Consider the following 72,089-nt stretch of genomic DNA (forward strand, 5'->3'; position numbering starts at 1 on the left):
ATATTGCAGCTGATAAGAGTTCTTGGTCGCAGCTTTGGAAAGTGCGGGTTCCTTCCAAAATCAGGGTGTTCGTATGGAGGTTAGCACACACGTCGATCCCTACGAGGCTTGTTCGACATGAGAGGAACATGGCGGATACACCAGCTTGCTCGATTTGTGGAGCCGAGGAGGATACCTGGCGTCACTCCCTGCTGAGCTGCCGCATGGCCAGATGCGTATGGGCCTTGGGTGATGAGGAGCTTCTGGAACATGTGATATCAAACCAGAACGCCGACGCACGGCTTTGGTTATTCTGGTTGTTCGAAACAACAAGCCAACATGATTTAACGCGTGTTCTAGTGACAATGTGGGCAATTTGGTGGGCTCGCCGAAAAGCAATCCATGAGAACGAGTTTCAAAGCCCACTGTCAACTATGAACTTCATCAGGCGGTTCTTGGATGAGCTGGATATTGTGGAAGCTCAAAAGACGCGATCGTTTTCAGCGCCTGCGGCACCGAGAGCACGTGCATGGCTACCGCCCGATGGAGAAGCTGTGAAGCTTAACTGTGATGGCGCCATATCAACACTGGGCGAGAAGGGAGCGGCTGCTGTGGTATGTCGAGACAAATCAGGGAAGTTTCTTGGAGCATCAGCACTTGTTTTTGAGGGCTTGATCGACCTGGCGAGCTTGGAGGCACATGCGTGCAGCGAGGCCCTTGCCCTTGCTCGCGATTTGAACTTGCAGGAGCTGGTGATTGCATCAGATTGTTTAGAAGTGGTCTCCAACATGAAACAACAAGCATTACCAGTGTATGCGTCGGTTCTGCAGGATATACACATTAGCAAGAACCTTTTTACTTCAGTTATTTTTCGCTTTAAACGTAGAGAAAATAATTTCGAGGCCCACTCGGTTGCAAAAGGAGCTGCGTCTCTGCCGGTGGGCCGCCATGCGTGGCTATGCGTGTATTCCGGATGTGATGAGCTTTGAATAAAATCCCTAGTTACCTTAAAAAAAAATAAGCGTCCCGGGTGTAGATGCTAGCCCTTCTCCCCAACGTCACATTGCCTTGCAGCGCTCTCGCCGCCGGGAACTCACGATCTGCGAGGCAAGGCGGCGCCGGCTTGGCCTCGGACCGAGAGAAGACTGCCGTTCGGCCTCCTGTGCGCGCGCTTCCGCCTCTTTGCCTCGTGCCCACCTCCGGCAGGAAAGATGCCGCCGGCGCCGGCGTACGCCGTCCTCGCCGCAGCCTTCAGGACGAAAACCCCCGTCTCCGGTACGCACCGGCACCGTATCCACCCCACCTTCTTATTCTTCCTTATATCTTCCACCTCGCGCCTCTCTCTGCTCGGATTACTGCTCCCCTCGTCCGACCGACGAGCTGTCCGTCCCGCGAACGCGTTCCCCGTCTCAACTTTGCCTGGTTTCCAGATTTGGGTACTAGGAAACCAAGTGCCACGCTCTGAAATCTCCGGAGAAATGCTAACTCAAATACTTTTATGCGCAGTTCATAGGTGGCTCGGCGTTTTTGCTTCACGCACGCCGACTGTTCGACAGAATGCTTTGGAGGTGCTTCCTGATGCAGCCTTGCCTCCACGCTTCCACCCAAGCATTCTTCCAAGTGGATATGTTCTCGGTTCACCAAGGTTTTGCCATACAAGCGCTTCAGAGGATTCCCCAGATGTCCGCTCCGGTGAAGTTCTGAGAGTTCTGAAGTCCTGTGCTGCTGATGCTGACCTTGGCAAAGACCTCCGTCAGTTTGCCAATGAGATGGACGAGGATGTTGTTCTGAAAGTCCTCCAGAAGCAGAGGTCCAATTGGCAGATTGCGCTGTTGTTCTTCAATTGGGCAGCCGGGCTGCCTTCGTATGAGCACGGCCCAAGGACCTACACTGAGATGCTTGACATCCTTGGGCGGATGAAGAAGGTCAGGCTTATGAGGCAGCTCTTCGATGAGATTCCTGAACAACGCCGTGGGTTGGTTGTAACGAACAGGATGTTTGCTGTCTTGTTGAACCGGTATGCAGGGGCGCACAAGGTGCAAGAAGCGATCGAGATATTCTACAAGAGGAAGGATTATGGGTTCGAGGTCGACTTGGTTGGATTCCAGATACTTCTGATGTCGCTCTGTCGGTACAAGCATGTTGAGGAGGCTGAGGCCCTCTTTCTCCAGAAGAAAGATGAGTTCCCTCCTGTCATAAAGAGCTGGAACATCATTCTTAATGGTTGGTGTGTCAAGGGAAGCCTGGCTGATGCTAAAAGGGTTTGGAACGAGATCATTGCATCTAAGCTTAAGCCGGACCTGTTCACATATGGTACGTTCATAAATGCACTAACCAAAGCTGGCAAACTTAGTACGGCTGTGAAACTATTCACAAGCATGTGGGAGAAGGGAATCAATCCCGACGTGGCAATTTGCAACTGTATCATTGACCAGTTGTGCTTCAAGAAAAAGATTCCAGAAGCACTTAAGATTTTTGGTGAGATGAATGACCGTGGTTGCCAAGCAGATGTGGCCACCTACAACACTTTGATCAAACACTTCTGTAAGATAAGGCGGACGGAAAAAGTTTATGAGCTTTTGGATGATATGGAGAAGAAGGGATGCTCTCCAAACAACATGACATACACCTACATTCTGAAGACAACTGAGAAACCGAGAGATGTTATGAATTTGATCCAGAGGATGGAGGAATCAGGTTGTAAGTTGGACTCTGACACGTATAACTTAATATTGAACCTCTATGTCAGTATGAAATATGAGAAGGGGGTACAGCAAGTATGGGAGGAGATGGAGAGGAATGGATCAGGTCCAGATCAGCGATCATTTACTATTATGGTCCATGGACTTCATTCCCAGGGACAGCTGGACCAGGCTTTGCAATATTACACGACAATGAAGTCGAGAGGGATGACTCCAGAGCCAAGAACCAGGATATTGGTGAAAGCAATACATATGAAGAAGGATGGGCCTGAGACTGAAGATCGATCCCCAAGTATGACTGGGAAAAATCTAAAATTGGATCGTCGATCAGGACTTTTCCAAGTTCGTAAATAGTCACCGGAAGATTCTGCTTAATTATCCTAGCAGAAGATGCTGAGCATATGGGCTTATGGAACATAATCTAGTGACTTACAACCTTGGGCTAAAAGAAATCCACAAGAGAAGAGTCATTGACAATACGATGCCCCAAAATTTATGCTGTTTGAAATGTCACAGCAGGATATGTTTAGGATGTATTGGGCAATTCAATTGTAGGTACTTGCTTAGATGCTTGTATTCTGGAGATGTATGTGTAATACTTACATATGTTTGTTTCTTCATGCATTATATATGTCGTTCATAGTTGTTTCTGACAAATGAAGACATAAACAGGGATAAAAATATGTCCAAATATCTTGTAAAATTGAAAAGGTCTGCTAAGTGATGATACTACTGGTTCTGTAGGGCGAATAATTACCAGTTGAGCTAATGGTACTATACTGAATTGTTAGTCCGGTCCAATTCACATTTGTGTGCTAAAGTTGTACCACCTTTTATTTCTGTTGAATTTATAGATCTATCAATGAATGGCTACACAGTACACATGACTAATCATATCTAGTTCAGAACCACAGTTCCATCAGCCATTTTCGCACAGCCAATGGGCAGAAGCTACTAGGTAAGCAATTGATCTGTCACTAATTGCTGCCACCGAATCACCTGCCGCTCATTTTCCCTGTTTTCTTTGTACTTTTCTATCTTATGCTCAAGAGAAGGGAATGAGTGATTTATTTTTGTTAACAAAATTATACATATCAATTTTGCTTTTTGAGGAACGAGCCACTGTCTATAATTCTGTGTTCTTTTCGTAGGCGGTTTAGGTTCCTAAAGTACTAGAGCTATTTATATATTGTGTTTTGGCGAAGATTAATTTTGAGTTAATTTTGTGGAGAAAAGTTAATATCATGATGCCAACTTCTGCATGTTTAGCAGGCTGACTAAACTGTGACAAATTAATTCAAGTTTTTTAGGAATGGAAATAGCATGTTTGCTGATTGCTGAATTCAGGGAACCAAAAGCAATAGGTAACCTTAGCATTGTGCTTTTTATTTGCTAAAATATATGCTCCATCATTTTGGATCCTAACTGAGGCAAATGATTTCACTAACTTTTTTCATTGAACAAATAACTGGAGTTTTTTTACCTATATAACATCGTGAAGTCAACCTCCAACTGTTGAGCAGGGGTGGGTTATTTGTGAATATCTGAATCAATATTTTGTCTCGAGGCAGAAAGATACCATGTTTACTAAATGCTTATTGCTTAATCCCTGTAACCCATGACCATTGTAGGAGTAAGCTTGTTGGTAAGCTTTTCTAATACATTTTGGGCCCAAGCAAAGTCACTGTCGCTAAGCCAACACTCAAAAGATAATAACAACCATAAGGATATGTCATGCGTGAATACATTGAAAAGTGATGTCAAAAGGCAGCTGGGATTCTCACAAGCTGTCAATGTAGTACATGCCAGCTTTGACCAGGGAAGGCCTATAAGAAGGCCATGTCAGCAAGCTTTGTTGGTAGGTAGCAGGTACACATAAGCTTTTGCTGTCTTTCGCCCTTTCCATCATGACTGTACTAATGGCCTCCTGGAGAGCAACTCAGCAATGAGGCTGGCACACTGCTCGCGTTCAGGGCGGGACTCAGCAGCCATGGCTCTGACCTGCTCATCTCCTGGAACGGTAGCACTAGCTTCTGCAGCTGGAGGGCATGGCATGTAGCCGTGGACAGCGGGTGGCGACGCTGAGTTGGCGAATACTTACCTATCTGGCGTGATTCCAGAGAGCATTGGTAAGCTGGACAAGTTGGTTTAGCCTATATACAGCATTGGTTTGTCAGGCTTCATACCTTCATCACTTGGAAATCTTAGACAGGTTAGTAGTAGGCTTTATGCATACTATGGCAACTGGGAGGGACCGATTCCAGCAAGCCTGGGGAAGTTGAAGACTCTGTTTGTCCTTGACCTGTCAGCGAATCCTATATATCTACTCCTTCACTTTCCTTTTACTTGGACTTATCAATACACTATCTGGACCGCTTCCTGCTGAAGTTGGTAGCTTGGGATACCTTAATCAACTGAATCTATAAGGAAACCAATTGTCAGGTAGCATACCTGATGCCATTGGAAATTGCATGGTATTGGAACGACTATTGCTGGATCAGAACTTTTACGATGGAAGCATACCTCAATCTCTGAAGAATATAGAAGCTTTCACTTTTCTGAATCTCTGAATCTGCTGTCCGGTTGTATTCCTGATACAGTCTGGATCTACCTGAACTTTCATGGTTGAATGCGAAGCTCTGAGAAGAGCGCGTCATCGCTGCCTCATTAAGATCATCATCTGTTGCTCCAGCATTAACCTTTGAGGTTAAGAATTCAAGGCTCTGGTTTTTTAGCTCATGCCCAATGGCAGTTTGGAAGGTTGGCTTCCTCCAAAATCTAAGTTCCCCACTCTGAGCCACGCTCAGCCTAGTCCTGAGACTAGATATTGCTGTTGATATCATCAATGCTTTGAACTATCTTCACAATCATTGCCAGCCACCAATAATTCATCGCGATCCCAAGCCAAGCAACAGACCTTGATGCAGGAACCGAACTTTGTTAAATTCAATCAGCTTTGCTGGAACAAGGGGTTCCATTGGTTACAGTTCTTCGGATAACACACATTTCTTCTCATTATTTTCGTTTGTGAGTCTTGACTTCCAGCCTTTCATATCTTGCATATATTTAAATGATTGGTTTGTAATAATCAAGTAAAACATATGAAATTTAAATAATTGAATAGTATTGCCAAGGGTTTTGTCTTTTCTGATTTCTCACCTCCTTTGGATGTTTACATTATTAGCATACCAGTGCTTGTGACATCTTTTACTTGCATATATTTTCATGAATACTTCATAGTGATCAATATGTTAATACTTGAATAATTGTAGAGTATGGTGAAGGTTATATTGTTTCAACTCTTGGGCATTTTTCCAGTCTCGGTATACTATTGCTTGAGATGTTTACCAGAAGGAGCCCTACTGATGACATGGTCAAAGTTTGAACCTGCATAAATTTGCTGTAGCTGCTCTTCTCAGCAGGGCCATGAAGATGATCCAACAGTTTGGCTGGATGAAGAAAGGAAAGACTTGGGTGCTGCTGATGTAAACAATATGGTAAGAACCAGAAGAGAGGAACATTTGGTTTCACTGATTGCGTTTGGTGTATCCTACTGAGAGCGGAACCCATGAGAGTGAGCACTGATGAGAGATGCTTCTGCGGAGGGACGATCTACTTACTTTGTTCCCTAATTTCATTCAAGAGATCATAAGAAAAGAATTGGGTTTCCGCTGAGCTGAAACAATATGAGAATGGTTCTAGTAAACCAAAACTATCGCTACCTCAGGATTTCCAGTTCTCTAGTTGGGAATCCAGAAGTCAAAAACTGAGGGTCATTTTCTTTCACTCTGGAGATATTTAGCACAGAAACTCTATGTACCATACGTGTGAACTGTTATTTGAAATGACCGCACTTCACTAACAGTGGTCCGAATGACCAAAATTCTGGATGAAATAATAAGTATATACTGTATTGGAATGTTAAACATAATTTGGGGAATGAATACACCACAGCCTTGTCTCTTCGTAATAAATAATTGGTAAAGAGAGGTGCTTATTGTAGTTAAGGATAAGCGGCATGTGGTTGCTGCAATACAGCTGCAGAGCAGGAAATGGGTTGCATAGCACCAAAATAATATTTAGTTATTCAGGACACTGATCCATCAACAACGAGAACTCCTGCATCTGAATATTCTTCATAAGTTCTTATTGTATTCGCAATGTGAGATCAAGTGTACATGTATTGAAAGGAAGAATCTGAAGCTCGGTGGGTGCATTTTCAATGTTCGGCTGTTTGAACTTCAGGTAGTGATTTGCACACTTTATTCTGAAAAAAGAGTATTTGTTGTGTATTGTTGTTACCAGTACATGAGCAACTTAATGATATATTGAGTTTGACATGGCAAAAAATTACCAACTGACGTACAACTGGCTTTCTTCTTTTTTGCTGAAATACTATTGGCTGTTTGGCCCTGTCTACTCTGAACATTATTCATATATTTCTGTTCAAAGTTATTTATCATGTACATATTTCCTGTTGGATTTGCAGATCAATCAACGAGTGGCTACATATGTGCGAGCTCATCATTTCTTAGTCAGAACCAGAGTGGTGGATGTCCACTTCCACACTGCTAATGCTCAGGTAAGCTATAGCCCTACAGCTGACACTTAACTGCTCACCCCCTGCTTTTCTGTTTTCCTGCCTAGTCTTTGAATTCATGATAGGTGAACAGTGCTTCAGAACAAGCAACTAATTTTATGGGTTGACACTTCCGTAAACAAAATAAGTTACAAATTCAGAGTAACCAGCAGCATGACATCTCCATGACATCATGTCATGCACGTCATGCTTCCATGATCTGCAATTACATAGTTTCACATGGCTAGTTCTTTTTTTTTCTCCAGATGATTCACTTGGCTATAGAGATTTGATCAAAATGGTGAAAGCAAAGGAAATATGTACATCCCGTTTCGATGCCCGTGAGAGAGAAAGAGAACATATTTTTCTCAGGAGATCTGGAATTAATCAGTTAATGTTTTCTTTCAGAGTACACCTGTGTGCTTGATCGATCTATTAATTGCAGCTAACACTGATTAGTTTCCCCTAAAATTAGGTGGCGCCCAGATGCCATTCTCGTTGGTGACGTAGGATGTGCACGCGAGAGGCACCAAGCACAACCCTCTACTGCGAAGATCAACCTTTGCTTCCTCCTTCTGATGTCCGGTGTCTGACAGCCCCTGTCGACAGAAACCAACATGAATGCGTAAGCATCATCAGGCAAGTAGTATTTCTTAGATTGGACATAGGCAAATATAACAGTTTAAGTCTACCCATTGCTTATTAACAGGTTTTAATTTTTTTTCCAAATAGATTTAAAGTTCATAAAGTATAAATAGTTATGTACCCGCTGTTGTGTTGTCCTGGCTTTCTTATGTTTGGCTGATCTCATGTACGGCCCGCTTAAAGTCTGCATGAAATAAATGAGCGATGATGGTCAGGATGCAGCGCTATATGGCACATAGAGGCATTAATTAGTTTGACCTGACTAAGAATTAATTAGAATTACCTCGACCTGGTCTTGAAGAAACTTGATGTACCCAATGGCCTCCATCAGCACTGATGCTGTGTCAGTCTGCACACAGCCAGGAAGATATACATGTGAGGGATTCTCCTTTTAATGAAGATTTTACTGTTTTTTTTTTGCAAGATATCAACTAGTACATGTAGAAGCATCTAAGAGGTAAATTATGCGTCGAAATATTATTTATTTGCTAAATGTATCTTTTGCCCAACTGTACTCTGTACCCCAAAGAGTAAATTCAGCACAGGAGGGTCTGTGCATACATACATAGGACAGGTTGACCTTAAATACCGTTTAAGTCTGAAAACATTGTTCTTTGGGCTATACAGGTTCATATGCTTGGTAGCATTGTCATTATTGACAAATTGAGGTACGAAAAGGACTAAACCATGCTGGTCATGTACTTTCGTGAGAGTGCAATTACCATAAGGCCGTGTATTGTCATTGTGATAATATATTTCATTTACCCAACTAGTTTTTGTCTACTTTCTTGTTGATTAATTAACCAGTCTTTTTCCTCTATTCTTGTGACCATGAGTTTTCCAATTATAAAATAAGTCCAGTACAACGCAATTCACAGTTTGAACACTGAACCAAATTACATGTTAATTTTTTGGTGGTAAATGGTAATTTGTTAAGCTAGCTAGCTTGTTACCAGTAAGTACGTACCTTGCCGAAGGGTGAGACCATCTGTTGAAGAGCAGCAATCCTATCCCCTAGCTTCTCTTTCCTTACCTAATAAAAAGGACAACACATGCATGTAGTGCAGGTACTCACTCATTAATTAACAAGCATTGCAGATAAACACATGCTCAGTAACACATGAGCAGTAGTGAATTAGTGATCAGTACAACACACACACACACACACACTAACCAACACAACACAACACAACACACACACACGCACACACACATATGAGGAGAATAGACTTGACAAGACAAAACAAGACATTCTCTTGGGAGTAGAGTAGATAGAGAAAATGCAATGCATGTGTAGAAATGTTGGAGATGTAGTCAGGAGTAGTACGCACCTTGAAAGAAGGGAGGATATTGTTGTTGGTGGCGGGCCGCGAGTGGAGCAGCCGAGCCTTCTTCTTCGACGATACTGCTACCATTTGCAATTGCTGCTCCTCGTGCAGGCTTCCCCCTCCTGATGATCTCCCCGCCGCTGCTTGCAGCGCACTTCCGTTTCCGCTCAATAAAGCAGCAGGCACACCCATCTGCATACGTCGTACCAAATTATGTATCCAGACAGTAAGCACACACAATTAATTAGTCTTGTACACAAATTTTTGCATGTTTTTAAGATAGAAATGCAAATTGATGGATACTGGCTACATTGTAATAATTGCGTTGATCGCCGAACTGGATCGATCTGGACGACATGTATGCAATTGCTCAACAGTGGTTAGTTGCAGCCTTGCAGATCATCACTAACTAATTAGTAAGCACCAGTTACTATGGATGGATGGAACTGCAAGAGGGTCATATGCTATAGTAGTACTTTTGGGCCGGCGAGAGAAAAGATGACCCATCCATGCCATCGATCCATCCATCCATCCATCCTAAAGCTGCTTGCTTGCTTGCTGCATCACACGCAGACCAGACCAAAAGGCTGCATGCATATGTACTGTACTGCTATCTAGCTACCTCTTGCAAATGGGTCAGCAAAATTAAGCTTTTTTCCTTTCAGCTAAGCTAGGCTAGATCGGCCATGAGTTTGCAGTAAATGGTCAAAAGGCCTTTTTTTCCATTCAGCCACCTAGCAGTTTAGATCCCTGGTTAGTATTAATTTCTGTACTTATACAACTGTTGTGCCAGCAAATTCACAATTCAGTCCTACTGCCCTACAGTTCTCTACCTCGTTAATTGTACATTTTCCAGCATGGCTCTCAATTAATTCCCCATCTGTTTAATTAGATCGAGGAGGACGGTACAGTAGTAGCACTGACCTTGTTGTAGGTGTGGAGAATGGAGGATGGCCCTTGAAGACGATGAACAGGAGGAGGGAGCCCATATGCCACATGATGCTCTCCCATCCCCAGCAATGGCGCCGTCCCACCGCCGTTATGGAGCAGCACCGTCGAAGAAGCTTGGCTGCAGCTCAGCAGGCTCTTGCAGAATTTAGCCGAAGCTAGCATCTCGAGGGTCGCCTCCGCGCGGCCGCCAAAAGGCCCCGCCGCGACTGGGCATGGAATCTTCTGCAGCCGCGAGACATTGACGCTTGGGAGCACGACGGCACCGTCAACGGCCATGTCGTCATCGTAAGCCATGCTCGACGACGATGACGGTCTTGGAAGCGCAAGGGGCCCCGGTAGCTCGGCGTCCTCTTTGACCGCATCTTGCGCTGTCTCGTTTGAGTCTCCATCGGCGGCGCCACAGCTGCTACTCCATTGGAACCCTAGCTCTTGCATCATCAGCAGTGAGCTCAGCTGATGATGAGGGTTTGTTGTCAATGGAGCAGCAAGCAACTGGCTATGGCTATGATGCTGGTGGACTTGTGCTGACAGGAGTGCCTCAAGCTCGTCTGAACTCAACTGCTCACTGCAAAGAGTTCAATTTTATATATGTAGATAGATGTGGTCTGCTTAATGATTCATCCAACATAATAAATAAATTACTAACTAACATGAGATTGACGATGACAAGAGGAAGCATACACACACCACCTCTTGTAGGAAACCAACAAAATAGTAAGATCTACTAGTTGCTTGCCACGCACATTAAATTTGTTTCTTCCCTTCTTTTATTCTCTCTCTAAACTTGTCATTTTGCTGTGCCACAATTCCCAACGCACCGGGACAACCAGAACCAGGTGCTACTCTAGCAAACAAGCAACCCAGAAGAAAACTCCAAATCCTAGGAATCATTCATATATGCATCTGAGAGAGGGATGCAAACTCAAACAGCATGACTGTGAGCACACCTTCCTCACTTAATTTTCTACTTTCAACTATTAGGAAGATTCTACCCTCTCTTTCAACATTTTCTCAACAATAAAAAAAGAGTGGTGAAGATGAAAACTGCTGAACACATGAGCAAAATTGAAGGTGCTTACAGCATTAGTGGTTGGCTCCATTGGTGGTGGTTGCCTCCGACAGCGTGATGAAGAGCTGGAGCGAGCGGCGGCGGCAGGGAAGAAGAAGGCCATGGGAGGTCATCTTGCAAGAGCTGGTGATCCGCGCTGAGGTCGGAGGAGGAAGACGAGGATGCCATCATGGTGCTACACTGCACTAGCTATACTAATTAAAAGCTAGGAGATCTTGATGTGCTACTTCCAAGAGGGGAAGGAAGCTTAGAAAATGCCAGTCAAGCTAGCTCTCTCTAAGCTTTCTCAAGAACACAACCTCCAATGGGAAACTATAATGCTGCTACTGTTGAGTTTGAAAATGGAGATGCCCATGAGCCTTTCTCTTTCTCATAAGGCTTTCACCCTTTTATCTTGGGTAACTTTTTCTCTCTCTTACCCCTTTCAAGGCACCAGCAAAGAAAGGTGACTCTCTCTCTCTCTCTCCTCTCCCCTCTCTCCTCTCTCTCTTGCACATACACTCTCTCTCCCCTCTGCCAATTACAGGTGAATCATTATAACATTTTCTGCTAGGATCATAGGATCTCTGCCTTTAGATCCCGGAGCATAGGCTCCAACACAAAGAGACAGTCTTTCTCTCCCGCCCTGGGGGTGTATTATTTCCCATAAGCTGTACGTGTCAGCCTCTAGTACAGACATGGTACAACATTGTTCTCCAGAAAAGAAAACGGGTCAAGCAAACTGCCAAGGTATGTCAATTATCTGTCTTGGAACATCTATATAGCTTGTATTTGTCCACATATATGCACGAATGACAGGTTGATAGATGTACGTACATATCAAATCATGTTGCGACTGGGTGGAAGTAGAAAAGGTCCTTAATTGAAAACCAACCATATATGTGAGCTGTGACAGTAAGTTATAATTAACATAGCTAATTAGTACGCCAACTGTGGTGGAGTAGCTATACATATGTCCAAAAACAAGCACACACTAAACTACTTAGAAATTGCATTGCAGAACAAAACTAGCTACTATAAGTTATGCAGTTAAACTGTTAAAGGTCCTCCCGGCCTGGCATACAAGGCCCCACACTATTCAAGTCTAACTTTGATCACCGATTTAACGAAAAAAATATGAGTTATATTCTGCAAAAGGTTATTTTTAAAACATCTTTCAAATGCAACCAATGGTATAACTTTGTGGTATATAACTCGTATTGTCTTAGTTAAACCGGCCGGTATCAAAATTAGACTTAAATTACAATGGCACCTTGTATACTGATCCGCATGGAGTATTTTTTTTAGAACTGTATATACAACCAGTGTAAAGCTGGGGTGTGAATCTTTTCTTGAATATATTTCTGGCACGCCAACTTTACTTCTTTTTAGTGAATTAAGGGACCAGGAGGGTAGATCCCTTTCTTCAGGAAGAAAGAAAGAAACTTTGGGGCGGCCTCGGTAATTGTGGTGCATGATTCCATGGCAGCAAAGGGGTGCAAAAAAGTTGGTGTCTGCTGGGGCTTTGTCCAGTAGCTAGTACACCTTCTCTTTCCTCCAAGAACAAAATTGGAGAATGCCCAACTTGATGCAGAACTGCCTGTCCTCGAACCCCAGAAAATGGAGAAGAAAAATAGGAGAGGACCGCAGGTCCATCAGATGATGAGAGGGCTAGCCCCACGGCCATTCATGTCATGTCAGATGAGAAGCTAAAGGGAGATGTTCTGTTACTACTGAGGCGTGAGGGATCAGCAGGCGCAGAGTATGGGCAAACGCTGTTGCCGTTCCCTTTTTGCAATCGTGTATCTTTTTCAATGTATACACTAGCTAGGGCCTCTACATTCCATGTGATGCATGTGCAAGTATGGTATCCAAATTAGGGTTCTTTCCTACATACGCCTTCCCTCCCTTTACATGAAAGATGCCATTTTGAACATATATTGGTAGTGTGGTGTGAAGAAGAATGATCATTTTTTACACCCCCCAAAATTATGATTGTTCGGATAATCTCTGAAGTAAATGCGCTCCATAATTTTACTCACTTCAGGTATCAAACAAATTTAAGTAACCCCTGACACATGATCCGGTTTCATTGAATGGTTCGGGTTTTGTCCATGGAGGGGAGAAAGAGAGGTGACAAACATAGATGACATGTCGCATGAGGTGTTAGTTACATGTCAAAAAACTAGGGAACATGGCGCGGAGGGTAACATGGTGAAAACCGTCAAACATGATCCACCCTTGGCAGACCCAGTTGTCTAAAAGTAGGTTGAGGAGCAAAGTAAACGACATCAATGAAGGAACTAAGATGACCATTTTTTTTGGAATGTTATCTGGCTTACGTTCCCTGGGAGGGATTTCCCAGCGAACTACCCAACAGGATGAAAAACACGAATCTTAAGCACTCTAGTTTGCCACGTCAGGGATTCCAACTCGTTCGTCGGGAAGGTGTCCGCCGGGAACGCGTACACGCCTATTCCCTTTACCCACTGATGCCCATTCACGTTCCTCCATTTCACTCGGGGCTGACCACAGAAAGTGAAGAGGAGAGAGGAGAGCAGAGAGAGATCGACGATTCCGGCGAACGCGATGGCGACCAGACCCGACGCCTGTGCTGCCAGACGACGCGTGCCTCCCCATGAGTGCATCTCACCAAGCACCGGAGGCTTGCGCTTGCCGATGACTTGCGACCGGCGTTACGGCTGTCCTTTGCGGAGGAGAAGGCCGATGATGGCCTGGAGCAAGGGGGTGAGGCGGTGGTAGGGGCGAGGGCACTAGGGAGGTGGCAGTTGATTTGGACAGTATCGAGGCAATCGAAAGGTCGGTGACCGAGCCATCGACATGTTCATATTGACACATGTCTGAAGATTTTTCATGTTCATATTGACACATGTCTAAAGAACTTTTTGGGTCTGAATGTAGGAATTTTGTGTTCATATTGCCCCGGTGATTTGTGGTTATGCATTGTCCGACTTTTGTCGTAGTGTATGTATGATTTCGAGAGGAATTTTGTTTTGTGCTGGTCACAAGGTAATTCTGGTGGAGGGGGGAGGAGGAAAATGTTGAGTTCATGGAACATGGAAAAGTTAGATAAAGTTTTGTTTAAAACTTCATGGCAAAATTGCCATGCCATCATGCAGGAAAGGCACACCAACCTTTTTATGAAAAACAACTGAAAGAGCAGGGTGCTCCCATGTTTGATTTTGGTAATTGATGACAATCTCTATGGACTAATGGTTGCCTTGAGTTAATTTGAAGGGTTTATCCATAGGCTTTGCTTGAAGATCATCTGTTGGTTTCAAGGCTATAAGTAGGTGATATGATGAAATGTTGATCGAGACTAAGTACAAAGAGTAATTCAAGTTGATCAACACACAAAGTGTAGAAGATGTAATGAGTGGGATCAAGTGATCTTACGGTATGGTAAGCATTGTTCATTATGCTTTGTGTACTAACACATGGTCTATGTGAGAGTTTGTGTGGGGTTTGTTTTGTTTCCATGGGTGTGCATCAAAAGGAAGATCTCATATGTTCCCATGGAGGGTGACATCAAGTGATGATCACCATCAAGGTTGCATTGTGCAAGTTCAAGTGAGCATCACGAAGAGATCTTTCTTGAAGCTTGCCATCCATTGTGGTGACAATGGATATGTGAAGATGTGCCGAAGAGAGGCTCACCCATAGTGGACTATGGGGGAGAAATTCACTAGTCTTCATCGAGCCCGCACAATCAAGAAAGGTGGTCCAACTTGAGGAGGACAAGATCGTCATCATCTAGCTCAAGTAGATTATGTGCAAGGCAAAGGTTTGTCCTTGATAGGTTTTCTATTTTACCAGTCTCATCGTGTTAGTTGGGAGGTCGATGTATAGGATTGATAGACTTACTATGAAGGGGGGCTCTCGAGTGAGTAGCTTGATCGTATCGTTCGTACAGAGCTCAAACCATTGCATCCTTGGCATCATATTTCTTGGTTCTTGTTTGGATTTTCTTTGTGTGAGTTGTTTAGCTTGTGGTCATCTTCATGAAAAGCTCAAGCTCATTGAAAACGGATAGAGGTTTATGTCGGTTATTCACTGATAGAGGTTTCACACCTCTATATCATAGGAGTACTCCCCTTGCCACTTCTGAAGATTTCCAGTCATGATTTGACAACTGTCGTTAGCTTTCTGTCAAGCTTGAGTTTGTTGAAATTAGAGTTCTTTTGCAGAAGTTTTGGCAGTTTTGGTCTTCCTTGCATCCATCTGTTTTACATGGGATGTTTTGCTACTTCCTAGCGGTAGTACCGCTTAGGCGGTACTTCCGCTGACCAATGCTGCTTCCACTTCGCTTATTTTTATCCTTCTGTTGCCCAATCTGCTTGAGCAGTAGTACTGCTCACGAGCGGTTGTACTGCTCACCCAAGTGGTAGTACTGCTCCGGTAGAACTACTGCTCTTTGTATATCTATCTCATTGGGTTGCGTTGACCATGCTAAGTGGCAGTGGACGACCAGTGGGCATAACAGTGAAGGAAATATGCCCTAGAGGCAATAATAAAGTTGTTATTTTATATTATTTCCTTATATCATGATAAATGTTTATTATTCATGCTAGAATTGTATTAACCGGAAACTTGATACATGTGTGGATACACAGACAAAACACCGTGTCCCTAGTAAGCCTCTACTAGACTAGCTCGTTAATCAAAGATGGTTATGTTTCCAAACCATAGACATGTGTTGTCATTTGATGAACGGGATAACATCATTAGGAGAATGATGTGATGGGCAAGACCCATCCGTTAGCTTAGCATATTGATCATTCAGTTTTATTGCTATTGCTTTCTTCATGTCATATACATATTCCTTTGACTATGAGATTATGCATCTCCTGGATACCGGAGGAATACCTTGTGTGCTATCAAATGTCACAACGTAACTGGGTGTTTATAAAGGTGCTCTACAGGTATCTCCGAAGGTGTTTGTTGGGTTGGCATAGATCGAGATTAGGATTTGTTACTCCGAGTATCGGGGAGGTATCTCTGGGCCCTCTCGGTAATACACATCATAAGAAGCCTTGCAAGCAATGTGACTAATGAGTTAGTTGCGGGATGATGTATTACGGAACGAGTAAAGAGACTTGCCGGTAACGATATTGAACTAGGTATGAAGATACCAACGATCGAATCTCGGGCAAGTAACATACCGATGACAAAGGGAATAACGTATGTTATCATTACGGTTCGACCGATAAAGATCTTCGTAGAATATGTAGGAGCCAATATGAGCATCCAGGTTCCGCGATTGGTTATTGACCGGAGAGGTGTCTCGGTCATGTCTACATAGTTCTCGAACCCGTAGGGTCCGCACGCTTAACGTTCGATGACGATTTGTTATTATATGAGTTATGTGATTTGGTGACCGAATGTTGTTCGGAGCCCCGGATGAGATCACGGACATGACGAGGAGTTCGAAATGGTCGAGAGGTAAAGATTGATATATAGGACGATGGTATTCGAACATCGAAAGCGTTCCGGGAAGCACCGGGTACTTATCGGGTCACCATAAGGGGTTCCGGGCACTCCCGGCAAAAGATATGGGCCTTATGGGCCAAGAGGGGAAACAAACCAGCCACAAAGGGGCAGGTGCGCCCCCCCATATGGGCTGGCCAAATTGGAGATGTTGGGGAACGTAGCATGCAATTTAAAAAAAATCCTACGCTCACGCAAGATCTATGTAGGAGATGCATAGCAACGAGAGGAGGAGAGTGTGTCCACGTACCCTCGTAGACCGAAAGCGGAAGCGTTAGGTTGATGTAGTCGAACGTCTTCACGATCCAACCGATCTAGTACCAAACGTACGACACCTCCGAGTTCAGCACACGTTCAGCTCGATGACGTCCCTCGAACTCTTGATCCAGCAAAGGGTCGAGGGAGAGTTCCGTCAGCACGATGGCGTGGTGACGGTGATGGCGATGTGATCCGCGCAGGGCTTCGCCTAAGCACTACGACGCTATGACCGGAGGCGTAAACTATGGAGGGGGGCACAACACACGGCTAAGAAAACAACTGATGTGCTTTGGGTGTCCCCCTGCCCCCATATATAAAGGATAGGAGGAGGAGGCCGGCCACCAAGGGGCACGCCAGGGAGAGGGGGGGGGGGGGCCTACTAGGACTCTAGTCCTAGTAGGATTCCCCCCCTTTTTCCTTCTTCCGGAGGGGGAAAGGGGGGAAGGAGAGGGAGTAGGAGAAGGAAAGGGGGGCGCCGCCCCCTTCCCTAATCCAATTCGGCCTCCTCCTTTGTGGGGTGCGTGCCAGCCCCTTGTGGGCTGGTTAGCCTCCCTCCTATGGCCCATATGATCCATATCTTTCCCCGAGGGGTTACGGTAACCCCTCCGGTACTCCGGTATGTACCCGATACACTCTGGAACCCTTCCGGTGTCCGAATACTACCTTCCAATATATCAATCTTCACCTCTCGACCATTTTGAGACTCCTCGTCATGTCCGTGATCTCATCTGGGACTCCGAACAAACTTTGGTCACCAAAACACATAACTCATAATACAAATCGTCATCGAACGTTAAGCGTGTGGACCCTACGGGTTCGAGAACTATTGAGACATGACCGAGACACATCTCCGGTCAATAACCAATAGCAGAACCTAGATGCTCATATTGGTTCCTACATATTCTATGAAGATCTTTATCGGTCGTACCGTAATGACAACATACATTATTCCCTTTGTCATCGGTATGTTACTTGCCCGAGATTCAATCGTCGATATCATCATACCTAGTTCAATCTCGTTACCGACAAGTCTCTTTACTCGTTCCATAATGCATCATCCTGCAACTAACTGATTAATCACTTTTCTTGCAAGTCTTATAGTGATGTGCATTACCGAGAGGGCCCAGAGATACCTCTCCGATACTCGGAGTGACAAATCCTAATCTTGATCTATGCCAACCCAACAAACACCTTCGTAGACACCTGTAGAACATCTTTATAATCACCCAGTTACGATGTGAGGTTTGATAGCACACAAGGTGTTCCTCCGGTATTCGGGAGTTGCATAATCTCATAGTCAGAGGAATATGTATAAGTCATGAAGAAAGCAATAGCAATTAAACTTAAGGATCATTATGCTAAGCTAACGGATGGGTCTTGTCCATCACATCATTCTCCTAATGATGTGATCTTGTTCATCAAATGAAAACACATGTCTATGGTCAGGAAACTTAACCATCTTTGATTAACGAGCTAGTCTAGTAGAGGCATACTAGGGACACTATGTTTTGTCTATGTATTCACGCATGTATCATGTTTCCGGTTAATACAATTCTAGCATGAATAATAAACATTTATCATGATATAAGGAAATATAAATAACAACTTTATTATTGCCTCTAGGGCATATTTCCTTCAGTCTCCCACTTGCACTAGAGTCAATAATCTAGTTCACATCGTCATGTGATTTAATACCAATAGTTCACATCTTTATGTGATTAGTTCACATCGCCATGTGACTATCACCCAAAGGGTTTACTAGAGTCAATAATCTAGTTCACAGCGCTATGTGATTAACACCCAAAGAGTACTAAGGTGTGATCATGTTTTGCTTGTGAGAGAAGTTTAGTCAACTGGTCTGTCACATTCAGAGCCGTATGTATTTTGCAAATTTTCTATGTCTACAATGCTCTCCATGGAGCTACTCTAGCTAATTGCTCCCACTTTCAATATGTATCCAGATTGAGACTCAGTGTCATCCGGATCGGTGTAAAAGCTTGCATCGACGTAACTCTTTACAACGAACTATTTATTACCTCCATAACCGAGAAATATTTCCTTAGTCCTCTTAGGTAACTAAGGATAACTTTGACCGCTGTCCAGTGATCCACTCCTGGATCACTATCATACCCCCTTGCCAAACTCATGGCAAGGTACACAATAGGTCTGGTACACATCATAGCATACTTTATAGAACCTATGGCTGAGGCATAGGGAATGACTTTCATTCTCTTTCCATTTTCTGCCGTGGTCGGGTTTTTTGAGTCTTACTCAACTTTACACCTTGCAATACAAGAAAGAACTCCTTCTTTAACTGTTCCATTTTGAACTACTTCAAAATCTTGTCAAGGTATGTACTCATTGAAAAAAATCTTATCAAGCATCTTGTTCTATCTCTATAGATCTTGATGCCCAATATGTAAGCAGCTTCACCAAGGTCTTTCTTTGAAAAACTCCTTTCAAACACTCCTTTATGCTTTCCAGAAAATTCTACATCATTTCCGATCAATAATATGTCGTTCACATATACTTACAAGAAAGGCTGTAGTGCTCCCACTCACTTTCTTGTAAATATAGGCTTCACCGCAATTCTATATAAAACTATATGCCTTGGTCAACTCATCAAAGCGCATATTCCAACTCCGAGATGTTTGCACCAGTCCATAGATGGATCGCTGGAGCTTGCACATTTTGTTAGCACCTTTAGGATTTGACAAAACCTTCTGGTTGCATCATATACATCTCTTCCTTAATAAATCCATTAAGGAATGCAGTTTTGACATCCATTTGCCAGATTTCATAAAATGTGGCAATTGCTAACATGATTCGGACAGACTTTAAGCATCGATACGAGTGAGAAAATCTCATCGTAGTCAACACCTTGAACTTGTCAAAAACCTTTTTCGGTAAGTCGAGCTTTGTAGATAGTAGCACTACTATCAGCGTCCGTCTTCCTCTTGAAAATCCATTTATTCTCAATGGCTTGCCGATCATGGGGCAAGTCCACCAAAGTCCACACTTTGTTCTTATATATGAATCCTATCTCAGATTTCATGGCCTCAAGCCATTTATCAGAATCTGGGCTCATCATCGCTTCCTCATAGTTCGCAGGTTCGTCATGGTCTAGTAACATGACTTCCAGAACAGGATTACCGTACCACTCTGGTGCGGAACGTACTCTGGTTGACCTACGAGGTTTGGTAGTAACTTGATCTGAAGTTTCATGATCATCATCATTAACTTCCTCACTAATTGGTGTAGGCATCACTTGAACTGATTTCTGTGATGAACTAATTTCCAATTCGAGAGAAGGTACAACTACCTCATCAAGTTCTACTTTCCTCCCACTCACTTCTTTCGAGAGAAACTCCTTCTCTAGAAAGGATCCATTCTTAGCAACAAAGATCTTGCCTTCGGATCTGTGATAGAAGGTGTACCCAACAGTTTCTTTTGGGTATCCTATGAAGACGCACTTCTCCGATTTGGGTTTGAGCTTATCAGGCTGAAGCTTTTTCACATAAGCATCACAACCCCAAACTCTAAGAAACGACAGCTTATGTTTCTTGCCAAACCATAGTTCATACGGTGTCATCTCAACCAATTTAGATGGTGCCCTATTTAACGTGAATGCAGCTATCTCTAATGCATAACCCCAAAACGATAGTGGTAAATCGGTAAGAGAGATCATAGCTCGTACCATATCTAATAAAGTACGGTTATGACGTTTGGACACACCATTACGCTGTGGTGTTCCAGGTGGCGTGAGTTGTGAAACTATTCCACATTGTTTTAAATGAAGGCCAAACTCGTAACTCAAATATTTGCCTTCGCGATTAGATCGTAGAAACTTTATTTTCTTGTTATGATGATTCTCCACTTCACTATGAAATTCTTTGAATTTTTCAAATGTTTCAGACTTGTTTTTCATTAAGTAGATATACCCATATCTGCTCAAATCATCTGTGAGGGTCAGAAAATAATGATACCCGCCGCGAGCTTCAACACTCATCGGACCGCATACATCGGTATGTATTACTTCCAATAAGTCATTAGCTCGCTCCATTGTTCCGGAGAACGGAGTTTTTAGTCATCTTGCCCATGAGGCATGGTTCGCAAGTATCGAATGATTCATAATCAAGTGATTCCGAAAGTCCATCTGCATGGAGTTTCTTCATGCACTTTACACCAATATGACCTAAACGGCAGTGCCACAAATATGTTGCACTATCATTATCAACTTTGCTTATTTTGGCATCAATATTATGAATATGTGTATCACTACAATCGAGATTCAATAAACCATTTACATTGGGTGTATGACCATAGAAGGTTTTATTCATGTAAACAGAACAATAATTATTCTCTGACTTAAATGAATAACCGTATTGCAATAAACATGATCCAATCATATTCATGCTCAACGCAAACACCAAATAACATTTATTTAGGTTCAACACTAATCCCGAAGGTAGAGGGAGTGTGCGATGGTGATCTTATCAACCTTGGAATCACTTCCAACACACATCGTCACCTTGCCCTTGACTAGTCTTCATTCTGTAACTACTGTTTTGAGTTACTATCTTAGCAACTGAACTAGTATCAAATACTGAGGGGCTCCTACGAACACTAGTAAGGTACATATCAATAACATGTATATCAAATATACCTTTGTTCAATTTGCCATCCTTCTTATTCGCCAATTATTTAGGTTAGTTCCGCTTCCAGTGACCATTCCCTTTATAGTAGAAGCACTCAGTTTCAGGCTTAGGTCTTGCTTTGGGCTTCTTCACGGGAGTGGCAACTTGCTTGCCATTATTCTTTGAGGTTCCCTTTTCTTTCCCTTGCCCTTTTTCTTAAAACTAGTGGTCTTGTCAACCATCAACACTTGATGCTCTTTCTTGATTTCTACCTTCGCCGATTTCAGCACCGCGAAGAGCTCGGGAATCGTTTTCGCCATCCCCTTGCATATTATAGTTCATCACGAAGTTCTAGTAGATTGGTGATAGTGACTAGAGAACTCTGTCAATCACTATCTTATCTGGAAGATTAACTCCCACTTGATTCAAGCGATTGTACTACCCAGACATTCTGAGTACATGCTCACTGGCTGAGCCATTCTCCTCCATCTTGTAGGAAAAGTACTTGTTAGAGGTCTCATACCTCTCGACTTGGGCACGAGTCTGAAATACCAATTTCAGATCTTGGAACATCTTATATGCTCCGTGGAGTTCAAAATGTTTTTGAAGTCCCGGTTCTAAGCCGTAAAGAATGGTGCACTAAACTATTAAGTAGTCATCATACCGAGCTTGCCAAACGTTCATAATGTCTGCATCTGCTCCTGCAATAGGTCCGTCACCTAGCGGTGCATCAAGGACATAATTCTTCTGTGCAGCAATGAGGATAATCCTCAGATCACGGACCCAGTTCGCATCATTGCTACTATCATATTCCAACTTATTTTTCTCTAGGAACATATCAAAAATCAACGGGGAGCTACACGCGAGCTATTGATCTACAACATAGATATGCAAATACTATCAGGACTAAGTTCATGATAAATAAATGTTCAATTAATCATATTACTTAAGAACTCCCACTTAGATAGACAACCCTCTAGTCATCTAAATGATCATGTTATCCATATCAACTAAACCATGTCCGATTATTACGTGAGATGGAGTAGTTTTCAATGGTGAACATCTCTATGTTGATCATATCTACTATATGATTCACGTTCGACCTCTCGGTCTCAGTGTTCCGAGGACATATCTGCATATGCTAGGCTCGTCAAGTTGAACCTGAGTATTCTGCATGTGCAAAACTGTCTTGCATCCATTGTATGTAAACGTAGAGCTTATCACACCCGATCATCACGTGGTGTCTCGGCACGACGAACTGCAGCAACGGTGCATACTCAGGGAGAACACTTATACCTTGAAATTTAGTGAGGGATCATCTTATAATGCTACCGCCGTACTAAGCAAAATAAGATGCATAAAAGATAAACATCACATGCAATCAAAATATGTGACATGATATGGTCATCATCATCTTGTGCCTTTGATCTCCGTCTCCAAAGCACCGTCATGATCTCCATCATAGCGTCGTTGTCATCTCGCCAACTATTGCTTCTACAACTATCGCTACCGCAGAGTGATAAAGTAAAGCAATTACATGGCGATTGCATTTCATACAATAAAGCAACAACCATAAGGCTCCTGCCAGTTGCCGATAACTTTTACAAAACATGATCATCTCATACAATAACTTATATCACATCATGTCTTGACCATATCACATCACAACATGCCCTGCGAAAACAAGTTAGACGTCCCCTAGTTTGTTGTTGTAAGTTTTACGTGGCTGCTACGGGCTTCTAGCAAGAACCATTCTTACCTACGCATCAAAACCACAACATTTTTTCGTCAAGTGTGCTGTTTTAACCTTCAAGAAGGACCGGCCGTAGTAAAATTTGATTCAACTAAAGTTGGAGAAACAGACACCCACCAGCCACCTTTATGCAAAACAAGTTGCATGTCTGTCGGTGGAACCGGTCTCATGAACGTGGTCATGTAAGGTTGGTCCGGGCCGCTTCATCCAACAATACCGCCGAATCAAAATAAGACATTGGTGGTAAGCAGTATGACTATTATCGCCCACAACTCTTTGTGTTCTACTCATGCATATCATCTACGCATAGACCTGGCTCGGATGCTACTGTTGGGGAACGTAGCATGCAATTTCAAAAAATTTCCTACGCTCACGCAAGATCTATCTACGAGATGCATAGCAACGAGAGGAGGAGAGTGTGTCCACGTACCCTCGTAGACCGAAAGCGGAAGCGTTAGGTTAACGGGGTTCATGTAGTCGAACGTCTTCATGATCCAACCGATCTAGTACCGAATGTACGACACCTCCGAGTTCAGCACACGTTCAGCTCGATGACGTGTTATTATTGTATTTCCTTGTTCATGATAATTGTCTGTTGTTCATGCTATAATTGTATTAACTGGAAACCGTAATACATGTGTGAATACATAGACCACAACATGTCCCTAGTAAGCCTCTAGTTGACTAGCTCGTTGATCAATAGATGGTTATGGTTTCCTGACCATGGACATTGGATGTCATTGATAACGGGATCACATCATTAGGAGAATGATGTGATGGACAAGACCCAATCCTAAGCATAGCACAAGATCGTGTAGTTCGTTTGCTAGAGCTTTTCTAATGTCAAGTATCATTTCCTTAGACCGTGAGATTGTGCAACTCCCGGATACCGTAGGAATGCTTTGGGTGTACCAAACGTCACAACGTAACTGCGTGGCTATAAAGGTGCACTACAGGTATCTCCGAAAGTGTCTGTTGGGTTGGCACGAATCGAGACTAGGATTTGTCACTCCGTATGACGGAGAGGTATCTCTGGGCCCACTCGGTAATGCATCATCATAATGAGCTCAATGTGACTAAGGAGTTAGCCACGGGATCATGCGTTACGGTACGAGTAAAGTGACTTGCCGGTAACGAGATTGAACAAGGTATTGGGATACCGACGATCGAATCTCGGGCAAGTAACGTACCGATTGACAAAGGGAATTGTATACGGGATTGATTGAATCCTCGACATCGTGGTTCATCCGATGAGATCATTGTGGAACATGTGGGAGCCAACATGGGTATCCAGATCCCGCTGTTGGTTATTGACCGGAGAGTCGTCTCGGTCATGTCTGCATGTCTCCCGAACCCGTAGGGTCTACACACTTAAGGTTCGGTGACGCTAGAGTTGTAGAGATATTAGTATGCGGTTAACCGAAAGTTGTTCGGAGTCCCGGATGAGATCCCGGACGTCACGAGGAGTTCCGGAATGGTCCGGAGGTAAAGATTTATATATGGGTAGTCCTATTTTGGCCACCAGAAAATGTTCGAGATTTTTCGGTATTGTACCCGAAATGTTCTAGAAGGTTCCGAAGTGGGGCCCACCTGCATGGGGGGACCCACATGAACGTGGGTAGTGGGGGCAAGGCCCCACACCCCTGGTCAAGGCGCACCAAGATCCCACCTTAGAAGGAATAAGATCATATCCCGAAGGGATAAGATCAAGATCCCTAAAAAAGGGGGATAACAATCGGTGGGGAAGGGAAATGATGGGATTTCTTTCCCCCACCTTTGCCAACGCCCCAATGGACTTGGAGGGCAAGAAACCAGCCCCCTCCACCCCTATATATAGTGGGGAGGCGCATGGGAGCAGCACCCCAAGGCCTGGCGCCTCCCTCCCTCCCGTGACACCTCTTCCTCCCCACTTGCGCTTGGCGAAGCCCTGCCGGGATCCCGCTACTTCCACCACCACGTCGTCGTGCTGCTGGATCTCCATCAACTTCTCCTCCCCCTTGCTGGATCAAGAAGGAGGAGACGTCCCCGCTCCGTACGTGTTTTGAACGCGGAGGTGCCATCCGTTCGGCGCTAGGATCATCGGTGATTTGGATCACGACGAGTACGACTCCATCAACCCCGTTCTCTTGAACGCTTCCGCGCGCGATCTACAAGGGTATGTAGATGCACTCCCCTCTCTCTCGTTGCTAGATGACTCCATAGATTGATCTTGGTGATACGTAGAAAATTTTAAATTTCTGCTACGTTCCCCAACAGTGGCATCACGAGCCAGGTTTATGCGTAGATTCTATGCACGAGTAGAACACAAAGTAGTTGTGGGCGACGATTTTTTCAATTTGCTTACCGTTACTAGTCTTATCTTGATTCGGCGGCATTGTGGGATGAAGCGGCCCGGACCGACGTTACACGTACTCTTACGTGAGACAGGTTCCACCGACTGACATGCACTTGATGCATAAGGTGGCTAGCGGGTGTCTGTCTCTCCCACTTTAGTCGGATCGGATTCGATGAAAAGGGTCCTTATGAAGGGTAAATAGCAATTAGCATATCACCGTTGTGGCTTTGGCGTAGGTAAGAAACGTTCTTGCTAGAAACCCATAGCAGCCACGTAAAACATGCAACAACAATTAGAGGACGTCTAACTTGTTTTTGCAGGGTATGCTATGTGATGTGATATGGCCAAAAGGATGTGATGAATGATATATGTGATGTATGAGATTGATCATATTCTTGTAATAGGAATCACGACTTGCATGTCGATGAGTATGACAACCGGCAGGAGCCATAGGAGTTGTCTTAATTTATTGTATGACCTGCGTGTCAATGAAAAACGCCATGTAATTACTTTACTTTATTGCTAACCGTTAGCCATAGTAGTAGAAGTAATAGTTGGCGAGACAACTTCATGAAGACACGATGATGGAGATCATGGTGTCATGCCGGTGACGAAGGTGATCATGCCGCGCCTCGAAGATGGAGATCAAAAGGCGCAAGATGATATTGGCCATATCATGTCACTTTATGATTTGCATGTGATGTTTGTCATGTTTACATCTTATTTGCTTAGAACGACGGTAGCATAAATAAGATGATCCCTCACTAAAATTTCAAGAGATGTGTTCCCCCTAACTGTGCACCGTTGCGAAGGTTCGTTGTTTTGAAGCACCACGTGATGATCGGTTGTGATAGATTCTAACGTTCGCATACAACGGGTGTTGACGAGCCTAGCATGTACAAACATGGCCTCGGAACACAAGCAAAACACTTAGGTTGACTTGACGAGCCTAGCATGTACAGACATGGCCTCGGAACACAAGAGACCAAAAGGTCGAACATGAGTCGTATAGTAGATACGATCAACATGGAGATGTTCACCGATGATGACTAGTCCGTCTCACATGATGATCGGACACGGCCTAGTCGATTCGGATCATGTATCACTTAGATGACTAGAGGGATGTCTATCTAAGTGGGAGTTCATTAAATAATCAGATGAACTTAATTAGCATGAACATAGTCAAAAGGTCTTTGCAAATAATGTCGTAGCTTACGCTTTAGTTCTACTAAGATATGTTCCTAGAGAAAATTTAGTTGAAAGTTGATAGTAGCAATTATGCGGACTGGGTCCGTAAACTGAGGATTGTCCTCATTGCTGCACAGAAGGCTTATGTCCTTAATGCACCGCTCAGTGTGCTGAACCTCGAGCGTCGTCTGTAGATGTTACGAAACATCTGACATACATGTTTTGATGACTACGTGATAGTTCAGTGTGTGATGCTAACGGTTTAAAATTGTGGCACCAAAGACGGTTTTGAAACGTCGCAGAACATATGAGATGTTCCAAAGACTGAAATTGGGATTCCAGACTAATGCCCACGTCAAGAGGTATGAGACCTCTGACAAGTTTCTTAAGCCTGCAAACTAAGGGAGAAAAGCTCAATCGTTGAGCATGTGCTCAGATTGTCTCAGTACTACAATCACTTGAATCGAGTGGGAGTTAATCTTCCAGATGAGATAGTGATGGTTCTCCATAGTCACTGCCACCAAGCTATTAGAGCTTCGTGATGAACTATAACATATCAGGGATAGACATGATGATCCTTGAGCAACTTGCGATGTTTGACACCGTGAAAGTAGAAATCAAGTAGGAGCATCAATTGTTGATGGTTAGTAAAACCACTAGTTTCTAGAAGGGCAAGGGCAAGAAGGGATACTTCATGAAACGGCAAATCAGTTGCTGCTCTAGTGAAGAAACCCAAGGTTGAACCCAAACCCGAGACTAAGTTCTTCTGAAATGAGGGGAACGGTCACTGAAGCAGAACTACCCTAGATACTTCGTAGATGAGAAGGCTAGAAAGGTTGACAGAAGTATATTGGATATACATTATATTAATGTGTACTTTACTAGTACTCCTAGTAGCACCAGGGTATTAGATACCGATTCGGTTGCTAAGTGTTAGTAACTCGAAATAAAAGCTGCGGAATAAACGGAGACTAGCTAAAGGTGAGATGATGATATGTGTTTCCAAGGTTGATGTGATCAAGCATCGCATGCTCCCTCTACCATCGAGATTGGGGTTAAACCTGAATAATTATTATTTGGTGTTTGCGTTGAGCATAGACATGATTGGATTATGTTTATCGCAATACGGTTATTCATTAAAGGAGAATAATGGTTACTCTGTCTATTTGAATAATACCTTCAATGGTCTTGCACCTAAAATGAATGGTTTATTGAATCTCGATTGTAGTGATACACATGTTCATGCCAAAAGATATAAGATAGTAATGATAGTACCACGTACTTGTGGCACTGCCACTTGAGTCATATTGGTATTAAACGCATGAAGAAGCTCCATGTTGATGGATCTTTGGACTCACTCATTTTTGAAAAGATTGAGACATGCGAACCATGTCTATTAGTATATATGCATGAAGAAAGTCCATACAGATGGATCATTTGGACACTTGATTTTGAATCACTTGAGACATGCAAATCATACCACATGGGCAAGATGACTGAAAGGCCTCGTTTTCAGTAAGATGGAACAAGAGAGTAACTTGTTGGAAGTAATACACTTGATGTGTGTAGTCCAATGAGTGCTGACGCACGCAGTGGATATCGTTATGTTCTTACTTCACAGATGATTTGAGTACATGCTGAGAATATTTACTTGATGAAACACAAGTCTGAATTATTGAAAGGTTCAAGTAATTTCAGAGTGAAGTTTAAGATCGTCGTGATAAGAGGATAAAATGTCTGTGATATGATCATAGAGATGAATATCTGAGTTACGAGTTTGGCACACAATTAAGAAATTGTGGAAATTGTTTCACGACTAATACCGCCTGGAACACCATATTGTGATGGTGTGTCCGAACATCATAACTGCACCCTATTGGATATGGTGCATACCATGATGTCTCTTATCGAATTGCAACTATCGTTTATGGGTTAGGCATTAGAGACAACCGCGTTCACTTTAAATAGGGCACCACGCAATTCCGTTGAGACGACACCGTATGAACTATGGTTTAGAGAAACCTAAGCTGTCGTTTCTTAAAAGTTTGGGGCTGCGACGCTTATGTGAAAAAGTTTCAGGCTGATAAGCTCGAACCCAAAGCGGATAAATGCATCTTCATAGAATACCCAAAACAGTTGGGTATACCTCCTATTTCAGATCTGGAAGCAAAAGTGATTGTTTCTAGAAATGGGTCCTTTCTCGAGGAAAAGTTTCTCTCGAAAGAATTGAGTGGGAGGATGGTGGAGACTTGATGAGGTCACTGAACCGTCACTTCAACTAATGTGTAGCAGGGCACAGGAAGTTGTTCCTGTGGCACCTACACCAATTGAAGTGGAAGCTTATGATAGTGATCATGAAACTTCAGATCAAGTCACTACCAAACCTCATAGGACGACAAGGATGCGTACTACTTCAGAGTGGTACGTAATCCTGTCTTGGAAGTCATGTTGCTAGACAACAATGAACCTACGAGCTATGGAGAAGCGATGGTGGGCCCGGATTCCGACGAATGGCTCGAGGCCATAAAATCCGAGAGGATCCATGTATGAAAACAAAGTATAGACTTTGAAAGAACTACTTGATGGTCGTAAGGCTGTTGGGTACAGATGGATTGTAAAGGGAAGACAAACAATGATGGTAAGTGTCACCATTAAGAAAGCTCGACTTGTCGTTAAGATGTTTTCTGGCAAGTTCAAGGAGTTGACTGCGATGAGACTTTCTCACTCGTAGCGATGCTAAGAGTCTGTTAGAATTATATTAGTAGTTACTGCATTATTTATGAAATCTTGCAGATAGGATGTCAAAACATTGTTTCCTCGACGATTTTCTTGAGGAAAGGTTGTATGTGATACAACCAGAAGGTTTTGTCAATCCTGAAAGATGCTAACAAGTATGCAAAGCTCCAGCAATCCTTCTAAGGATTGGAGTAAGCATCTCGGAGTTGGAATGAACGCTTTGATGAGATGATCAAAGATTTTGGGTTTATACAAAGTTCATGAGAAACTTGTATTTCCAAAGAAGTGAGTGGGAGCACTATAGAATTTTTGATGAGTATATGTTGTTAACATATTGTTGATCAGAAATGATGTAGAATTTCTGGAAAGCATCCAGGGTTATTTGAAAAGTGTTTTTAATGGAAAACCTGGATTAAGCTACTTGAACATTGAGCATCAAGATCTATAAGGATAGATAAAAAACGCTTAATAGTACTTTCAAATGAATACATACCGTGACAAGATTTTGAAGGAGTTCAAAATAGATCAGCAAAGAAGGAGTTCTCGGCTGTGTTACAAGGTGTGAGTATTGAGTAAGACTCAAGACCTGACCACGGCAGAAGAAAGAGAAAGGACGAAGGTCGTCCCCTATGCTTTAGACGTAGGCTCTACAATATGCTACGCTGTGTACCGCACCTGAAGTGTGCCTTGCCATGAGTTAGTCAAGGGGTACAATAGTGATCCAGGAAGGGATCACATGACAGCGGTCGAACTTATTTTTAGTATCTAGTGGACTAAGGAATTTTCCCCATTATGGAGGTGGAAAGGAGGTTCATCGTAAAGGGTTACGTCGATGCAAACTTTGACACTAATCCGGATGACTCTGAGTAGTGAACCGGATTCGTATAGTAGAGCAGTTATTTGGAATAGCTCCAAGTAGCACGTGGTAGCTGTATCTACAAGATGATATAGAGATTTGTAAAGCACACACAGATCTGAATGTTGCAGACCCGTTGACTAAAACCTCTCTCGTAAGCATAACATGATCAAACCCTAGAACTCATTGAGTGTTAATCACATGGTGATGTGAACTAGATTATTGACTCTAGTAAACTCTTGGGTATTAGTCACGTGGCGATGTGAACTTTGAGTGTTAATCACATGGTGATGTGAACTAGATTATTGACTCTAGTGCAAGTGGGAGACTGTTGGAAATATGCCCTAGAGGCAATAATAAAATGGTTATTATTGTATTTCCTTGTTCATGATAATTGTCTGTTGTTCATGCTATAATTGTATTAACTGGAAACCCTAATACATGTGTGAATACATAGACCACAACATGTCCCTAGTAAGCCTCTAGTTGACTAGCTCGTTGATCAATAGATGGTTATGGTTTCCTGACCATGGACATTGGATGTCATTGATAACGGGATCACATCATTAGGAGAATGATGTGATGGACAAGACCCAATCCTAAGCATAGCACAAGATCGTGTAGTTCGTTTGCTAGAGCTTTTCTAATGTCAAGTATCATTTCCTTAGACCATGAGATTGTGCAACTCCCGGATACCGTAGGAATGCTTTGGGTGTACCAAACATCACAACGTAACTGGGTGGCTATAAAGGTGCACTACAGGTATCTCCGAAAGTGTCTATTGGGTTGGCACGAATCGAGACTGTGATTTGTCACTCCGTATGACGGAGAGGTATCTCTGGGCCCACTCGGTAATGCATCATCATAATGAGCTCAATGTGACTAAGGAGTTAGCCACGGGATGATGCGTTACGGTACGAGTAAAGTGACTTGCCGGTAACGAGATTGAACAAGGTATTGGGATACCGACGATCGAATCTCGGGCAAGTAACGTACCGATTGACAAAGGGAATTGTATACGGGATTGATTGAATCCTCGACATCGTGGTTCATCCGATGAGATCATCGTGGAACATGTGGGAGCCAACATGGGTATCCAGATCCCACTGTTGGTTATTGACCGGAGAGTCGTCTCGGTCATGTCTGCATGTCTCCCGAACCCGTAGGGTCTACACACTTAAGGTTCGGTGACGCTAGAGTTGTAGAGATATTAGTATGCGGTTAACCAAAAGTTGTTCGGAGTCCCGGATGAGATCCCGGACGTCACGAGGAGTTCCGGAGGTAAAGATTTATATATGGGAAGTCCTATTTTGGCCACTAGAAAATGTTCGGGATTTTTCGGTATTGTACGGGGAAGGTTCTAGAAGGTTCCAAAGTGGGGCCCACCTGCATGGGGGGACCCACATGAATGTGGGTAGTGGGGGCAAGGCCCCACACCCCTGGTCAAGGCGCACCAAGATCCCACCTTAGAAGGAATAAGATCATATCCCGAAGGGATAAGATCAAGATCCCTAAAAAAGGGGGATAACAATCGGTGGGGAAGGGAAATGATGGGATTTCTTTCCCCCACCTTTGCCAACGCCCCAATGGACTTGGAGGGCAAGAAACCAGCCCCCTCCACCCCTGTATATAGTGGGGAGGCGCATGGGAGCAGCACCCCAAGCCCTGGCGCCTCCCTCCCTCCCGTGACACCTCTTCCTCCCCGCTTGCGCTTGGCGAAGCCCTGCCGGGATCCCGCTACTTCCACCACCACGCCGTCGTGCTGATGGATCTCCATCAACTTCTCCTCCCCCTTGCTGGATCAAGAAGGAGGAGACGTCCCCGCTCCGTACGTGTGTTGAACGCGGAGGTGCCGTCCGTTCGGCGCTAGGATCATCGGTGATTTGGATCACGACGAGTACGACTCCATCAACCCCGTTCTCTTGAACGCTTCCGTGCGCGATCTACAATGGTATGTAGATGCAGTCCCCTCTCTCTCGTTGCTAGATGACTCCATAGATTGATCTTGGTGATACGTAGAAAATTTTAAATTTCTGCTACGTTCCCCAACACAGCACACGTTCAGCTCGATGACGTCCCTCGAACTCTTGATCCAACAGAGGGTCGAGGGAGAGTTCCGTTAGCACGACGGCGTGGTGACGGTGATGGCAATGTGATCCGTGCAGGGCTTCGCCTAAGCACTATGACGCTATGACCGGAGGAGTAAACTGTGGAGGGGGGCACCGCACATGGCTAAGAGAACAACTGATGTGCTTTGGGTGTCCCCCTGCCCCCGTATATAAAGGAGGGGAGGAGGAGGCTAGCCACCAAGGGGCGCGCCAGGGAGAGGGGAGTCCTACTAGGACTCCAGTCCTAGTAGGATTCGCCCCCCTTTTTCCTTCTCCCGGAGGGGGAAAGGGGGAAAGGAGAGGGAGTAGGAGAAGGAAAGGGGGGCGCCGCCCCCTTCCCTAATCCAATTCGTCCTCCTCCTTTGTGGGGGCGTAACAGCCCCTTGTGGGCTGGTTAGCCTCCCTCCTATGGCCCATATGGCCTATATCTTTCCCCCGGGGGGTTCCGGTAACCCCTCCGGTACTCCGGTATGTACCCAATACACTCTGGAACCCTTCTGGTGTCCGGATACTACGTTCCAATATATCAATCTTCACCTCTCGACAATTTTGAGAGTCCTTGTCATGTCCGTGATCTCATCCGGGACTCCGAACAAACTTTGGTCACCAAAACACATAACTCGTAACACAAATCGTCATCGAACGTTAAGCGTGCGGACCCTACGGGTTCAAGAACTATGTAGTCATGACCGAGACACATCTCCCGTTAATAACCAACAACGGAACCTTGATACGTCTCCTTCGTATCTACTTTTCCAAACACTTTTGCCCTTGTTTTGGACTCTAACATGCATGATTTGAATAGAACTAACCCGGACTGACGCTGTTTTCAGTAGACTTTCCATGGTGTTATTTATGTGCAGAAACAAAAGTTCTCGGAATGACCTGAAACTCCACGGAACTTATTTTTGGAAAATATTAAAAATATTGGTGAAAGAATCAAGGCCAGGGGGCCCACCACCTATCCACAAGGGTGGGGGCGCACCTGCCCCCCTGGGCGCGCCCCCCTGCCTCGTGGGCCCCCTGTTGCTCCACCGACCTCAACTCCAAATCCATATATTCGTGTTCGGGGAGAAAAAAATCAGAGAGAAGGATTCCATCGGGAGGGCTGATCTGGAGTCCGTCTGGGGCTCCGGAGAGGGGAATCCGTCGCCATCGTCATCATCAACCATCCTCCGTCACCAATTTCATGATGCTCACCGCCGTGCGTGAGTAATTCCATCATAGGCTTGCTGGACGGTGATGGGTTGGATGAGATTTATCATGTACTCGAGTTAGTTTTGTTAGGGTTTGATCCCTAGTATCCACTATGTTCTGAGATTGATGTTGCTATGACTTTGCTATGCTTAATTCTTGTCACTAGGGCCCGAGTGCCATGATTTCAGATATGAACCTATTATGTTTTCATGAATATATGTGAGTTCTTGATCCTATCTTGCAAGTCTATAGTCACCTACTATGTGTTATGATCCGGCAACCTCGAAGTGACAATAATCGGGACCACTCCCGGTGATGACCATAGTTTGAGGAGTTCATGTATTCACTATGTGTTAATGCTTTGGTCCGGTACTCTATTAAAAGGAGGCCTTAATATCCCTTAGTTTCCACTAGGACCCCGCTGCCACGGGAGGTAGGACAAAAGATGTCATGCAAGTTCTTTTCCATAAGCACGTATGACTATATTCGGAATACATGCCTACATTACATTGATGAATTGGAGCTAGTTCTGTGTCACCCTATGTTATGACTGTTACATGATGAACCGCATCCGGCATAATTCTCCATCACCGATCCAATGCCTACGAGCTTTTCACATATTGTTCTTCGCTTATTTACTTTTCTGTTGCTACTGTTACAATCACTACAAAACCCAAAAATATTACTTTTGCTATCGTTACCGTTACTCCCATATTACTTTGCTACTAAATACTTTGCTGCAGATATTAAGTTATCCAGGTGTGGTTGAATTGACAACTCAACTGCTAATACTTGAGAATATTCCTTGGCTCCCCTTGTGTCGAATCAATAAATTTGGGTTGAATACTCTACCCTCGAAAACTGTTGCGATCCCCTATACTTGTGGGTTATCAAGACTATTTTCTGGCGCCGTTGCCGGGGAGCATAGCTCTATTCTTTGAGTCACTTGGGATTTATATCTACTGGTCACTATGAAGAACTTGAAAGACGCAAAAACAAAAATTTATCCCTCAACTACGAGGGGAGGTAAGGAACTGCCATCTAGCTCTGCACTTGATTCACCTTCTGTTTTGAGTAAGCTTGCGACACCTAAACCCGCTTCTACTATTAATTCTGATATGTCGCATGTTATTGATGATGCCACTTCTGCTATGCATGATACTTATGATGAAATTACTTCTATGCTTGATACTACTGTGCCACTTGGTGAATTTCTTGATGAACAACTTGCTAGGGCTAGAGAGAATGAAATTATTGAAACTGATAATATTGATGAAAGTGATGATGAAGACTCTCCCCCTAATATATATGAATTACCTGTTGTTCCTGAGGGTTATGTTATGGATGAAGAAGCTGATAGAGCTATTTTTGCTTGTAATGATAGATATGATCTTAAGAAGTTATTAGCTAAATGGAAGCAACAATCTCTTAATGCTAGAATGAAACCTGACCCTGCTTCTGCTACTTCACCTATCTGTGTTACTGATAAGGATTATGAATTCTCTGTTGATCCTGATATAATTACTTTGGTTGAATATGATCCTTTTTATGGCTATGAATCTGAAACTGTTGTGGCACACCTTACTAAATTAAATGATATAGCCACCCTGTTCACTAATGCTGAGAGAACTCGCTACTTTTATATCCTTAAAATATTTCCGTTCTCATTAAAGAGTGATGCTAAGATATGGTTTAATTCTCTTGATCCTGGTTGTGTGCGTAGTCCCCAGGATATGATTTATTACTTCTTTGCTAAATATTTCCCTGCTCATAAGAAACAAGCTGCCTTAAGGGAAATATATAATTTTGTGCAAATTGAAGAAGAGAGTCTCCCACAAGCTTGGGGGAGGCTTCTCCAATTACTTAATGCTTTGCCTGATCATCCTCTCAAGAAAAATGAAATACTTGATATCTTTTATAATGGACTAACCGATGCTTCCAGAGATTACCTGGATAGTTGTGCTGGTTCTGTTTTCACGGAAAGAACACCGGATGAAGCTGAAATTCTGTTGAATAATATGTTGACCAATGAAAATAATTGGACACTACCTGAGCCTATTCCTAAACCAACTCCGAAGAAGAGGGGTGTTCTATTTCTCAGTCCTGAAGATATGCAAGAGGCAAAGAAATCTATGAAAGAAAAAGGTATTAAAGCCGAAGATGTTAAGAATTTACCTCCTATTGAAGAAATACATAGTCTCAATTTACCGCCTGTTGAAGAAACATATGATCTTAATCCATTACCTATTGAAGAAACTCATGGTCTTGATAACCCAACACAGGTAGTAAAGGTAAATTCTCTTTATAGATTTGATGAAGGTGATATTCCTCGTTATAAGTCTGCTAGACAATGCTTAGTTTGACAATTTTATTGTTAAACAAGAAAACTTCAATGCTTATATTGGTAGACAATTGAGATACAATTCCGATACGCTTGAACACTTGGGTGATTATATGTCTAGAGTTAAAGGTGAACTTAAACTCATTAGTAAACATGCTTCTATGGTTACCACTCAAGTAGAACAAGTACTTAAAGCTCAAAATGATTTGCTCAATGAAATGAACAATAAGAATAATGACTATGCTGTTAGAGTGGCTACTAGAACTGGTAAAATGGCTCAGGAACCTTTGTATCCTGAAGGCCACCCTAAGAGAATTGAGAAAGATTCTCAAAGAAATAATTTAGATGCACCTAGTCCTTCTAAAAAGAAGAAAAAGACAAATGATAGGACTTTGCATGCTTCTAGTGAACCTATTACTGAACCACTGGGAATCCAAATGATATTTCTATTTCTGATGCTGAAACACAATCAGGTAATGAACATGAACCTAGTGAAAATGGTAATGATAATGTTCATGATGATGCTCAACCTAGTAATGATAATGATGTAGAAATCGAACCTGCTGTTGATCTTGATAACACACAATCAAGAATCAACGTTACGATAAGAAATACTTTGTTGGTAGGAAACATGGTAAAGAAAGAGAACCATGGGTTCAGAAACCCATGCCTTTTCCTCCCAAACCATCCAAGAAAAAGGATGATGAGGATTTTGAGCGCTTTGCTGAAATGATTAGACCCATCTTTTTGCGTATGCGATTAGCTGATATGCTCGAAATGAATCCTTATGCTAAGTACATGAAAGAAATTGTCACTAATAAAAGAAAGATACCGAAAGCTGAAATTTCCACCATGCTTGCTAATTATACTTTCAAGGGTGGAATACCAAAGAAACTTGCAGATCCAGGAGTACCAACTATACCATGCTCCATTAAAAGAAACTATGTTAGAACTGCTTTATGTGATCTTGGAGCCGGTGTCAGTGTTATGCCTCTCTCTTTATATCGTAGACTTGATTTGAATAAGTTGACACCTACTGAAATATCTTTGCAAATGGATGATAAATCAACTGCTATACCTGTCGGTATTTGCAAGGATGTGCCTGTTGTGGTTGCAAACGTTACTATTTTAACAGACTTTGTTATTCTTGATATTCCCGAGGACGATAGTATGTCTATTATTCTGGGAAGACATTTTTTGAATATTGCAGGGGCTGTTATTGATTGCAACAAGGGCAATGTCACTTTTCATGTTAATGGTAATGAGCATACGGTACACTTTCCGAGGAAACAACCTCAGGTCCACAGTATCAACTCTATTGGAAAAATTCCATCGATTATTTTTGGAGGTTTTGAATTTCCTTTACCTACTGTCAAGAAGAAATATGATATTCTTATTATTGGGGATGTGCATATCCCCGTTGAGGTAACATAGTGTTATTCGAAATTTCTCCGGTTCCATGTTATTCGGAATGAGTTTGTTAACAAGAATTGATCAACCTTGTTAGTGGATTCCTTTTGATGAGCATCAGATGGATGAAACTAGAAGGCGCAACCTTCTGTACCCTCTCTCTACTTTCTATTATTTAGTTGAAATAAAGTAAAAATAGTATTTTTCTGTCTGTTTTCTGATTTATCCGTGCAATATAAAAATACCCCGAAAATAAAAGTTCTCCAAATGCCCCGAAATTGAAATATGATTTTTTCTGGAATATTTGAGAATATCTGGCACTGAGAACACAGCAGGGGGAGCAAGCACCTGGCCACGAGGGTCCAGGGCGCGCCCACCCCTACAGGGTGCTTCCCCCCTGCCTCGTGGGCCCACGGTAGCCCCCCTCCACTTATTCCTGCCACCACACACTTCTTCTTCCTCCCAAAAAAATCACCATCCAGCTCAAGCACGAGTTCTAGCTCATTTTGCTGTGATTTTCGATCTCCTTGCTCAAAGCACCTCTCACAAAACTGCTTGGGGGGATTGTTCCTTGGTATGTGACTCCTCCATTGCTCCAATTAGTTTTTGTTCTAGTGCTCTATTCATTGCAAATTTGTGCTGCCTAGGTGACCATGTTCTTGAGCTTGCATGTCAAATTTATATGGTTCCAAGTAGTTCTAATGCATGATATAGGCTCTAGGCACTAGTAGGAGTAGTTGCTATCAATTTTATTGAGCTTGGTTCACTTTTATTTGAAGTTACTAAAAATTTCAGAATTTTTCAGAAAATAATGAAGAGATTTTTCAGGGGCTCATCGAGCCGAAGCTCGAAGGAAAAGCAAAGTGAGGAAGCAGAGAGGCCCAAATATAATCTGCCTCGCACCGCGGAGGTTCGGCCGTGTGAATGGCCTTCCAATGATTTCCTGAGAGCAGCCGGGATTTATGATGACTTTTATGAATTGGCTGAGAATGCAGGCCTCACCGACTTCCTCCGCGATCAACGCGAACAGTATCTCTTACTCACCAACACTTTTGTGCAGAACTTCTACTATTATCCTAAGGAATCACCTCCTTCAGTAGAGTTTCATTTATATGATATGGTTAAGAAGATGTCACTAGAAGAATTTTGCATGGTTTGCAAAATACCTTTTGAGGGTAGTTTAGAGGAACCACATCGTAAAGATGTGGACGGGTTTATTGACACTATTACTGTAGGGGAAACTAGGAAGGTTTCCGATGCAAGAATCACTAGCATACATTTTCCTGTTTTACGCTACTTTGCAATATTTGATAGTCGTTGCTTAATTGGTCGCGGAAACTGTGGAAACCTTAGTGTTCCTGATATTATTATTTTGTTCCATGGTTTATTCCGCAATGACTCTGTTAGTATGGGCGGTATTATTGCCAAACGGTTAAGTCTAAACCGTACAAAGGGCCCCATCTTTGTAGGTGTTTATGCTTCAGGCCTTGCTGCATATTATAACATACCTATTAGGCACTATGAAAAAGAAGAAAAATTGCTGCCCACTGTTTATTTAGATTATAAGAGTATGGTAGCGCATGATTTTATTGTTAAGAATAGGGAAAGGGCGCTTAAATACAAATTGTTCTTTGATAAACATCACCCTGAGACTATTACTTTGCCTGCTCCTTCCTTGTTTGACTTATCTACAGGCCAGTATCTCGTTCCGTTGGCGGCCATTCACGCCTACCGGAACCCTACATCAGCCACAGAGCCATTGTCGGAACCACAATTTGATCCTCCACGATAGTCTAACTACCAGTGGGATCCGGAGATGATTGCCAACCAGTGGCAATCAGGGGCTTCTTCATCTCAGTACGACCCCAACTACAACTTTGGATATCCGCCAGGCCATCTGTGGCAATAGACCAACTTAGGCCAAAAGCCTAAGCTTGGGGGAGTACGTATTTCCCACCGACATTACATTTATGTTTACACACTCATTGCTAGATGTCGGTGCTCATACTTTTTCACTGTAATATCCATGCTAGTTTATTTTCCTTTTTATGCTTTCTTCTTGTGTGTTTGATAAATCTTAAGAAAAACAAAAAACATAGTAATAGCTTTTAGTTAGTTTACTTTTCATACTGTAATAGAATAATTAAAAGAAAACCCAAAAAAATTTCCTATTCTTCTTTTGCTTGTTGGGAGCTTTCCCGTGTAAATAAGTTTTATTTCTTTTCTTTTCTTTGGGGGTCGATAGGAAAAGACCATAATAAAATTGTTGAAGTGGCTCTTATATGTAGTATTGTTGATTTAACCGAGAGCCCATATTTCCTTGTCTTCTCCTGTTTATTGAATGCTTGCAGATTCCAGCTTAGTCCAATGTACGTGCACTCTTATTATTTTCACATCGTTCGGTCGTGCAAGTGAAAGGCAATTATGACGATATATGATGGACTGATTGAGATGAGAGAAGCTGGTATGAACTCGACCTCTCTTGCTTTTGTAAATATGATTAGTTCATCGTTCCTGATTCAGCCTATTATGAATAAACATGTTTGCAATGACAATTAGAGATCATAGTTGCTTGTGCCATGCTTGATTAGCTATGAGTTATAATGGTTTACCTTGCGTGCCAACATGCTATTAAAATGGTTGTGATGTGGTATAGTGGGGTGGTATCCTCCTTTGAATGATTCAAGTGACTTGACTTGGCACATGTTCACGCATGTAGTTGAAACAAATCAACATAGCCTTCACGATATTTATGTTCATGGTGGATTATATCCTACTCATGCTTGCACTCAATGTTTATTAATTTTAATGCATGTTCATGACTGTTGTCGCTCTCTAGTTGGTCGCTTCCCAGTCTTTTGCTAGCCTTCACTTGTACTAAGCGGGAATACTGCTTGTGAATCCAATCCGTTAAACCCCAAAAGTTATTCCATATGAGTCCACTATACCTTCCTATATGCGGTATCTACCAGCTGTTCCAAGTAAATTTGTACGTGCCAAACTCTAAACCTTCAAATGAAATTCTGTTTTGTATGCTCGAATAGCTCATGTATCAACTAGGGCTGTCCGTATCTTCCATGCTAGGCGGGTTATTCTCAAGAGGAGTGGACTCCGCTCCTCACTCACGAGAAAATGGCTGGTCACCGGGATGCCCAGTCCCATGCTTTATGCAAACTAAATCAAAATAATTGCAAACAAAACTCTCCCGGGGCTGTTGCTAGTTGGAGGCACTCGTTGTTTCGAGCAAGCCATGGATTGATGCTTGTTGGTGGAGGGGGAGTATAAAATTTACCATTCTATTTGGGAACCACCTATAATGTGCGTAGCATGGAAGATATCGCCATCTCTTGGTTGTTATGTTGACAATGAAAGTATGCCGCTCAAAATATTATTTATCTCTACTTTAAAATCGAGCTCTGGAACCTCTACAAATCCCTGCTTCCCTCTGCGAAGGGCCTATCTATTTACTTTTATGTCGAGTCATCACCCTCTTATTAAAAAGCACCAGCTGGAGAGCACGGCTGTCATTTGCATCCATTACTATTTATTTATATTGGGTATGACTATGACTGGACCTCTTTTACCATGAATTACAATGTTTAGTCAGTCCTTGATCTTTAAAGGTGCTCTGCATTTATGTTTTGCGGTCTCAGAAAGGGCTAGCGAGATACCATCTTGTTATATCATATCATGATTGTTTTGAGAAAGTGTTGTCATCCGAGATTTATTATTATTGCTCGCTAGTTGATTATGCCATTGATATGAGTAAATATGAGACCTAAGAGTTATTGTGAATATGGTTAGTTATGATCTTTGCTGAAAACTTGAATGTTGGCTTTACATATTTACAACAACAAGAGCAAATAGAGTTTGTAAAAGTTTTCCTTTATCACTTTCAGTTTATCAACTGAATTGCTTGAGGACAAGCAAACGTTTAAGCTTGGGGGAGTTGATACGTCTCCGTCGTATCTACTTTTCCAAACACTTTTGCCCTTGTTTTGGACTCTAACTTGCATGATTTGAATAGAACTAACCCGGACTGGCGCTGTTTTCAGCAGACTTTCCATGGTGTTATTTATGTGCAGAAACAAAAGTTCTCGGAATGACCTAAAACTCCACGGAACTTATTTTTGGAAAATATTAAAAATATTGGCGAAAGAATCAAGGCCAGGGGGCCCACCACCTGTCCACGAGGGTGGGGGGCACGCCCCCTACCTCGTGGCCCCCCTATTGCTCCACCGACCTCAACTCCAACTCCATATATTCATGTTTGGGAGAAAAAAAATCAGAGAGAAGGATTCATCGCGTTTTACGATACGGAGCCGCCAAGCCCTAAACTCTCTCGGGAGGGCTGATCTGGAGTCCGTTCGGGGCTCCGGAGAGGAGAATCCGTCGCCATCGTCATCATCAACCATCCTCCATCACCAATTTCATGATGCTCACCGCCGTGCGTGAGTAATTCCATCGTAGGCTTGCTGGACGGTGATGGGTTGGATGAGATTTATCATGTACTCGAGTTAGTTTTGTTAGGGTTTCATCCCTAGTATCCACTATGTTCTGAGATTGATGTTGCTATGACTTTGCTATGCTTAATGCTTGTCACTAGGGCCCGAGTGCCATGATTTCAGATCTGAACCTATTATGTTTTCATGAATATATGTGAGTTCTTGATCCTATCTTGCAAGACTATAGTCACCTACTATGTGTTATGATCCGACAACCCCGAAGTGACAATAATCGGGACCACTCCCGGTGATGACCATAGTTTGAGGAGTTCATGTATTCACTATGTGTTAATGCTTTGGTCCGGTACTCTATTAAAAGGAGGCCTTAATATCCCTTAGTTTCCGCTAGGACCCCGCTGCCACGGGAGGGTAGGACAAAAGATGTCATGCAAGTTCTTTTCCATATGCACGTATGACTTTATTCGGAATACATGCCTACATTACGTTGATGAATTGGAGCTAGTTCTATGTCACCCTATGTTATGACTGTTACATGATGAACCGCATCCTGCATAATTCTCCATCACTGATCCAATGCCTACGAGCTTTTCACATATTGTTCTTCGCTTATTTACTTTTCCGTTGCTACTGTACAATCACTACAAAACCCAAAAATATTACTTTTGCTATCGTTACCGTTACTTCCATATTACTTTGCTACTAAATACTTTGCTGCAGATATTAAGTTATCCAGGTGTGGTTGAATTGACAACTCAACTGCTAATACTTGATAATATTCTTTGGCTCCCCTTGTGTCGAATCAATAAATTTGGGTTGAATACTCTACCCTCGAAAACTGTTGCGATCCCCTATACTTGTGGGTTATCAAACCTAGATCCTCATATTGGTTCCTACATATTCTACGAAGATCATTATCGGTCGTACCGTAATGACAACACATGTTATTCCCTTTGTCATCGGTATGTTACTTGCCCGAGATTCGATCGTCGGTATCATCATACCTAGTTCAATCTCGTTACCGGAAAGTCTCTTTACTCGTTCCGTAATGCATCATCCCGCATCTAACTCATTAGTCACATTGCTTGCAAGGCTTATAATCTTGAGGGCCTAGAGATACCTCTCCGATACTCGGACTGACAAATCCTAATCTTGATATATGCCCACCCAACAAACACCTTCGGAGACACCTGTAGAGCATCTTTATAATCACCCAGTTACGTTGTGACGTTTGATAGCACACAAGGTGTTCCTACGGTATTAGGGAGTTGCATAATCTCATAGTCAGAGGAATATGCATAAATCATGAAGAAAGCAATAGCAATAAAACTTAACGATCATTATGCTAAGCTAATGGATGGGTCTTGTCCATCACATAATTCTCCTAATGATGTGATCCCATTCATCAAATGACAACACATGTCTATGGTCAGGAAACTTAACCATCTTTGATTAACGAGCTAGGTTAGTAGAGGCATACCAGGGACACTATGTTTTGTCTACGTATTCACACATGTATCAAGTTTTCGGTTAATACAATTCTAGCATGAATAATAAACATTTATCATGATATAAGGAAATATAAATAACAACTTTATTATTGACTCTAGGGCATATTTCCTTCAGGAGATGGAAAGGGGAAGGAGGAAAGCAAAAAGGGAATAGGATTCCCCCTTTCCCCTCTTCCCTTCCTACTCTGAATAGGAATAGGAAAGGGGGGAGGCCGAATTGGAAGGACCCCAGGATTCCTCCTATTTGGGGCGCCCCCTTGGCTGCCTCTCCTCCCCTCCAACCTAGAACACACACCAACAATTGTTAGCCGTGTGCGGCGCCCCCTCCACAGTTTTACGCCTCCGGTCATATCTTCGTAGTGCTTAGGCAAAGCCTTGCGCGGATCACTTCACCATCACCGTCACCACGCCGTAGTGCTGACAGAACTCTCCCTCGACACTTTGCTGGATCAAGAGTTCGAAGGACGTCATTGAGCTGAACCTGTGCAGAACTCGGAGGTGTCGTACATTCGGTGCTTGATCGGTCGGAATGAGAAGAGGTTCGACTACATCAACCGCGTTGTCAAACGCTTCCGCTTTCGGTATATGAGGGTACGTGGACACACTCTCCCCCTCTCGTTGGTATGCATCTCCTAGATAGATCTTGCGTGAGCATAGGAATTTTTTTGAAATTGCATGCTACGTTTCCCAATGGTGGTATCAGAGCCAGGTCTATGCATAGATGATATGCACGAGTAGAACACAAAGAGTTGTGGGCGGTGATAGTCATACTGCTTACCACCAACATCTTATTTCGATTCGGTGGTATTGTTGGATGAAGCGGCCCAGACCAACCTTACATGACCACATTCATGAGACCGGTTCCAGCGACAGACATGCAACTAGTTTTGCATAAAGGTGACTGGCAGGTATCCATTTCTCCAACTTTAGTTCAACCGAATTTGACTACGACCGGTCCTTGTTGAAGGTTAAAACAGCAAACTTGACGAAACGCCATTGTGGTTTTGATGGATAGGTAAGAACAGTTCTTTCTGGAAGCCCGTAGCAGCCACGTAAAAGTTGCAACAACAAAGTAGAGGACGTCTAACTTGTTTTTGTAGGGCATGTTGTGATGTGATATGGTCAAGACATGTTGTGATATACGTTGTTGTATGAGATGATCATGTTTTGTAAAAGTTATCGGCAACTGGCAGGAGCCTTATGGTTGTCGCTTTATTGTATGAAATGCAAACGCCATGTAATTGCTTTACTTTATCACTATGCGTTAGCGATAGTTGTAGAAGCAATAGTTGGCGAGACGACCACGACGCTATGATGGAGATCAAGGTGTCAAGCCGGTGACGATGGAGATCATGACGGTGCTTTGGAGATGGAGATCAAAAGCACAAGATGATGATGGCCATATCGTGTCACATATTTTGATTGCAAGTGATGTTTATGTTTTATGCATCTTATTTTGCTTAGTACGACGGTAGCATTACAAGATGATCCCTTAACTAAATTTCAAGGTATAAGTGTTCTCCCTGAGTATGCACCGTTGCGAAAGTTCTTCGTGTTGAGACACCACGTGATGATCGGGTGTGATAGGCTCTACGTTCACATACAATGGGTGCAAGACAGTTTGGACATGCGGAATACTCGGGTTAAACTTGACGAGCCTAGCATGTATAGACATGGTCTCGGAACATTGGAGACCGAAAGGTCAAACATGAATCATATAGTAGATATGATCAACATAGAGATGTTCACCATGGATCACGTATCATTTACATTACTTGAGGGGCGTCTATCTAAGTGGGAGTTCTTAAGTAATTTGATTAATTAAACTTTAATTTATCATGTAATTAGTCCTGATAGTATTTGCAAATAATGTTGTAGATCAATAGCTCACGTTGAAGCTCCCCTATGTTTTTGATATGTTCCTAGAGAAAACTAAGTTGAAAGATGATAGTAGCAATGATGCGAACTGGGTCCGTGATCTAAGGATTATCCTCTTTGGTGCACAGAAGAATTATGTCCTTGATGCACCGCTAGGTGACAGACCTATTGCAGGAGCAGATGCAGATATTATGAACATTTGACAAAGCTCGGTATGATGACTACATAATAGTTTAGTGCACCATGCTTTATGGCTTAGAACCGGGACTTGAAAAATGTTTTGAATGCCACAGAGCATATGAGATGTTCCAAGGGCTGAAATTGGTATTTCAGACTTATGCCCATGTTGAGAGGTATGAGACCTCTGACAAGTACTTTGCCTACAAGATGGAGGAGAATAGCTCAACCAGTGACCATGTCCTTAGATTGTCTGGGTACTACAATCGCTTGAATCAAGTGGGAGTTAATCTTCCAGATAAGATAGTGATTGACAAAGTTCTCTAGTCACAATCACCAAGCTACTAGAACTTCGTGATGAGCTATAATATCCACGGGATGACGAAAATGATTCCCGAGCTCTTCACGATGCTGAAATCAACGATGGTAGAAATCAAGAAAGAGCATCAAGTGTTGATGGTTAACAAGACCACTAGTTTCAAGAAAAAGGGCAAGGGAAACAGAGGGAACTTCAAGAAGAATGGCAAGCAAGTTGCCGCTCCCGTGAAGAAGCCCAAATCTAGACCTAAGCCTGAAACTGAGTGCTTCTACTGCAAAGGGAATGGTCACTGGAAGCGGAACTACCCCAAATACTTGGCGGGTAAGAAGGATGGCAAAGTGAACAAAGGTATATTTGATACACATGTTATTGATGTGTACTTTACTAGTGTTCATAGTAACCCTAGGGTATTTGATACCGGTTCAGTTGCTAAGATTAGTAACTCAAAACAGGAGTTGCAAAATGAACAGAGACTAGTTAAGGACGAGGTGACGATTCCAAGGTTGATAAGATCACCACCGCACACTTCCTCTACCTTCGGGATTAGTGTTGGACCTAAATTAAATGTTATTTGGGGTTTGCGTTGAGCATGAATATGATTGGATCATGTTTATTGCAATACGGTTATTCATTTAAGTCAAAGAATAATTGTTGTTCTGTTTACATGAATAAAATCTTCTATGGTCATACACCCAATGTAAATGGTTTACTGAATCTCGATCGTAGTGATACACATATTCATAATATTGATGCCAAAAGATGCAAAGTTGATAATGATAGTGCGACATACTTGTGGCACTGCCGTTTAGGTCATATTGGTGTAAAGCGCATGAAGAAACTCCATGTAGATGGACTTTTGGAATCACTTGATTATGAATCATTTGATACTTGTGAACCATGCCTCATGGGCAAGATGCCTAAAACTCTGTTCTCCGGGACAATGGGGAGAGCTAATGACTTATTGGAAATAATACATACCAATGTATGTGGTCCGATGAGTGTTGAGGCTCACGGCGGGTATCGTTATTTTCGGACCTTCACAGATGATTTGAGCAGATATGGGTATATCTACTTGATGAAACAAGTCCGAAACATTTGAAAAGTTCAATGAATTTCAGAGTGGAGTGGAGAATCATCGTAACAAGAAAATAAAGTTTCTACGATCTGATCGCGGAGTCGAATATTTGAGTTACGAGTTTGGCCTTCATTTAAAACAATGTGGAATAGTATCACAACTCACGCCACCTGGAACACCACAGCGTAATGGTGTGTCCGAACGTCGTAACCGTACTTTATTAGATATGGTGCAATCTATGATGTCTCTTACCGATTTACCACTATCGTTTTGGGGTTATGCATTAGAGATAGCTGCATTCACGTTAAATAGGGCACCGTCTGAATTTGGTTGAGACGACACCGTATGAACTATGGTTTGGCAAGAAACCTAAGCTGTTGTTTCTTAAAGTTTGGGGTTGCGATGATTATATGAAAAAGCTTGAGCCTGATAAGCTCGAACCCAAATCGGAGAAGTGCATCTTCATAGGATACCCAAAATAAACTGTTGGGTACACCTTCTACCACAGATCCGAAGGCAAGATCTTTGTTGCTAAGAATGGATCCTTTCTATAGAAGGAGTTTCTCTCGAAAGAAGTGAGTGGGAGGAAAGTGGAACTTGATGAGGTAATTGTACCTTCTCTCGGATTGGAGAGTAGCACATCAGAGAAATCTATTCCCGTGATGCCTACACCAACTAGAGAGGAAGCTAATGATGATCACGAAACTTCAAATCAAGTTACTACCGAACCTCGTAGGTCAACCAGAGCATGTTCCACACCATAGTGGAACGCTAATCCTGTTCTGGGAGTTATGTTACTAGACCATGGCGAACCTACGAACTATGAAGAAGCTATGATGAGCCCAGATTCCAACAGATGGCTTGAGGCCATGAAATCTGACATAGGATCCATGTATGAGAACAAAGTGTGAACTTTGGTGGACTCACCCGATGATCGTCAAGCCATTGAGAATTAATGGATCTTCAAGAGGAAGATGGACGATGATGGTAGTGTTACTATCTACAAAGCTGGACTTGTCGCAAAAGGTTTTCGACAAGTTCAAGGTGTTGACTACGATGAGATTTTCTCACTTGTAGCGATGCTTAAGTCTGTCCGAATCATGTTAGCAATTGCCGCATTTTATGAAATCTGGCAAATGGATGTCAGAACTGCATTCCTTAATGGATTTCTTAAAGAAGAGTTGTATATGATGCAACCAAAAGGTTTTGTCGATCCTAAAGGTGCCAATAAAATGTGCAAGCTCCAGCGATCCATCTATGGACTGGTGCAAGCATCTCGGAGTTGGAATATATGCTTTGATGAGTTGATCAAAGCATATAGTTTTATACAGACTTGCGGTGAAGCCTGTATTTACAAGAAAGTGAGTGGGAGCACTACAACCTTTCTGATAAGTATATGTGAATGACATATTGTTGACCGGAAAAGATGTAGAATTTTTCGGAAAGCATAAAGGAGTGTTTGAAAGGAGTTTTTCATAGAAAGACCATGGTAAAGCTGCTTACATATTAGGCATCAAGATCTATAGAGATAGATCAAGACGCTTGATAAGACTTTCAATAAGTACATACCATGATAAGATTTTGAAGGAGTTCAAATTGCATCAGTCAAAGAATGAGTTCTTTCCTGAGTTGTAAGGTATGAAATTGAGTAAGACTCAAAACCCGACCACGGCAGAAGATTGAGAGAGAATGAAAGTCATTCCCTATGCCTCAGCCATAGGTTCTATAAAGTATGCCATGCTGGGTAACAAACCTGTTGTGTACCTTGCCTTGAATTTGGCAAGGGGGGTACAATAGTGATCCAGGAGTAGATCACTAGACAGCGGTCAAAATTATCCTTAGAGGACTAAGGAAATATTTCTCGGTTATGGAGGTTACAAAGAGTTCGTCGTAAAGAGTTACGTCAATGCAAGTTTTGACACTGATCTAGATGACTCCAAGTCTCAATCTTGATACGTATTGAACATGGGAGCAATTAGCTAGAGTAGCTCCATGCAGAGCATTGTAGACATAGAAATTTGCAAAATACATACATATCTGAATGTGGCAGACCCATTGACTAAACTTCTCTCACAAGCAAAACATGATCAAACCTTAGTACGCTTGGGTGTTAATCACATAGCGATGTGAACTAGATTATTGACTCTAGTAAACCCTTTGGTGTTGGACACATGGCCATGTGAACTATGGGTGTTAATCACATAAAGATGTGAACTATTGGTGTTAAATCACATGGCGATGTTGAAGGAAATATGCCCTAGAGGCAATAATAAAGTTGTTATTTATATTTCCTTATATCATGATAAATGTTTATTATTCATGCTAGAATTGTATTAACCGGAAACTTAGTACATGTGTGAATATATAGACAAAACATACTATCCCTAGTATGCCTCTACTTGACTAGCTCGTTAATCAAAGTTGGTTAAGTTTCCTAACCATAGACATGTGTTGTCATTTGATGAACGGGATCACATCATTAGAGAATGATGTGATGGACAAGACCCATCCGTTAGCTTAGCATAATGATCGTTAAGTTTTATTGCTATTGCTTTCTTCACGAGTTATACATATTCCTCTGACTATGAGATTATGCAACTCCCGAATACCGGAGGAACACCTTGTGTGCTATCAAACGTCACAACATAACTGGGTGATTATAAAGATGCTCTACAGGTGTCTCCAAAGGTATTTGTTGGGTTGGCATAGATCAAGATTAGGATTTGTCACTCCGTGTATCGGAGAGGTATCTCTGGGCCCTCTCGGTAATGCACATCACTATAAGCCTTGCAAGCAATGTGACTAATGAGTTAGTTGTGGGATCATGCATTACGGAACGAGTAAAGAGACTTGCCGGTAACGAGATTAAACTAGGTATGATGATATCGACGATCGAATCTCGGGCAAGTAACATACCGATGACAAAGGGAATGACGTATGTTGTTTTGCGGTTTGACCGATAAAGATCTTCGTAGAATATGTAGGAACCAATATGAGCATCTAGGTTCCGCTATTGGCCATTGACCGGAGATGTGTCTCAGTCATGTCTACATAGTTCTCGAGCCCGTAGGGTCCGCACGCTTAACATTCGATGACGATTTATATTATGAGTTATGTGTTTTGGTGACCGAAGTTTGTTCGGAGTCTCGAATGAGATCACGGACATGACGAGGAGTCTCGAAATTGTCGAGAGGTAAACATTGATATATTGGAAGGTTATATACGGACACCGGAATGGTTTCGATAAGGTTCGGGGATTTTTAGGAGTACCGGGAGGCTACCGGAACCCCCCGGGAAAGTTAATGGGCCTATTGGGCCATAGTGGAGAGAGGGAGGCTGCCACAGGAGGTGGCGCCCCCCAAGCCCAAACCGAATTGGACAAGGGGTGGGGGGCGCGGCCTCCCTTTCCTTCTCCCTCTCCCTCTTCCCCCTTACCCCTCTCCGTTGGAAGGAAGGAGGGGGGGCCGAATCCTACTTGGACTGGGAGTCTAAGTAGGACTCCCCCCTTGGCGCGCCCCCCTTGGGCTGGCCACCTCCTCCTCCCCTCCTTTATATACATGGGCAGGGGGCACCCCAAAGGCACAACAGTTGTTTCTTAGCCGTGTGCGGTGCCCCCCTCCACAGTGTACCACCTCGGTCATATTGTCGTAGTGCTTAGGCGAAGCCCTGCGCGGATCACATCACCAACACCGTCACCACGCCGTCGTGCTGAAGGAACTCTCCCTCGACCCTCTACTGGATCAAGAGCTCGAGGGACGTCATCGAGCTGAATGTGTGCTGAACACGGAGGTGCCGTACGTTTGGTACTTGGATCAGTTGGATCATGAAGACGTTCGACTACATCAACCGCGTTAACATAACGTTTCTTCTTCCGGTCTATGAGGGTACGTGGACACACTCTCCCCTCTCGTTGTTATGCATCTCCTAGATAGATCTTGCGTGATCGTAGGAATTTTTGTGAATTACTACATTCCCCAACAGTGGCATCCGAGCCAGGTCTATGCGTAGATGATTTGCACGAGTAGAACACAATGAGTTGTGGGCGATAATAGTCATACTGCTTACCACCAATGTCTTACTTTGATTCGGTGGTACTATTGGATGAAGCGGCCCGGACCGACATTACATGACCGCGTTCATGAGACTGGTTCTACCGACGTGCTTCACACATAGGTGGCTGGCGGGTGTCTATTTCTCCAACTTTAGTTGAATCGAGTTTGACTACGACGGTTCTTGTTGAAGGTTAAAACAACAAACTTGACGAAACACCATTGTGGTTTTGATGCGTAGGTAAGAACGATTCTTGCTAGAAGCCCGTAGCAGCCACATAAAACTTGCAACAACAAAGTGGAGGACGTCTAACTTGTTTCTACATGGCATGTTGTGATGTGATATGGTCAAGACGTGATGAGATATAAATTGTTGTATGAGATGATCATGTTTTGTAGAAGTTACCGGCAACTGGCAGGAGCCTTATGGTTGTCGCTTTATTGTATGAAATGCAATCGCCATGTAATTGCTTTACTTTATCACTAAGCGGTAGTGATAGTCGTAGAAGCAATAGTTGGCGAGACGACAAGGACGCTACATTGGAGATCAAGGTGTCAAGCGGGTGACGATGGAGATCATGACGGTGCTTTGGAGATGGAGATCAAAGGCACAAGATGACGATGACCATATCATGTCACATATTTTGATTTTATGTGATGTTTATCTTTTATGCATCTTATTTTGCTTAGTCCGACGGTAGCATGATAAGATGATCCCTCACTAAATTTCAAGGTATAAGTGTTCTCCCTGAGTATGCACCGTTGCTACAGTTCGTCGTGCCGAGACACCACGTGATGATCGGGTGTGATAAGCTCTACGTTCACATACAACGGGCGCAAGCCAGTTTTGCACATGCAGAATACTCGGGTTCAACTTGACGAGCCTAGCATATGCATATATGGCCTCGGAACACTGAGACCGAAAGGTCGAATGTGAATCATATAGTTGATATGAGCAACATAGTGATGTTCACCATTGAAAACTACTCCATCTCACGTGATGATCGCACATGGTTTAGTTGATATGGATCACGTGATCATTTGGATGACTATAGGGATGTCTATCTAAGTGGGAGTTCTTAAGTAATTTGATTAATTGAACTTTAATTTATCATGAACTTAGTCCTGATAGTTTTTGCATATCTATGTTGTAGATCAATAGCTCGCGTATAGCTCCCCTGTTTTATTTTTTTGATATGTTCCTAGAGAAAAATAAGTTGAAAGATGATAGTAGCAATGATGCGGACTTGGTCCGTGATCTGAGGATTATCCTCATTGATGCACAGAAGAATTATGTCATTGATGCACTGCTAGGTGACGGACCTATTGTAGGAGCAGATACAGACGTTATGAACATTTGGCAATCTCGGTATAATGACTACTTTATAGTTTAGTGCGCCATGCTTTACGACTTAGAACCGGGACTTCAAAAATGTTTTGAACGCCACGGAGCATATAAGATGTTACAAGAGCTGAAATTGGTATTTCAAACTCATGCCCATGTTAAGAGGTATGAGACCTCTGACAAGTACTTTGCCTACAAGATGGAGGAGAATAGCTCAGCTAGTGAGCATATGCTCAGAATGTCTGGGTACTACAATCGCTTGAATTAAATGGGAGTTAATCTTGTAGATAAGATAGTGATTGACAGAGTTCTCTGTCACTATCACCAAGTTACTAGAACTTCGTGATGAACTATAATATGCAAGGGATAATGGAAATGATTCCCAAGCTCTTCGCGATACTGAAATCGGCGATGGTAGAGATCAAGAAAAAGCATTATGTGTTGATGGTTGTCAAGACCACTAGTTTCAACTAAAAGGGCAATGGAAAGAAAGGGAACTTCAAGAAGAATGGCAAGCAAGTTGCCACTCCCATGAAGAAGCCCAAATCTAGACCTAAGCCTAAAACCGAGTGCTTGTACTGCAAACGGAATGGTCGCTGGAAGCGGAACTACCCCAAATACTTGGCGGATAAGAAGGATGGCAAAGTGAAGAAAAGAATATTTGATATACATGTTATTGATGTGTACTTTACTAGTGTTCATAGTAACCCCAGGGTATTTGATACCGGTTCAGTTGCTGTAACTTGAAACAGGAGTTGCAAAATGAACAGAGACTAGTTAAGGGTGAGGTGACGATGTGTGTTGGAAATGATTCCATGGTTGATAAGATCACCATCGCACGCTCCCTCTACCTTTGAGATTAGTGTTGGACCAAAATAAATATTATTTGGTGTTTGCGTTGAGCATGAATATGATTGGATCATGTTTATTGCAATACAGTTATTCATTTAAGTCAAAGAATGATTGTTGTTCTGTTTACATGAATAAAACCTTATGTGGTCATACACCCAAGTGAATGGTGTATTGAATCTCGATTGTAGTGATACACATATTCATAATATTGAAGCCATAAGATGCAAAGTTAATAATGATAGTGCAACTTATTTGTGGCACTGCCATTTAGGTCATATCACTACTAGGGAAAACCTTATACACAGAAACTTACCAGTAGCGCGGGACAAAAACAAGCGCTACTACAATTTACCACTAGCGCATGTTATCCAAACGCGCTGCAGCTAAGATCATAGCAGTTGCACGTCAACTCTAGAGGCGCTACTACTACAATTCTCCTGACTATTCTCGCCAGGGTACCTATAGTAGTAGCGTGCCTAAGGAAAGCGCGCTGCTGCTAAGATTGTTGTAGCAGCGTGTTTCGCGCAGCAAGCGCTACTGCTAAGGAAAGGAAAATGAAATGAAAACCATATAGAAAAGTAAATGAAAATGAAAGAAATAGAAAAAGGGGAAGGAAAAAAAGAAAATGTGAATGAAAATAAATGAAAAAGAAAAATAAAGGAGAAATGCGTAGCAGCAGCGGGTTTTATGGACATGCGCTATAGCTAATGTAGCAGTAGTGCTTTCCGCGAAACGCGCTGCTGCTACTTTCCACTTAACCAACCGTTTTCCTCTTCCCCAATGCCCACTTCCCCCAAATCCAACACGCGCGCGTGCGTCAGCTATCACCGCCGTCATCGCCCGGCCGCCGCGCGCTCTCCCGTCGCCCTCCGCACACCATCGACGCCGCCCCCGACCCCGACCTCGACGCCGCCCCCGACCCCGACCTCAACGCCCCCCTACATCGCCGCCCTCCGGCATGCTCCCACCGCCCCGACCCCGTCCCCGACCTCGACGCCGCGTGCTCCTCTCCCTAACTCCGCCGGCGCCCGAGGTGAGCACGCCCTCCTCCTCCCCTGCCTCTGCCTAGCTAGGGTTCTTAGGGTTAAATTTTAGAGTTCATCTAATTAGTTAGGGTTCATCAAATTAGATGCTAATGATGGCAGTAGTTGTTAAATAGAATTAGTTTTAGAGTTCATCAAATTAGTTAGGGTTAAATTTTAGAGTTCATCAAATTAGTTAGGGTTAAATTTTAGACTTCATCAAATTAGTTAGGGTTCATTAAATTTTAGAGTTCATCAAATTAGTTAGGGTTAAATTTTAGACTTCATCTAACTAGTTTTTTTACTGTTTTTTAGTAAGTGTTTAATAGAATTTGTAAGAAAATTACTATAACTAGTTGAACTAGTTTATTTTTAGTAAAAACTAGTTTATTTTTAGTAAAAACTAGTTTATTTTTATTTATAGTAAGTGCTTAATTGAACTAGTTGAGTTAATACAACTATTTTATTTTTAGTACGAAAATTAATAGAACTAGTTTACTTTTTTAGTTAAAGCAATTATTCCTGCATCGACGTCGATGATGCCTATCCCTCATCCTCGTCGTCGAGTCGGCGGAGGACACCTGCATCACCAGATGGGCCATGTTCGGGACTGGGCTCCGCCGGGGTGGTACTGGGAGGCGCTACCTACCCGGGGGCGCAGGTTGGTGAGGAGTCAGCCCGTCGTTGACCCGAACCTTCAGTGACGGTCCAGAGGCTCGAGGACCCCGCGGAGGTGGTGCGTCTCTGTGTCAGTGAGGAGGACGCGCACGTCCGCCGCTACTTGTTTGCGTTGGAGCACAGGTTCTCCAATACCTGGCAGGTTCTCCAGGGATCTCATTGGAGCTATGATCCTATGATGGTTCCTTCTCTGTGGGTGTCCACCGCCCGCGCCGATACCCGTCGTGCGCTAGGGTTTTAGTTGTATTAGTGATTTTATATGTATGATACTATTCGGGATGTATTAGTGATAATATTCAATGATGTACGGACGCATGAGATGATTTACTTTTGCTTATTGAATGCATGCTAATTTGAATACTTATTTATTATACGATTTGGTTTTGCTTATTGAATGCTCATGTCAATATGAGTCCTATAAGATATTTTGAAATGTATATCTTGTGTTGCCCAAATAGGATATGTGCTTGCCCAAGTGGCCGGTCATGTTTGCAGGTTACACGTCCGAGTGGCCTATGTTTTGCCGGAGTGTTGATTAATTTCCGTTCTGGCAAATTTCAGGCGCTCGATATGTCCTATTTTAGCAAAGGTCATGCCGGATTTTTCCGTGAATTTTGGCATGACTTGTGCCAGAATATGTAGGAAATATTGAGTGCCCCGGATTTGTGTGTTGAGTATCCTGGTAGTTGCCTTCGATTGATTTTCAATTAATATTTCAACTATGAACATAAGAAAAGTCTGACGACGAAAAGGATTTCGGTATTTGCGAATACTGCGAAGACGAGCGTGGCCTGTGCGACAGAATCTTCCTGGATGATGATAGGCGCTTCAGCATCAAGCTGGACGAGAACTTCGAAGTGGATACAGTAAGTCACAACGACAAGTCTTTTTTCGTAATTAAGCATGACATCTGCTTCATTTGCTTCAACTTATAATTTGATTTTTTTACTATTCTACTAGCGTATCCCCTGCCATGCAAGAGTTTTTGTCTTGGATAAGATAGGTTTCAGTCCGATGAAAACTACTATCGAGGTAAAGAGAGTTAACTTGAAGACCGAGCATGGTTATACTTTCCACGCAAAATTATACAACGCAGACACCTACACCTATTTTGAATGCAAAACTTCGCAAGCACTATGCAAGGCTTATGCATTTGAGCCTGATATGGTTATCACCTTTGATATTCGTCCCGAAGATGATATTGAAGGTAATATCGACATCTGGGTCGATGTGCAGACGCCTCCAGTTATACCATTTTGTGAGTTTCTCAACCATATTTATGTCTTCGATATTGTTTATTCAAAAATAGTTGACAACTAATTTCTATTGACAGCTTATTTCCATTCAAGCAAACAGGTCCGGCGCTTGGTAGACATGACCGTCCACTGTCCCAGGGCTGAACTAAACTGCGAGGAGATAGGTCATTATGTTTCATGGCTTGAGGATCTTCATACTGTCAAGACAAATTATTTTTTCTGGACTTAAAAATCTTAGTACTCAAAACGTGCGACTAATAGTGTTCATACTGAACTACGGTAACATCTATTTAGGAAAGATGGTAAGATTTTTAGCAATGCTTAAAATCTATTTAGCAATGCTTAAAGTCTATCCGAATCATGTTAGCAATTGCCACATTTTATGTAATCTGGAAAATGGATGTCAAAACTGCATTCCTTAATGGATTTGTTGTATATGATGCAACCAGAAGGTTTTCTCAATCCTAAAGGTGCTAAAAAGTGTGCAAGCTCCTGCGATCCATCTATGGACTGGTACAAGCATCTCGGAGTTGGAATATATGCTTTGATGTATTGATCAAAGCATATAATTTTATACAGACTTGCGGTGAAGCCTGTATTTACAAGAAAGTGAATGGAAGCACTACAACCTTTCTGATAAGTATATGTGAATGACATATTGTTGATTGGAAATGATATAGAATTTTTTGGAAAGCATAAAGGAGTGTTTGAAAGGAGTTTTTCAAAGAAAGACCTCAGTGAAGCTACTTACATATTCAGCATCGAGATCTAGATCAAGACACTTGATAAGATTTTTGAATGAGTACATACCTTGACAGGATTTTGAAGTAGATAAAAATGGATCAGTCAAAGGAGTTCTTGCCTCTGTTGCAAGGTGTGAAGTTGAGTAAGACTCAAAAGCCCGACCACGACAGAAGATAGAGAGATAATGAAAGTCATTCCCTATGCCTCAGCCATAGGTTCTATAAAGTATGACATGTTGTGTACCATACCTATTGTATACCTTAGCATGATTTTGGCAAAGGAGTACAATAGTGATCTAGGAGTAGAGCACTGGACAGCGGTCAAAAATTATCCTTAGAGGACAAAGCAAATATTTCTCGGTTATGGAGGTGATAAAAGAGTTCATTGTAAAGAGTTACGTCGATGCAAGCTTTGACACCAATCTGGATGACTCTGAGTCTCGGTCTGGATACATATTGAAAGTAGGAGCATTTAGCTAGAGTAGCTCCATGCTGAGCATTGTAGACCCGTTGACTAAACCTCTCTCAGAAGCAAAACATAATCACACCTTAGTACTCTTTGGGTGTTAATCACATGGCGATGTGGACTAGATTACTGACTCTAGTAAACCCTTTGGGTATTGGTCACATGGCGATATGAACTATGGTTATTAATCACATGGTGATGTGAGCTATTGGTGTTAAATCACATGGCGATGTGAACTAGATTATTGACTCTAGTGCAAGTGGGAGACTAAAGGAAATATGCCCTACAGGCAATAATAAATTTGTTATTTACATTTCCTTATATCATGATAAATGTTTATTATTCATGCTATAATTGTATTAACCGGAAACTTAGTACATGTGTGAATACATAGACAAAACATAGTATCCCTAGTATGCCTCTACTTGACTAGCTCGTTAATCAAAGATGGTTAAGTTTCCTAACCATAGATATGTGTTGTCATTTGATGAACGAGATCACATCATTAGAGAATGATGTGATGGACAAGACCCATCCGTTAGCTTAGCATAATGATCATTAAGTTTTATTGCTATTGCTTTCTTCATGACTTATACATATTCCTATGACTATGAGATTATGCAACTCCCGCATATCGGTGTGCTATCAAACGTCACAATGTAACTCGGTGATTATAAAGATGCTCTACACGTGTATCTGAAGGTATTTGTTGGGTTGGCATAGATCAAGATTAGGATTTGTCACACCGTGTATCGGAGAGGTATCTCTAGGCCCTCTCGGTAATGCACATCACTATAAGCCTTGCAAGCAATGTGACTAATGAGTTAGTTGCGGGATGATGCATTACGGAACGAGTAAAGAAACTTGCCGGTAACGAGATTAAACTAGGTATGATGATACCGACGATCATATCTCGAGCAAGTAACATACCGATGACAGAGGGAATGACGTATGTTATTATGCGGTTTGACCGATAAAGATCTTCATAGAATATGTAGGAACCAATATGAGCATCCAAGTTCCGTTATTGGTTATTGACCGGAGATGTGTCTCTGTCATGTCTACATAGTTCTCGAACCCGTAGGGTCCGCACGCTTAACGTTCGATGACGATTTATATTATGAGTTATGTGTTTTGGTGACCGAAGTTTGTTTGAAGTCCTGAATGAGATCATGGACATGACGAGGAGTCTCGAAATGGTCGAGAGGTAAAGATTGATATATTGGAAGGTTATATACGGACACCGGAATGGTTCCGATATGGTTCGGGGATTTTCGGAGTACCGGGAGGCTACCGAAACCCCTCGGGAAAGTTAATGGGCCTATTGGGCCATAGTGGAGAGAGGGAGGCTACGACAGGAGGTGCACCCCCATGCCCAATCCGAATTGGACAAGGGGTGGGGGGTGCGGCCCCCCTTTCCTTCTCCCTCTCCCCTCTTTCCCCTTTCCCCTCTCCGTTGGAAGGAAGCAGGCGGACTGAATCCTACTTGGACTGGGAGTCCAAGTAGGACTCCCCCCTTGGGGCGCCCCCCTTGGGCCGGCCACCTCCTCCTCCCCTCCTTTATATACGTGGGCAGGGGGCACCCCAAAGGCACAACAGTTGTTTCTTAGCCGTGTGCGGTGCCCCCCTCCACGGTTTACCACGTCGGTCATATTATCGTAGTGCTTAGGCAAAGCCCTGCGTGGATCACATCACCAACACCGTCGCCATGCCATCCTGCTGACGGGACTCTCCCTCGACCCTCTAATGGATCAAGAGCTCGATGGACGTCATCGAGCTGAACGTGTGCCGAACACAGAGGTGCTGTACGTTCGGTACTTGGATCGGTTGGATCGTGAAGACGTTCGACTACATCAAACACGTTAACATAAAGATTCCGCTTTCGGTCTACGAGGGTACGTGGACACACTCTCCCCTCTCGTTGCTATGCATCTCCTAGATAGATCTTGCGTGATTGTAGGAATTTTTTTGAATTACTACGTTCCCCAACAGATGTGAACTAGATTATTGACTCTAGTGCAAGCGGGAGACAGAAGGAAATATTCCCTAGAGGCAATAATAAAGTTGTTATTTTATATTTCCTTATATCATGATAAATGTTTATTATCCATGCTAGAATTGTATTAACCGGAAACTTGATACATGTGTAGATACATAGACAAAACACCGTGTCCCTAGTAAGCCTCTACTAGAATAGCTCGTTCATCAAAGATGGTTAAGTTTCCTAACCATAAACATGTGTTGTCATTTGATGAACGAGATCACATCATTAGGAGAATGATTTGATGGACAAGACCCATCCGTTAGCTTAGCATATTGATCATTCAGTTTTATTGCTATTGCTTTCTTCATGTCATATACATATTCCTTTGACTATGAGATTATGCAACTCCTGGATACCGGAGGAATACCTTGTGTCCTATCAAACGTCACAACGTAACTGGGTGATTATAAAGATGCTCTACAGGTATCTCCGAAGGTGTTTGTTGGGTTGGCATAGATCGAGATTAGGATTTGTCACTCCGAGTATTGGGGAGGTATCTCTAGGCCCTCTCGGTAATACACATCATAAGAAGCCTTGCAAGCAATGTGACTAATGAGTTAGTTGCGGGATGATGTATTACGGAACAAGTCAAGAGACTTGCCAGTAACGAGATTGAACTAGGTATGAAGATACCGACGATCGAATCTCGGGCAAGTAACATACCGATGACAAAAGGAATAACGTATGTTGTCATTAACGTTCGACCGATAGAGATCTTCGTAGAATATGTAGGAGCCAATATGAGCATCCAGGTTCCGCTATTGGTTATTGACCGGAGAGGCGTCTCGGTCATGTCTACATAGTTCTTGAACCCGTAGGGTCCGCACGCTTAAAGTTTGATGACGATTTGTTATTATATGAGTTATGTGATTTGGTGACCAAATGTTGTTCGGAGTCTCGGATGAGATCACGGACATGACGAGGAGTCTCGAAATTGTCGAGAGGTAAAGACTGATATATAGGACGATGGTATTCGGACACTGGAAGTGTTCCTGGAAGCACCGCGTACTTATCGGGTCACCGGAAGGGGTTCCGGGCACCCCCGGCAAAAGATATGGGCCTTACGGGCCAAGAGGGGAAACACACCAGCCACAAAGGGGCTAGTGCGCCCCGCCATATGGGCTGGCCAAATTGGAGAAGGAAAGGGGTAGGAGGAAAGGAAAAAGGGAATAGGATTCCCCCTTCCCCCTCTTCCCTTCCTACTCCGAATAGGAATATCAAAGGGGGGAGGACGAATTGGGAGGACCCCAGGATTCCTCCTACTTGGGGCGCCCCCTTGGCTGCCTCTCCTCCCCTCCAACCTATATATATGGGGGGGCACCGCTAGAACACACACCAACAATTGTTAGCCGTGTGCGGCGCCCCCCTCCACAGTTTACGCGGTTAGTCATATCTTCGTAGTGCTTAGGAGAAGCCCTGCGCGGCTCACTTCACCATCACCGTCACCACGCCGTCATGCTGACGGAACTCTCCCTCGACACTTTGCTAGATCAAGAGTTCGAGGGACGTCATCGAGCTGAACGTGTGCAGAACTCGGAGGTGTCGCACGTTCGGTGCTTGATCGGTCGGAACGAGAAGAAGTTCGACTACATGAACCGCGTTGTCAAACGCTTCCGCTGTCGGTCTATGAGGATACGTGGACACATTCTCCCCCTATCGTTGCTATGCATCTCCTAGATAGATCTTGCGTGAGCATAGGAATTTTTTAAAAATTGCATGCTACGTTTCCCAACAGTGGTATCAGAGCCAGGTCTATGCGTAGATGATATCCAGGAGTAGAATACAGGTGATAGTCATACTGCTTACCACCAACATCTTATTTTGATTCGACGGTATGTTGGATGAATAGGCCCGGACCAACCTTACATGACCACGTTCATGAGACCGGTTCCACCGACAGACATGCAACTAGTTTTGCATAAAGGTGGTTGGCGGGTGTCTGTTTCTCCAACTTTAGTTGAATCGAATTTGGCTACGACCGGTCCTTGTTGAAGGTTAAAATAGCAAACTTGACGAAAAACCGTTGTGGTTTTGATGCGTAGGTAAGAACGGTTCTTGCTAGAAGCCCGTAGCAGCCATGTAAAACTTGCAACAAAAAAGGAGAGGACGTCTAACTTGTTTCTGCAGGGCATGTTGTGATGTGATATGGTCAAGACGTGTTGTGATATAAATTGTTGTATGAGATGATCATGTTTTGTATAAGTTACCGGCAACTGGCAGGAGCCTTATGGTTGTTGGTTTATTGTATGAAATGCAAACGCCATGTAATTGCTTTACTTTATCACTATGCGTTACCGATAGTTGTAGAAGCAATAGTTGGCGAGACGACCATGACACTACGATGGAGATCAAGGTGTCAAGGTGGTGATGATGGAGATCATGACGGTGCTTTGAAGATGGAGATCAAAAGCACAAGATGATGATGTTTATCTTGATTGCATGTGATGTTTATCTTTTATGCATCTTATTTTGCTTAGTACGGCGGTAGGATTATAGGCTGATCCCTTAACTAAATTTCATGGTATAAGTGTTCTCCCTGAGTATGCACCATTGTGAAAGTTCTTCTTGCTGAGACACCACGTGGTGATCGGGTGTGATAGGCTCTACATTCACATACAACGGGTGCAAGACAGTTTTGCACATGCGGAATACTCGGGTTAAACTTGACGAGCCTAGCATGTACAGACATGGCCTCAGAACATTGGAGACCGAAAGGTCGAACGTGAATCATATAGTATATCGGACATTGATGACTACTCCATCTCACGTGATGATCGGACATGGTTTAGTTGTTTTGGATCACGTATCATTTAGATGAGTTGAGGGATGTCTATCTAAGTGGGAGTTCTTAAGTAATTTGATTAATTGAACTTTAATTTATCATGAAATTAGTCCTGATAGTATTTGCAAATTATGTTGTAGATCAATAGCTCATGTTGTAGCTCCCCTATGTTTTTGATATGTTCCTAGAGAAAACTAAGTTGAAAGATTATAGTAGCAATGATGCGGACTGGGTCCGTGATCTGAGGATTATCCTCATTGCTGCACAGAAGAATTATGTCCTTGATGCACCGCTAGGTGACAGACCTATTGCAGGAGCAGATGCAGACGTTATGAACGTTTGACAAAGCTCAGTATGATGACTACACTACTGCAGGATGCTGCTAACGCGACACTACGATCAGAGACCCTTCGACGAAACTGTGTGCGATGCCATATTCGCAAACGGTGGTGTAAAAAAACCCGTCAAAAAAGGTGCAAAACGTTTGCGATGGATGATGCATCAAACACGGTTCAGATTTTAGTTGTGTGTGCGATGTAGGGCATACAGTTCAGCTCAAATAACTGTTTGCGATGAGGAGGAACAAAAGAAACGGGCAGCTAGATGAAGGTGTGTGCAATGTACAGCATACGGTTCACTCGGATGAACTGTTTGTGATTAGGCAACAGAAAAGAAACGGTCAGCCAGATCAAAGGTGTGTGCGATATACGACATGCGGTTCACTCGGATGAACTGTTTGCATTGAGACATGAGAACAGAAACGGTTAAAATGAACAAGATGTGTGTGATACGAGGCAAACAAGTCTGTAATCGGAAACGTGTGCAAAGACCGATAAGAACACAGATGATTACTGCTAATAAGCCATGTGTGTTGTGAGCAAACGATTGCTGGTATACAATTGTGAGTGATTGATGAAAACATCACCGACGGGTTCCATTGTTTAGTCCATGTGCGATGTGATTTTCTTTGTCAGCACACCATCTACGCTCTGTCTACAGAGCATCAACATATATACTTAAAAAGACAGCATTGCATAACCAAATTAAGCATACAATTACACAAGTGACTACACACATAACATTTGCACACACCAAAGTAAGCAATTACATGCATACTAAAGTAGGAGAAATGAGGATCTAATCATCTACTTATTGTTGCAACGACGCTTGCCAGTGCTCTGCTTCCGGCTTGATCCCTGGCCGTTTTGGGGAAGGAGGCACTTCCTCATGTCAACGATCCGCCTGTACATGTCGTAGCTCGTGTACGCCTCCTTGGCCACGTACACGACGTGAGCTTTGTCGAGTTTCTCCATCCAGGGCGAGTGCCAGGCACGCTTGTCCTTGTTGCACGAATCCTTCATGTCTCTGTAGTAGGGGTCGATGATGGCCTCAGCGAGGTGAACCAGTGAGTCCTTCTCATGCTCCTTGCTGCCCCAGATCTTGTATTGGCCGTGGATGTCGACAAGATTCTGGCAGGAAGTTCGTGCTGATCCGCTGAACATGGATATCAGAGAGGTTCAAACTAATATCACCGCTTCTAAGTCTGGCTTCGAAACCTCACAATTTTTGCAAAGGGGTCAGCCACTGAGAAGTCATGTATGGGGTTGACACGATGACTTCCGATTACTCTATCATCTGAAGTTCCAAAATGAAATTCAGCATTTTTGGAGCCTACTCCATTCTGCCGCAGGCGCTGGCACTGATCAACAAACCATTCATTTTTGTGAAATAAATGTAGGGCAAACCTCATTGCCTTCAGCACCCTTGCTCTGAGAACAAAGAACCTGGCGAATATAATCTCCGGTAAGGTCCCTCGGTAGGAGTTCAAAGCAATTTCTGAGAGATGCAGATCTAAGCATTCGACGTGATTGTTATATTGTATAATATTATCCACCATTGTGCCTAATCTTATCTGCAAAAGAAGAAAACGTGTTAGTGCCTACATGCAGTTTTGAACATTACTACAGGCCTAGTTGTTTGGTTTGTAGGATTTGTAAAATGCACTAACATGCCATCTTCAATCTGCATGATTAACATGGGCATTTGATAACATTCTAGAAAAATGTAGCCTTCTTCACAAGAGGTTGGAGTGGATGAAAAGTTCACTAAGAAAACTAGTACAGATGAATCCAAAGAGAAATGCTTATTGATTGTAACCATATGGATCAAGCAACCAATATGGGGGGACATGTATGTACTGAAATCCTCCAAAAGAACCTTCAGAAATCGTAGTACATTGTCATTGTAAACTTGGAAAAAGGTGTCAAAAACTGAACTCCCTTATGGTTAACATTTAACAGGAAAGGAACATCACCTTGATATATAGCTTCTCCAGGCACGGAAAGCATCTCAGGAAACTAACAACTTGCTCCAGGTCGGGGCCGATAGATTCTAGTGCCAAGACCTTCACTGTGCGCAGTTTCGGGGTCAAGCTTGTCGGAATCATTTTCCGAATGACAGACGAACAAACATCTTCAAAATTAGAAATAATGTTAATTTGTAGAAGGAGAGGTAGAAGGCGGTTGTTGTACCTGAACGGGTGTGTATCCAATAACAAGTTTGGAGTATTTGTCAGACGAGTAGCCCACCACTGTCAATGTCGGCGCAGAAATGACATTGATTTTTGTTGGACCTTCTTGATCAACTACAAGTAATCTCTCAAGTGCAGGTGTGTCCTGGATGAGCATACTGTGGTCCACCTTTTGTGATGTCTTCCTGCTGCACCAGCAACACACATAAATAGTCCGGAGAGTCATGGAGGTGATGTGGAAGGTACTCAACCGATTGATCGCCTGAAGACGAAGGTATTTGAGTGCAGTACATCCATGGAGCAGGCGCTCCATGTCACCCTTTGAGAGGCAGATGGTGACGAGCTCGAGGTGCTTCAGTCATGGTAGAATAAGAGCGGGCGCGTCATTAAGGGGCGGGAAATGGCAGTTCCTGAACTTGGCAACACGCAGCGTGGGCGCGGGGCGGAGTGCGGACGTTGGCAGCGACCGCATATGCCCATCATCAAAAGTGAGCTCCTTGAGCTGATCTAGGGCGGGGGATCGGAACCAGTCGTCAAGCTTGGGTCGGTCCTTGCCGTTGGAACGGAACTTGCCCATTCTAAGGCCTTTGGTTGGGCCAAGTTGACTGCCGAGGATCTTGGAGAACGCATCCAAGCTTTTGCGATAGCCATGGCAGAGCTCGTGGGTGTCGATGAGGTCGAGAGGGCTGGAGATCCATAGGGGGCGCCACCACCGAGAAAGGAGGGTTGTCCGCACCCCATATTTGATTGGGAGGAGGGAGATGATGACTCTCAACATATCATCGGGGAGGCTGCTGATTAAGTTTAGGCCTGCTGGAGTCGCTTGCGGTTCAAGATCGCCCCGCCCCCGCTTGTTGGCAGCCTCGTTCTCCACCTCCGGAGTCTCCTTGTCAACGGCGCTTTCTGATAGAAATGGGAGTACAGGGAATATTTAGTTAAAACAGGGCAATAGAAAAGTGTATTGGTAACTAGAAGTTATTAGGTAGGAATATAGTAAGAAAATGGAATAACAATTGGTTGCTTAAATACTACACAATTCATTTGACATTGCTGGATAAGTCAACATATGTAGATAGTTGAAAAGAAAAGTTACTTCGAACAAAGTCTGGATGGATGATTTTATCGGGGAAGTTAGCATATATCTCATAACCAGGCCCTTCTATGTGCAGTGCAATTTTAGTGCCAACTTTCAGTATGTGCAGTGCAATTTTAGTGCCAACTTTCAGTATGTGCAGTGCAATTTTAGTGCCAACTTTCAGTATGTGTAGTGCAATTTTAGTGCCAACTTTTAGTACATAAAACTCTGCAATTTCATTCCAAAAGCCAGTGGCAAAATAGGAGTCACCACGTTCATCAAGTCTTACAGTAGAAACGATTGTAAATCCATGGTTTGTGTGCAGTATGACATCCGTGGAGCCTTGTTCTATGTAAAGGGAAAAATTGTGCACTACATAATCTGTTGCATAGCAAGGGATGTCCTGCAGAAAGTGGTAGGATTGTTAAAGAAAATATGGTAACATGCAAATATGGGCCCAAATTGAAAGAACTGTACAGCAGATGGAATCGAAGGACAAAAATCTATAATTAAACAGATAGGGTAAACATGATGTCATGGAAAAATGAGAGTAATCGAAAGAACAATACATCATTAATTTGCCTAATATAGAAAGAAGAGGGGGAAAATCCCCTTTGACGTATATGGTGCATGTTGGACCTTTTATCCAAATGTAGCAATATTTAGAATATGTTCAGGAAAGTAGGCCATGCCAACCGATTTAGGGTGAGGTTGAACATACCGCGCGCGTCCTCAAGTTATCTGGTACGATGAGATGGAATCTCTGGCAGCGGTCGCCAAGTCCTGAAGTGTCGGCGCACTGTACATTCTATGAATGAAAGAAAACCCTCAAATCAGCTCGAATAAAAATGAATTCACGGTGATTTCCGCCGGGTGATTAAAGGAGGTAGATGAACTGGGATAAGAGATGAGATAATATCTCGTTAAATTAGTTACCTTGTCGTCCATGAGAAAGAACCCTAAGTACGGCAGATTCCCCAACCGAGCGGAGCTGGGTCGACCGCGAGCAGCGTCGAGAAAGTCGATGGCGATAGGCGGCAGCAAGCGGAAGTGGCGAAATGCGGTGGGCTTTGCCGGCAGCCTGGCGGCGGCGGCAGGCGGTGCCATGGCCTAGACGCGGAGGAGCTTGTGCAGGTGTGAATGCGGAACGTACCGGAGGGGCTGGCGGGTTGGGGTGAGGATTTTTGTGATATGGGGATGGTGAGGGTTTTCTTTTTTCTTTTTTGAATTGGGTGGTGAGGGTTTTCTGTCCCACAAAGAATTTTGGGGGCGACGGTTTGCTAGAGCGAACCGTGTGTGATTGACGTAGGAGGCAAGATGAAAGTCATTGCACACTGTTCCAATTTTGGGAACCGTGTGTGATTGACGTACTACCTCCGTCCTGCTTTATTGGTCCCCCATTGTAATTTTTACCAAAATTTGGCAAAATATTTAACATACTTAGACATAGATAATAAGCGTACACGTACATAAGCATAGTTCAACCATCATTAAGCATACTCAAGCATACATAGTTCGATCCATCCCACATCTCATCTCACATGCGGCCGACACGATCCTGAAGCGTCTCCAGGTACTCGGCATACGCGCCGTGCGCCACCCTGTGAGAATACTTCTGCTTGAAGGAGCTAACGGCCGGTCCTCTTGCATGCGCCAGAACACATAGATACGCGTCATGAAGCTTGTGGTTGCAAAATGGGCATCCATAGCCGTCGTTTCAGGTCCTAATACGCCTGTTATGCATTCCCGCATAAGGCTCCCTCAGGATTCGCCTCTTGTACCTCCTCTGGGCATCTTCATCCTCGCTGTCCACATCATTAGACAACACCTATACAAATAGTAAAACAAATTTGGCATCAAATCACTGATTACATGCCATGAAGTAGGATTACGAATTTATGGCTATTTATTTATACATATCAAGAGATTATGGTTCGATTTTTAAGCACAGTCGTCTATGTACAGACCAATCTTGAAGAAAATAATGGCACAAACATATGTAGGTCATTCAAAATCAATTGTCAAGTCCTGGCTAGGAATTATTAGCACGAATGCTAACCCTAGTAGGATTACTAGCAGAAATCATTTGCACAGATGAAACAACTAATCACTTATCACCTGTACCATTCAAACAATCAATGCACTACACGGATTTAACAAAACTTACTCAGATTTCATGGATTGGGAGAACATAACCACATGATTTCTATTCCAAAAAAGGGGGAGGCAGGAGTAACCAGAGAAACCATATGATCTATTTGACACATAAATGGGTATAGATGACTAACCAGCTGTCCGTCGTCGTCGGAGTCGGTGTGGGACTCCGCCTCCGGCTGTGGAAGCTCGACGCCGTCGACGACTTCAGGGTGCAGCGATAACTCGCCGGCGGTGACGGCAACCTCTGTCTCCATCTCCACGCCGTGCTCCGGTGCTTTAGCAGCCCCGGCGTCGCCACTCCCTCAGGGCCGACCCACAGATATACGGGGCCCAGGGGCAAGACAAGAACACGGGGGCCTTCTTGACACACAAAAGCTCAATTTTGTATATATTTCAAAAGCAATGTAACTATCCAGTACATTGTATAGATTGATGTAACAGCTCCAGAATAGATTGATTCCCTAATTGTTACAGTGGACACATCATTTATTTTTTGAAAAATAAATAACCTTGTCTGAACTGGTTGCTACAATAAAAAATTGTGTTACCATGCGATATAAAGTTAATTCATGAACTTACATCATTCCTGGAACAGAACGCGGAGCCCTTGTCAACTAAAATATCCCTAGCCTTATCATCCAGCACACTGTCCCAGTTTCTTGTATAAAAATTATCAACAGTAAATGATTGTTGTTCATCGACACACGACATTTCTGAGTTTGGTGAATGAGCAAGGTTTTCTTGCTTACTTGAAATATTATCACCCTTATTGATACCATCATCAGCACCATCAATGTTGACAGTTGTTTGTGCTTCGACATTTACTATGGCCAATTGCACAGAATCCCTAGAAGAATTACTAGTTTTGAAAAACTTAGCAATCGATCCTTCTCGGATTCTACCAATTCCTCTATTCTTTTTTCTCTCTTCCTTTTATCACTACCAGACAAATACTTTCCTGGGACATGTCACTGAACAAGCTGCATAAAAATTATTAATAGAGGGAACAAGAGTACCTAGAAACAAATTGACGTGGATGTAAATGGCTTGATCCAGACTCCAGAGGCCGCAGCAACCAGAGTCAGCACGAACAAGAAGATGAGGCCATGGAGTGAATAAAATTTCCCCTTTCTCCTAATCTCCTGCATGGGTGCTCTCTCACATATGGATTCAATGAAGAGGAGATGAAGACCTATGCAGATGTGATTGATGTGCGATGTGGAATCCTCAGAGCCGGAGATCAGGGCTATTTACCAGTTAATCTTCGAATTGAGTAACAAGATTAGGAGAAAGAAGAACAGGTACCATCTCGGTCTCTCCAACTCTAGTTCAAGGGGAGTGACCAGATCGTTGAGAAAGGAAGTAGAGACCATTGGGGAGTGAACTCGCGCCCTAGATTTCACGGCTGCAACCTTGGATCGGAGAGGCATGGGAGGGGCGGCGCTATTCTAGGAGTAGCGCAGGAAGAGCCGAGAACGATGGTCTAGTGCGAACAGGCTGACTAGCGTTTTCGTGAGGTTTGGGGCTTTCCATAGCATGGTTCCTCAGGCCCTTTTTTTCCATTGCATATTCCTTGGGCCAGCCCACTTACTACTAAAGAATGGATACCTCGGCCGGGGCCCCAGCCACCTGGGGGTCCAGGGCGGGCGCCCCGTTTGCTCGGCCTATGGGCCGGGCCTGCACTCCCTCCGATGGGGCGCTTTGGCGGCATCCTCATACACTGACGGCTTTGAGGACTAAGAGCGGCGTCAAGGATGCAAGCGGAGAGAGAGGATTGTGTGTGCGTAGCGAGGATGGGGGGTGCGGCCGCTCGGGCGCACCATTAATATGGAGTAGTGGGAGTTGTGGGAGAGAGGCGGGCGGCGGTCAAACCGATGGCTCGCCTCCCGATGAGCTTGCGCACCGGACTGCTGACATGCCTACCAAAGTTTCACACAGCTACTCGCACGCCTCTCGATGACACTGTGCAGCGAGCACGCCTCCAGCAATTCACACACCTGCACGCACGCCTCCCCGTCTTCCTACGCGGCGGACTGCTCGCATGCATCCCGTCAACTCACGCTTGCTCGCACGCCACATGGGTCATGCGGCGGCACGTATATTGTTTTTCTATTTGGATGATTAATGCTTCCGCTTTATTGCTTAGCCGAAGAATGTCACGTATCCATTGTTGGTCCAACGCTCACGGTTCGAATAAATAATCCGTTTGGGATATTGGTTCCCAATTATTAATAATCTCCCGTCTGTAATTAGATAAAGATTACATCAAAACTGGTCTCAAATTTGATAAAAAATAGTACAATGCCACTTTGTATTGGTGTCCATATGACAACACGATAAGTTTCATGAACTTCAAATAAGTTTTGGATGTACTAGAATTTAAAAATCAAGATTCTCAATGTTTGAAATTTGTTGCACGGGGAGTAAACATGCACCAGTGAGACACATCTGTTTTTACAATCCATTTAGGTGCACTGTCACGTCTGCATGTAGCTCAAATTTGATTTTTGCACATTATACCCGTAGAAAATCAATCAATCAATGTACTAAAACGTCTTAATGATCTCTGTGATTTTTTTGAAATTAAAACGTCCCTCCTTTGGTAACATGTATGTTAACCGCGAGATAATTAATTTAACATGCATCATAGTTGCGGTGGATTCGCCGTGTGTGTGTGTGGGTGTGTGCGTCTGGGGTGGCGGGTGGCTCGCAGTACACTACGAGTTGTGAGCCACCGTGTGGGTTGGCCTTTTTGTTAGGCAGGACGGTGCCACATCAGAGTCGTGAAAATTGTTATTTAAAATATTACACAACCCTTTCATACATAAATGTTTTGGCCATACTTGTGTGTGACGCTTTCTGTGGGCCCGCGAGGTCATCGTCCATCACTTTGACGAACAGCCGGCAGTGAGGTTAATTTGACCAGCAAGGTAGAATCTTTTTTGTTTGTGTTATGGTGGTATATAGTACGCGTCGAAGAGGTGGGAGGGGACTAGCATATATACTATACGTACGCGTCTGCGAACAAGTACACTTCACTCAGTGTCGGGACCTTTTGGTTACCGAGGCACGTGCCACATCAAAATTGTGAAATTGGTTATTCAAACATCACACAACACCTTTTTGAGCCACATGCATATCCTAGCTAGGACACTCACGTGTGACGCTTCCATCTGTGGGCCCATGAGGCCATCGTCGATGCATGCATGCATCACGTTGACCTACATCGAGAGAGGTTAATTAATTTCACCATCGATGAGGATTCTTTTGGGTTGTACATATATTACGGCAGGAGCATATAGTATGCGGTGAAGAGGGGGGAAGGGGACCATCATATGTAGTACGCTTGATATGAACCTCACTCCGTGTGGGTGCATGGTTTATGGTTTTTGAGGCATGTGGCACATCAAAGTTGTGCATTTTGGGTATTCAACATATATATGTTTGGCCCACATGCAAAGTGGTGGTGGTTGTCCTCTCGACCCACTTAAGCGGTTATCAGCGATATCGATGCTTTCCATCTGTGGGCCCGCTTGGTCCATCACTACTTTTTGCCTGACAACAAGAGAGGTTAATTTGACTTAGGAGGGGATTATTATTTTTGCTCTGGGATGACATGCATGATACAGTTTGAGAACACACACATGCATGTGTACGCATGAATCCCTCCCATCGAGTCGAAGTGGTTAGTACAACGACACATCATGAACCGATCTCGCTCTGTGTGGGGAGCTAGTGTACGATTTTTGACACACGCGCCACATCAATGTTGTGTATTCAAACATGCATGCATGCATCACCTCCATACATATGCATCTAGTGGTTGCCTTCGAACAATACACTCCCTCACGTGGTTATTGGCGACAAGCCTATATATTCGTGGGCCCGCATGGAAATCCATGATCACCTTGACCAACAACAAGATAGGTTACCATGGCGGATTCTTCATTTGGTTCGTGTTATCGTAGTATAGGTCATGGTGAGATTCAGACCTAATTAAGTTTGAGCGCATATACTATGCATGCATGCATGCATGAATCCTCGTCGTTGGCTTGAAGTGTGGTGAAACATACATATGCATCGTCAACCTAACCCTCACTCAGTGTGT

The 72,089-nt window shown here is 43.3% G+C and overlaps 2 protein-coding genes across 2 annotated transcripts; one reads left to right on the top strand and one right to left on the bottom strand.

Moving 5' to 3' along the window:
* Window positions 1-995: 995 nt before the first annotated feature.
* On the top strand, window positions 996-3,458 carry LOC123077180 (putative pentatricopeptide repeat-containing protein At3g15200). Its single transcript, XM_044499397.1, has 2 exons — window positions 996-1,254; window positions 1,486-3,458. Exons 1-2 carry the CDS (start codon window positions 1,191-1,193, stop codon window positions 3,033-3,035), a joined length of 1,614 nt encoding a protein of 537 aa, XP_044355332.1. The 5' UTR covers window positions 996-1,190; the 3' UTR covers window positions 3,036-3,458.
* Window positions 3,459-7,494: 4,036 nt separating this feature from the next.
* On the bottom strand, window positions 7,495-11,700 carry LOC123073993 (uncharacterized). Its single transcript, XM_044496960.1, has 7 exons — window positions 11,264-11,700; window positions 10,158-10,749; window positions 9,237-9,425; window positions 8,873-8,938; window positions 8,189-8,254; window positions 8,027-8,089; window positions 7,495-7,859 (listed from the first exon to the last, which is right to left on the bottom strand). Exons 1-7 carry the CDS (start codon window positions 11,422-11,424, stop codon window positions 7,716-7,718), a joined length of 1,281 nt encoding a protein of 426 aa, XP_044352895.1. The 5' UTR covers window positions 11,425-11,700; the 3' UTR covers window positions 7,495-7,715.
* Between the last annotated feature and the right edge of the window lie 60,389 nt (window positions 11,701-72,089).

Source organism: Triticum aestivum, chromosome 3D (assembly GCF_018294505.1).
Source record: "Triticum aestivum cultivar Chinese Spring chromosome 3D, IWGSC CS RefSeq v2.1, whole genome shotgun sequence".
Taxonomy (NCBI): Eukaryota; Viridiplantae; Streptophyta; class Magnoliopsida; order Poales; family Poaceae; genus Triticum; species Triticum aestivum.

What these genes read in the sequence shown, in the direction of transcription:
- LOC123073993 (XM_044496960.1), bottom strand. Translation starts at nt 11,424, where the DNA reads ATGATGGCATCCTCGTCTTCCTCCTCCGACCTCAGCGCGGATCACCAG. An exon ending in TTCTTCAAGACCAGGTCGAG is followed by an intron (nt 8,090 to 8,188) that starts GTAATTCTAATT and finishes TATTTCATGCAG; the next exon opens with ACTTTAAGCGGGCCGTACAT. An exon ending in CCAGGACAACACAACAGCGG is followed by an intron (nt 7,860 to 8,026) that starts GTACATAACTAT and finishes TTCTGTCGACAG; the next exon opens with GGGCTGTCAGACACCGGACA.
- LOC123077180 (XM_044499397.1), top strand. Translation starts at nt 1,191, where the DNA reads ATGCCGCCGGCGCCGGCGTACGCCGTCCTCGCCGCAGCCTTCAGGACG. An exon ending in GACGAAAACCCCCGTCTCCG is followed by an intron (nt 1,255 to 1,485) that starts GTACGCACCGGC and finishes TTTTATGCGCAG; the next exon opens with TTCATAGGTGGCTCGGCGTT.